Source organism: Humulus lupulus, chromosome X (assembly GCF_963169125.1).
Source record: "Humulus lupulus chromosome X, drHumLupu1.1, whole genome shotgun sequence".
Taxonomy (NCBI): Eukaryota; Viridiplantae; Streptophyta; class Magnoliopsida; order Rosales; family Cannabaceae; genus Humulus; species Humulus lupulus.
Window position 1 is genome coordinate 1,067,691 of NC_084802.1, and position 70,613 is coordinate 1,138,303.

General features: G+C 32.9%; 9 protein-coding genes across 13 annotated transcripts; 3 read left to right on the top strand and 6 right to left on the bottom strand.

Annotated features, from left to right (window-relative positions):
• The first annotated feature begins 21,518 nt into the window (after positions 1-21,518).
• Positions 21,519-26,698, top strand: LOC133803177 (protein EARLY FLOWERING 3). Of its 2 annotated transcripts, XM_062241143.1 has the most exons (5): positions 21,519-21,872; positions 21,982-22,303; positions 22,856-23,721; positions 25,281-25,332; positions 25,449-26,698. In XM_062241143.1, exons 2-5 carry the CDS (start codon positions 22,088-22,090, stop codon positions 26,472-26,474), a joined length of 2,160 nt encoding a protein of 719 aa, XP_062097127.1. In that variant the 5' UTR covers positions 21,519-21,872; positions 21,982-22,087; the 3' UTR covers positions 26,475-26,698. The 2 variants fall into 2 exon arrangements, with proteins under 2 accessions (XP_062097127.1, XP_062097128.1); XM_062241144.1 differs by lacking the exon at positions 21,519-21,872 and having other exon boundaries at positions 22,164-22,303; positions 22,461-23,721.
• Positions 26,699-27,357: 659 nt separating this feature from the next.
• LOC133804356 (protein neprosin-like) lies at positions 27,358-29,635 on the bottom strand. Its single transcript, XM_062242520.1, has 7 exons — positions 29,456-29,635; positions 29,275-29,361; positions 28,888-29,181; positions 28,623-28,781; positions 28,107-28,160; positions 27,874-28,020; positions 27,358-27,738 (listed from the first exon to the last, which is right to left on the bottom strand). Exons 1-7 carry the CDS (start codon positions 29,633-29,635, stop codon positions 27,358-27,360), a joined length of 1,302 nt encoding a protein of 433 aa, XP_062098504.1.
• Positions 29,636-32,852: 3,217 nt separating this feature from the next.
• Positions 32,853-34,911, bottom strand: LOC133804357 (protein neprosin-like). Its single transcript, XM_062242522.1, has 7 exons — positions 34,741-34,911; positions 34,522-34,608; positions 34,316-34,428; positions 33,886-34,045; positions 33,728-33,781; positions 33,455-33,601; positions 32,853-33,233 (listed from the first exon to the last, which is right to left on the bottom strand). The coding sequence occupies exons 1-7, from the start codon at positions 34,909-34,911 to the stop codon at positions 32,853-32,855; spliced, it is 1,113 nt and encodes a 370-aa protein (XP_062098506.1).
• Positions 34,912-37,206: 2,295 nt separating this feature from the next.
• Positions 37,207-39,371, bottom strand: LOC133804359 (protein neprosin-like). Its single transcript, XM_062242523.1, has 7 exons — positions 39,291-39,371; positions 39,115-39,201; positions 38,762-39,019; positions 38,504-38,665; positions 38,336-38,389; positions 38,084-38,230; positions 37,207-37,587 (listed from the first exon to the last, which is right to left on the bottom strand). The coding sequence occupies exons 1-7, from the start codon at positions 39,369-39,371 to the stop codon at positions 37,207-37,209; spliced, it is 1,170 nt and encodes a 389-aa protein (XP_062098507.1).
• A 1,428-nt stretch (positions 39,372-40,799) lies between these two features.
• On the top strand, positions 40,800-42,882 carry LOC133803178 (uncharacterized). The gene is made up of 4 exons (XM_062241145.1): positions 40,800-40,989; positions 41,264-41,371; positions 42,341-42,508; positions 42,635-42,882. The coding sequence occupies exons 1-4, from the start codon at positions 40,888-40,890 to the stop codon at positions 42,755-42,757; spliced, it is 501 nt and encodes a 166-aa protein (XP_062097129.1). The 5' UTR covers positions 40,800-40,887; the 3' UTR covers positions 42,758-42,882.
• Positions 42,883-43,354: 472 nt separating this feature from the next.
• LOC133804360 (uncharacterized) lies at positions 43,355-44,656 on the bottom strand. The gene has a single exon (XM_062242524.1). It carries the CDS (start codon positions 44,654-44,656, stop codon positions 43,355-43,357), a length of 1,302 nt encoding a protein of 433 aa, XP_062098508.1.
• A 528-nt stretch (positions 44,657-45,184) lies between these two features.
• On the bottom strand, positions 45,185-46,219 carry LOC133804363 (glutathione S-transferase T3-like). The gene is made up of 2 exons (XM_062242528.1): positions 45,361-46,219; positions 45,185-45,195 (listed from the first exon to the last, which is right to left on the bottom strand). The coding sequence occupies exons 1-2, from the start codon at positions 46,217-46,219 to the stop codon at positions 45,185-45,187; spliced, it is 870 nt and encodes a 289-aa protein (XP_062098512.1).
• Positions 46,220-49,333: 3,114 nt separating this feature from the next.
• LOC133803179 (glycosyltransferase BC10-like) lies at positions 49,334-52,485 on the top strand. 2 transcript variants are annotated; one of them, XM_062241147.1, is made up of 3 exons: positions 49,334-49,622; positions 49,773-50,558; positions 51,596-52,485. In XM_062241147.1, the coding sequence occupies exons 2-3, from the start codon at positions 50,034-50,036 to the stop codon at positions 52,232-52,234; spliced, it is 1,164 nt and encodes a 387-aa protein (XP_062097131.1). In that variant the 5' UTR covers positions 49,334-49,622; positions 49,773-50,033; the 3' UTR covers positions 52,235-52,485. The 2 variants fall into 2 exon arrangements, with proteins under 2 accessions (XP_062097131.1, XP_062097130.1); XM_062241146.1 differs by having other exon boundaries at positions 49,807-50,558.
• Positions 52,486-57,411: 4,926 nt separating this feature from the next.
• Positions 57,412-65,116, bottom strand: LOC133803180 (uncharacterized). Of its 3 annotated transcripts, XM_062241149.1 has the most exons (9): positions 64,872-65,116; positions 64,327-64,559; positions 64,104-64,184; positions 63,524-63,627; positions 62,629-63,028; positions 61,220-61,342; positions 59,557-59,932; positions 57,806-57,883; positions 57,412-57,684 (listed from the first exon to the last, which is right to left on the bottom strand). In XM_062241149.1, exons 4-9 carry the CDS (start codon positions 63,540-63,542, stop codon positions 57,634-57,636), a joined length of 1,047 nt encoding a protein of 348 aa, XP_062097133.1. In that variant the 5' UTR covers positions 63,543-63,627; positions 64,104-64,184; positions 64,327-64,559; positions 64,872-65,116; the 3' UTR covers positions 57,412-57,633. The 3 variants fall into 3 exon arrangements, with proteins under 3 accessions (XP_062097133.1, XP_062097134.1, XP_062097135.1); XM_062241150.1 differs by lacking the exon at positions 63,524-63,627; XM_062241151.1 differs by lacking the exon at positions 61,220-61,342 and having other exon boundaries at positions 64,872-65,112.
• Between the last annotated feature and the right edge of the window lie 5,497 nt (positions 65,117-70,613).

The following is a 70,613-nucleotide window of genomic DNA, read 5'->3' on the forward strand; positions in this document are numbered from 1 at the left end:
AATTAGTTAAATCTCCAATTTCCCAAAGGGGTACCCCTTTCAGAAAAATTCGATTTGTACAATATGAATTCAGGCATTATTTTGAAAGTGAATACGAGGAAATCTTCGAAGGAAATGAATATGAATGTTGTAGCCCTATATCTTAGTCTTCTATGTATAAAATTTCGTGCAATTTCGAGGCGTGTAGAGGTGTATACTACCAAAATTCTAAGAGATGTACAAATATAAAGGAAAAACTTGTGAAAATTGCCTTCGAAATGTGGAAATTTTTTCAAATGTGGACTTAAGTCTCCGTTTCAACTCAAATAGAAGCAGTTACCCATGAGATGTCATGGTGGAAAATATCGAAGGAGTAGAACATGTGTGTAATACATTTTGGAGAAATTAATGAAATCTCCAATTTCTCAAAGGAGTACCCCTTTCTGAAAAATTCGATTTCTACAATATGAATTCAGGCATTATTTTGAAAGTAAATACGAGGAAATATGCGAAGGTAATGAATAGGAAAGTTGTAGCCCTGTATCTTAGGCTTCTATGTATAAAAGTTCGTGCAATTTCGAGGTGTGTAGAGGTCGATAAGACCAAAATACTGAGAGATGTACAAATATAAGGGAAAAACTTGCGAAAATTGCCTTCGAAATGTGGAAATTTCTTCAAATGTGGACTTTAGGCTCCATTTCAACTCAAATAGAAGCATTTACCCATGAGATGTCATGGTGGAAAATATCGAAGGAGTAGAACATGTGTGTAATACATTTTAGAGAAATTAGTGAAATCTCTAATTTCCCAAAGGGGTACCCCTTTCAGAAAAATTCGATTTCTACAATATGAATTCAGGCATTATTTTGAAAGTGAATCAGAGGAAATCTTCGAAGGTAATGAATAGGAAAGTTGTAGCCCTATATCTTAGGCTTCTCTGTATAAAATTTCGTGCAATTTTGAGGCGTGTAGAGGTCGATACGACCAAAATACTCAGAGATGTACAAATATAAGGGAAAAACTTGCGAAAATATCCTTCGAAATGTGGAAATTTTCTCAAATGTGGACTTAAGGCTCCGTATCAACTCAAATAGAAGCATTTACCCATGAGATGTCATGGTGGAATATCGAAGGAGTAGAACATGTGTGTAATACATTTCGGAGAAATTAGTTAAATCTCCAATTTCCCAAAGTGCACCCTTTCAGAAAAATTCGATTTGTACAATATGAATTCAGGCATTATTTTGAAAGTGAATACGCGGAAATCTTCAAAGCAAATGAATATTAATGTTGTAGCCCTATATCTTAGTCTTCTATGTATAAAATTTCATGCAATTTCGAGGTGTGTAGAGGTCGAAACGACCAAAATACTGAGAGATGTACAAATATAAGGGAAAAACTTGCGAAAATTGCCTTCGAAATGTGGAAATATTTTCACATGCGGACGCTTCGTTTCAACTCAAATAGAAGAATTTACCCATGAGATGTCATGGTGGAAAATATCATAGGAGTAGAACATGTGTGTAATACATTTCGGAGAAATTAGTGAAATCTCCAATTTCCACAGGGGTACCCCTTTCAGAAAAATTCGATTTCTACAATATGAATTCAGGCATTATTTTCAAAGTGAATACGAGGAAATATGCGAAGGTAATGAATAGGAAAGTTGTAGCCCTATATCTTAGGCTTCTATGTATAAAATTTCGTGCAATTTTGAGGAGTGTAGAGGTCGATACGACCAAAATACTGAGAGATGTACAAATATAAGGGAAAAACTTTCGAAAATTGCATTCGAAAAGTGGAAATTTTTTCAAATGTGGACTTAAGGCTCCGTTTCAACTCAAATAGAAGAATTTACCCATGAGTTGTCATGGTGGAAAATATCGAAGGAGTAGAACATGTGTGTAATACATTTCGGAGAAATTAGTGAAATCTCCAATTTCCACAAGGAGTACCCCTTTCAGAAAAATTCGATTTGTACAATATGAATTCAGGCATTATGTTGAAAGTGAATACGAGGAAATCATCGAGGGTAGTGAATAGGAAAGTTGTAGCCCAATATCTTAGGCTTCTATGTATAAAATTTCGTGCAATTTTGAGGCGTGTAGAGTTCGATACGACCAAAATACTGAGAGATGTACAAATATAAAGGAAAAACTTGCGAAATTGCCTTCGAAATGTGGAAATATTTTCACATGCGGACTTAATGCTTCAATTCAACTCAAATAGAAGCATTTACCCATGAGATGTCATGGTGGAAAATATCGTAGGAGTAGAACATGTGTGTAATACATTTCGGAGAAATTAGTGAAATCATCAATTTCCGAAAGGGGTACCCCTTTCAGAAAAATTCGATTTCTACAATATGAATTAAGGCATTATTTTAAAAGTGAATCATAGGAAATATTTGAAGGTAATGAATAGGAAAGTTGTATCCCTATATCTTAGGCTTCTATGTTTAAAATTTCGTGCAATTTCGAGGCGTGTAGAGGTTGATACGACCAAAATACTGAGAGATGTATAAATATAAGGAAAAAACTTGCGAAAATTGTCTTCGAAATGGAAATTTTCTCAAATGTGGACTTAAGGCTCCGTATCAACTCAAATAGAAGCATTTACCCATGAGATGTCATGGTGGAAAATATTGAAGGAGTAGAACATGTGTGTAATACATTTCGGAGAAATTAGTTAAATCCCCAATTTCCCAAAGTGCACCCCTTTCAGAAAAATTCGATTTGTACAATATGAATTCAGGCATTATTTTGAAAGTGAATACGAGGAAATCTTCGAAGGAAATGAATATGAATGTTGTAGCCCTATATCTTAGTCTTCTATGTATAAAATTTCGTGCAATTTCGAGGCGTGTAGAGGTGTATACTACCAAAATACTGAGAGATGTACAAATATACGGGAAATACTTGCGAAAATTGCCTTTGAAATGTGGAAATATTTTCACATGCGGACTTAATGCTTCGTTTCAACTCAAATAGAAGCATTTACCCATGAGATGTCATGGTGGAAATTATCGAAGGAGTAGAACATGTGTGTAATACATTTCGGAGAAATTAGTTAAATCTCCAATTTCCCAAAGGGGTACCCCTTTCAGAAAAATTCGATTTGTACAATATGAATTCAGGCATTATTTTGAAAGTGAATACGAGGAAATCTTCGAAGGAAATGAATATGAATGTTGTAGCCCTATATCTTAGTCTTCTATGTATAAAATTTCGTGCAATTTCGAGGCGTGTAGAGGTGTATACTACCAAAATTCTAAGAGATGTACAAATATAAAGGAAAAACTTGTGAAAATTGCCTTCGAAATGTGGAAATTTTTTCAAATGTGGACTTAAGTCTCCGTTTCAACTCAAATAGAAGCAGTTACCCATGAGATGTCATGGTGGAAAATATCGAAGGAGTAGAACATGTGTGTAATACATTTTGGAGAAATTAATGAAATCTCCAATTTCTCAAAGGAGTACCCCTTTCTGAAAAATTCGATTTCTACAATATGAATTCAGGCATTATTTTGAAAGTAAATACGAGGAAATATGCGAAGGTAATGAATAGGAAAGTTGTAGCCCTGTATCTTAGGCTTCTATGTATAAAAGTTCGTGCAATTTCGAGGTGTGTAGAGGTCGATAAGACCAAAATACTGAGAGATGTACAAATATAAGGGAAAAACTTGCGAAAATTGCCTTCGAAATGTGGAAATTTCTTCAAATGTGGACTTTAGGCTCCATTTCAACTCAAATAGAAGCATTTACCCATGAGATGTCATGGTGGAAAATATCGAAGGAGTAGAACATGTGTGTAATACATTTTAGAGAAATTAGTGAAATCTCTAATTTCCCAAAGGGGTACCCCTTTCAGAAAAATTCGATTTCTACAATATGAATTCAGGCATTATTTTGAAAGTGAATCAGAGGAAATCTTCGAAGGTAATGAATAGGAAAGTTGTAGCCCTATATCTTAGGCTTCTCTGTATAAAATTTCGTGCAATTTTGAGGCGTGTAGAGGTCGATACGACCAAAATACTCAGAGATGTACAAATATAAGGGAAAAACTTGCGAAAATATCCTTCGAAATGTGGAAATTTTCTCAAATGTGGACTTAAGGCTCCGTATCAACTCAAATAGAAGCATTTACCCATGAGATGTCATGGTGGAAAATATCGAAGGAGTAGAACATGTGTGTAATACATTTCGGAGAAATTAGTTAAATCTCCAATTTCCCAAAGTGCACCCTTTCAGAAAAATTCGATTTGTACAATATGAATTCAGGCATTATTTTGAAAGTGAATACGCGGAAATCTTCAAAGGAAATGAATATTAATGTTGTAGCCCTATATCTTAGTCTTCTATGTATAAAATTTCGTGCAATTTCGAGGTGTGTAGAGGTCGATACGACCAAAATACTGAGAGATGTACAAATATAAGGGAATAACTTGCGAAAATTGCCTTCGAAATGTGGAAATATTTTCACATGCGGACTTAATGCTTCGTTTCAACTCAAATAGAAGAATTTACCCATGAGATGTCATGGAGGAAAATATCGTAGGAGTAGAACATGTGTGTAATACATTTCGGATAAATTAGTGAAATCTCCAATTTCCCAAAGGGGTACCCCTTTCAGAAAAATTCGATTTCTACAATATGAATTAAGGCATTATTTTAAAAGTGAATACGAGGAAATCTGTGAAGGTAATGAATAGGAAAGTTGTAGCCCTATATCTTAGGCTTCTATGTATAAAATTTCGTGCAATTTCGAGGCGTGTAGTGGTCGATACGACCAAAATACTGAGAGATGTACAAATATAAGGGAAAGACTTTTGAAAATTGCCTTCGAAATGTGGAAATTTCTTCAAATGTGGACTTAAGGCTCCGTTTCAACTCAAATAGAAGCATTTACCCATGAGATGTCATGGTGGAAAATATAGTAGGAGTAGAACATGTGTGTAATACATTTCGGAGAAATTAGTGAAATCTCCAATTTCCCAAAGGGGTACCCCTTTCAGAAAAATTCGATTTCTACAATATGAATTAAGGTATTATTTTGAAATTGAATACGAGGAAATATGCGAAGGTAATGAATAGGAAAGTTGTAGCCCTATATCTTAGGCTTCTATGTATAAAATTTCGTGCAATTTTGAGGAGTGTAGAGGTCGATACGACCAAAATACTGAGAGATGTACAAATATAAACGAAAAACTTTCGAAAATTGCCTTCGAAAAGTGGAAATTTTTTCAAATGTGGACTTAAGGCTCCGTTTCAACTCAAATAGAAGCATTTACCCATGAGATGTCATGGTGGAAATTATCGAAGGAGTAGAACATGTGTGTAATACATTTCGGAGAAATTAGTGAAATCTCCAATTTCCACAAGGAGTACCCCTTTTAGAAAAATTCGATTTCTACAATTTGAATTCAGGCATTATTTTGATAGTGAATATGAGGAAATCATCGAGGGTAATGAATAGGAAATTTGTAGCCCTATATCTTAGGCTTCTATGTATAAAAATTCGTGCAATTTTAAGTTGTGTAGAGGTCGATACGACCAAAATTCTAAGAGATGTACAAATATAAAGAAAAAACTGGCGGAAATTACCTTCGAAATGTGGAAAATTTTTCAAATGTGGACATTGATTAGATTTGATAACAACGATACTTATTTATCAATCAATAATCAATATCGGTCCTAGTCCGATGTAACTAAATACATCCGATCTTATCTACTTGGTCGAAGCCTTGGACAAGACATCACACCCTGAATGTGTAAGTAGATCATATCGTAGATTGCCTAATCATTAAAAATCCAATGCACTGATCTAATCTTAGGACTCGTTCTTTTGAACATATAATTACAACTATAATCCACTGTGACCTAGTCACTATAATTGTAACTATCCATATGTTCGGGATTTTATAAATGTTTGTATTATTTCAATAATCATGTAATAAAACAAGCAAGCAACACAGTTGTCAAACTAAAATGATTTCTACTACTTTTATTGATAATATGAAATTGCGCTACATGTCCGACATGGTTTATAAGGGCATAAAACCCAACACATAACTGGGTCAAAAAATAGGTCTGGAGTTACAGTACACTAAAGTTACGAAAATTCTATTTAATAATCCACAAATATCTTAACTAACCATAAAATAACAAGCTATAATTCTCTAGGCTGATTTTGAATTTACTAAGCCCAAAATCTTATTGGGCCTTGATCCATAACAATTCTTAATAATACCATAATTAATTATTCTAACTATACCATAAAACTATATATATTATATTATATTATAATAATCATAACCACTAAATATTTAAAAATATTAAACTTTATTCTATCAGCACAAATCAAGTTAAATCTATTCTATAAAATAAAGGCAACCTATAATCACATAAATAAAGAGATCTAAGAGAAAAGTAACCTCGATTACTACACGCGGACCTAGAGGACCTGAAAGGAGATTGGATTAAATCAGGAACAATCCCTGAGGCGTGGTCCGCCTCAGGACACCCTTCTCTGAGGGTGGAGCATAACCACTACGAATAGCCTATGGTCCGAGTAGGTCAGGCGAGTCACACGCGAACTCTTAGGGCCCGAGAAGCCTAATTACTCTCTAATGACAGCCACGTGTCAACTGGCGAAAACACGGACAATAGTTATTTATTATGAATATATATTTATCTTAGTTAGATTAAGTAATAAAAAAAAGTAACATGTTTTTTTTAAATATAAATGATAAAAAAATAATAAAAATTAAGATTATGTATAGTAATGATACTTTATAATATTTGAATTTATATTAATATAATTACTAAATATTTATACTACCAAAAATATATAATAATTAGGATTATAAATTATTTATTATTATAAGAATAATAATATTTTATAACATTTGAATTTATATAATATAATTATTAAATATCTTGTATTATATATTTCTATAATAATGATATTCCATAACATTTAAATTTAAATTAATATAATTATTAAATATCTAGTTTTCTATTGACTATTATTATAATAATAATATTTTATAATATTTAAATTTATATTAATATAATTACTAAATATTTATTCTAACATATCTTTTAATTGGTTTTAAATGTATATTTTATTAAATATTTATAATATTTCGTTAAAATTAACAAAACAAAAAACTATTAAAAAAAAAAAATTTGTTACATACACATTTTTTATATAGAAGAGATATATTAAGAGAAAAAAATTTATATAAAATATCGATCATTCTTGCACTGATTTAAATTTATCATCCTACTTTATGTCTTAATTTCAAAATTCTATAATTTCTATTAAAAAGTTTAACAATAAACAATTAATTGCAATTGTTCTTAAAATTCAAAGATATGATTGTAAGATAAAATAGAAACTAAATTGTGAAATAGTGGAAAACTTAAAGAGTATTATCATGTCATAAATCATCATTATGGTTGCTATATTGATTTAAAAAAAAAAAAAAAAAAGCAAATTGGTCGCAATTTTTTTTAATCATTCCTTCTCAATATCATTTCATTAAAAATAATATATCATTAGTAGATAAGTTATTATAATCCCATAACCATATTATACACATCATAAATCATCTAGTAATATATATATATATATATATATTTTCACATCATCATAATTGTTTACCCATTTATAATAAACTTTTAGTGGTTACCACCTATGGATAGTTACATTAATTAATATTTCTAAAAATAAATTTTGATTTTTTCAAATTTTTTGAAGAGTTACGTGATGACAAACGTATATTTATTATGAAAATATAATATTGTAAATTTTTTATTTTTCAAATACATGTCAATTTCTAAATATAACTAGTGTATCTCATTAGTTGGAAACAATATTAATTATGACAAAAAAAATAACTAAATTCGAAATTAATGTATCTGTTGATGACCTGTTATACAAAGTCACTATGTTATCACATCATCATAATTATTAGTACCCATATATGAGTATGAGTAGTAATCATTGAAAAATCTTTCATATTTATATATATATATATAGCATAAGCCCTTATCCTTTCTTCATGGATCATTTATATTATACCCATACCTATTCATACATAAAGAGGTATCAAGTATGTGACCTTTTAATTCCCATCATTGAAAATGTGAGCATCATATTATATCTTCCACAGTAACCGGACAAAATGTAGAGGGAATAGGGTCAGCTATGAATGTATAAAAACCCTATGTGTGTGTGAAAGTGGTAAAAACCCTATGTGTGTGTGAAAGTGAGATAGTTGCTTGAAATCCAAGTGTCTATGAACCAACTTTTTTTTCATTGTTATTCTCAAAGTAGTTGATCTAACTCCTCTAGTTCAAAATCCATAGGCATTAAATTGAACAAATAATTCTTAGGTGGTAAAGGAAAATACCAATGGAATCAGTCTTACACAATAAATAATATAAGGGTTTGGTCTAACTCCAACTAGAGCATATTCCATGTGTCATGCTTAGGATACATGTATAAATGGATAGAATATTAAAAAAAATAGCTTACAAAATTCTACCCAATTTTAAGTTTAATAGCAATTTCCATTAAAGTGAGTAATGAGTTCTCCATTGGAAAACCTTTTCCATTATGGTTTTATCAACCAAACAATGGAAAGAATGCTTTTTTTTATTCCATTCTAACCCCTTCCTTTCCATTCCCACGAACCAAACATTACTTAAGAGACGTCTCATCATCAAACTAAATAAATAATAAGGCATGCATGTATGTATGTATAAGTTGTGTCAATTATTTACCAATAGAATAACTACTTATTATATAAACTATAATCTTATCAATTCGGGGACACTAATATGCATATTTTAATAAGGCATTATTCTTCAGATGTTGATTCAAAGTGTTCAATTCTATTACTTTTACTATATTATTTTGAACTCTGTATTTTATAAAAGTTTCTGATCGAACCCTATGTTTTGTTAAATAACAATTTGAACTCTATGTTTAGTTCAATGACAATTTGAACTCTGTGTTTTGCAAAAACAAAAGAGTACCCTGGACTAGATTTTGGTCTATTTTTTTAATATGACCAAAATGTCCCTAGTTTTATAAATTGGTGAATTCAATAATCTAAAATAAAGCATTATTAAATTAAAAATTAATAAAAAAACTTATATAAAATTTTTTTTTAAAAATAATAATAAATCATATTTTAATTAATTAAACATAAATTATAACGGTAATCAAATTAATCAAAATCTAATTAAAGAAAATACAAAACAAAACTCAAACCAAATAATCAAAACATATTCACCCAAATTTAAAACCCAAAAATTAATCAAAACACGTTCTTGAGTTCATATACTAAACCCAGATTCAAGTATCACTACAACTTCTATCAGAAAATTGAAATTCGGAAATCATTACAGATCCAAACACCAATTTTCAATCCAAACCAAAAACAATTACAGATCCAAACCCAAATTTATTTGAAGCTTTTCTTTTTACTTTTAACCACAGAATCAAATCAAAAACACCAATTTTCCGACACAAACAACCCATAGTTCATAATATATACCATCTTCAAATGTTCATAAATAGGTAAACAAATAAACTCCAAAACAATGAACTTTACTCAATAATTTCAGGAAAAAAATTAGAATTAGAAAGGGAGATTTACTTCAAAACTCTGGTAGTCCTAACGAGCCCCATTGTCAAGAAGAATCAGTCCTTCCGTCCTTGTCCTTGAAGCTTGAACTTTCATCCTCGATCTTGAAGCCCAGACCCGCGCATCCTCATCCTTGAAGTCCAGAACCTTCGTCCTCGAAGCCACGAAACCAGATCTAAAACAACACCCACAACCCAATCAAGACCCACACCCATTGTCACCTGTTGCAGCAGATCCACCCCATCCATCAAACTCGTCGTCGCCTGCGCATCGCTTGCACCCCAAGCTCCAGATCTACGCCTTTCCTCCGCGTTTGACCACCTAAAACAAAAAAGATGAGGAGGATATTTGTGCTTCATGTCGTTACGCCTCCCCCGTGCTCCAAGCTCTAGATATGTGTCTCTCTTCTACAAAATGAACTAGTCCGGCCATCAACTGGAAGAAAGAGAACCCGCCCGGCCATCTGCTAGAAGGAAGAAGAAGAAGAGGGTGAAGATGGATTTAGGGTATTTAGGTTTTTTTTTTATTTTGTTTAAAGTTTTTGCTTTTTAATTTTAATGTTGTTTGATTTTGTTTTAGATTTTTAGATAAATAGGTTTTAGTTTTTTTTAATATTTTAAACTAAAATTTTTTAATATTTTTTAATTAATTAAAATATTTTTATTGTTTACTATTTTCAAAACAATTTATATATTTTTATCTATTTAAATAATTTATTAATTAATAAAATATTAGGGTATTTTGGTTATATTAAAAAAATTGACCAAAATCTGGTCTGGGGTACTCTTTTGTTCCATTTCGCAAAACGTATGGTCCAAATTGTCATTTAACAAACACAGGGTCCGATCAGTAACTTTTGCAAAACACAGTGGCCAAAATGGTATTTACCCTAACATATATTCCATGTAGCAAGCAGAAAAAACAAAACAAATTAAAAGACACTAGCGAATATAGTGAGTGTAAAAAAGAAATATGAACCAGAAGATGGATATAACATTTTTAAGAATAAATAATTTTGCATGATTTTGTGGTGACAAGTTTAATAGAATATGTTGAGTTAAATATTTTTCATACTATTTTAGAAAGAGTTTTTTACACAAAATGCCCAAATTAGCTACATTTTTACTGTTGGGCGCTATTTTTTACATTTTTACTCTTTTGTATTTTGTTTTATACAATTTTATTGTTTTTTAATTTTCAATTATACGGTATTGCCTACCCATCTGCATGTAACATTTTTATCCTTTTTTTCTATTTTTTATTTCTTACACTTTTTCTCTGCTTATTTTCCTATGCATATTGTACTTACTTTTACTTTTTTGTGTTGTTTTATTGGTTGTACCCCATATTTTGATCATTATCTTCTTTTATTATTTTTCAATTTGCTTGGGTTACTTTTCATTAAAAAAAAAGTGGCAGTGTAATGATTTTTTTATTTATTATTTTATATATATTATTTAATACTTATTCAAAAAAGTCGGATGTGGATCTTTTTGGCCATTTTTGCATGGAAAATGCCAAAAGTTTACCTCTCTCTCTCTCTCTCTCTCTCTCTCTCTCTCTCTCTCTCTCTCTCTCTCTCTCTCTTTATTGAACCCCCAAAAGTTTAGAAATGTCCATGTCCATATCAACTTACAAGGAAAAGTAGTTGATCCCAAAAAAAAATCATAAACACGTATAAGCACTACTACAAAAACGGGATTTCCAGACAGTTTTTAACTGTCGCTATTGAGCAACGATGACAGTTCGTATTTGCCTATGCCGACGTAGGGGTAGCTACGCCACAGTAATTAGGTGTCGCCATTGCTGGCTACGGCGACAGTTATTAGGTGTCGCCGTTGCTGGCTACGCCGACAGTTTTTAGGTGTCACCGTTGTTGGCAACGTCGACAGTTAATAGGTGTCGCCATTGCTGGCAACGCTCATAGTTATTAGGTGTCGTGATTGGCTGTCTATGGTGACAGTTTTTAACGGTCGCAAAGTTTTCACACCAGAGGACACTGCAAATATGTTGTCAATGCCCTCTAGTTTCAAAACCAACACAACAATTGCACTAAAAGAATGCACATCAAAAATTAAATTAAATTAACATTGGTAACATTAACTTTATATTTGATTAGTTCTAACACTTTCTAAATAAAAGAAATACATAATTCCAAAAAAGTTTGTCATAAAATGAATATTTAGCACAGTATGCACCTCAAAAAACTAAATTAACTCAACCTATAATTTGTTAGACTGGTTATGTATTTGATTAGTTCTAACAATTTCTAATAAAAGAAATACAAAGTTCCAAAAATGACTAAATCCCCTCACATAGCTACTAAGCATGCATGCCATCATTTAGCGAGATGCGGTAGAATATATTTTGCCCACTATTTTTGAACTTCATTAAGTTCAGCGTCAGTATATGGTAAATCTGAATTGAACTGCAAATAATTGAAATTATAAGTTACATGTCAAATATATATGTAATTAAAATATAACTTTATTAAAGTTAAAAGGTAAACACATTTAATTATTACATTATTCGACAGATGTGCTCTGGTTCTTTGTTGTAAAATGAGATCCCTAACATACTTCATGCAGTAGATACCGCACTCTGTGGTTTTTGGTTGTTGTCGACACTGTTAACATAGACACATATAAAAGTATATTACATATACTTGTTAGTATACTTATAATTTAAATCTTATGTTTTATAAAGTTGAATGTTACTTACTTTTGGACTATAATAATTTAGACTTACAACTTTTTTTCCTTTTTCCGTATCATATAGCGTGAAAGCACTGTACATAATAAAAGTATTTTAATTAGCAAACAAGTACTATTAAAAAGATAATATACTTTAATCTCAATGCGTAATTAAAGGTTAATGGGATCCAAGAACGCCACTGAATGTGAGTGAGGTTGAAATTGCAATAACATCCAATGGTCACTAGAAAACAAACAATCAAATATTTAGAAGATGACTATATGAACTTAACATTTCAAAACTCAATATAAACTTACTTGTTATTCCAGGGACAAATAAGGAACTGCTTCTCGCCCATTTAAATGAATCGATCTTTAAGTGCTTGGGCACGCTTATTCTCATGACCTACACTAACTTCACTTGGATGCTGAAATGTGTACAAATGATACAACCCATTGGTATGTAGTATATCATCCAACAACCTAGAAATTAATCATATTTAATTATAAAAGGCATGCATATAATTTAAACTTTAAATTATAAAAGACATGAATATATACCTCAAATACAATATCATTGGAGTTTGCCCAATCTTGTCCATGTTGCAAAATTGTATCACATCGTCCTTGAAAAGCGTAGCAATTGTGTTGTATCCAAAAACATGCGATGGGATATTAATCTTCTTGTGGTAGTCATTACCCCATGGTGATACAAACTTTAATACAGAGGTCAAATTGCTTGACATAGATGCCAAATCATTGTGAGAGATTGACACTACCTCCTGTGTCAATGGCTATACACGTGGAAGCTTTGGGGGTTGTGGATGTTGAGTGGAAGGTAACATCGCCTCAATATCTTCTTGTTTTCTCTTCTGCTTATGACCCAAGGAAAAGTTAAAATAAAATAAGTTAGGCGATAAAAACTTATAGACATTACCTGTCCCTGCTCACTTTCGTCGATAATAAGATGTTTATGTCATGCTACTGGTACCCCAACTGCTTGACCTACCAAAGTGATACCTGCATTCAAATTAGGAAATTGTAGCCTAGCCATCTCTTCATGGGCTACCTCAACGACTACACGAGCAACTTCTTTAGGCATCTTTTTTCCATGGATATCTGTATTATCAGTCTTAAGGATGTATCCCAATGCAACTATGTTGTCTCTCGTTTTGATAGCAAGCTTGCATTTAATATGTTGCATTAGAAAGAAATAATAAATATAGTACAATAGTGAAATTATTAAGCATTAACATTTGCTAAGTTGATTATGGTAATAAGAATACCTCATGCATAGTCGACGGAATTGTGGTTCTGGTGGAGTAAACACTGGTTGAACATGTGGTGGTGGTGGTGGTTGTGCTAGTATTGGTGGAACAAGCACTTATTGAACATATGGTGCTAGTGGTGGTGGTGGTGGTGCTAGTACTGGTGGAACAACCTCTTGTTCAACATATGGTGCTAGTGGTGGTGGTGGTGGTGGTGGTGGTGATACATTAGAGGCTGCTCTTCCCACACAAGAACCAGATGCATGCGATGACTCACTGATATTGCTCTGTGTCGATCTAAATGTTCCATCAATTGATTTAACTTCTCCTCAGTTCGACGGTTCCTCTCATTAGATTGTCGAAGTTGCTCTTCAAGCCTATTAACGCGGCTATCTTCTGAAGGAGTTACTTCGAGCTGACTTTTTCTCTTAGGCTTTGGTGTCTTAAAAAATTGGGTAGGGTGACACCTTTAGGCATCCCCCTAACACGTCCAGAATGCTCAGGGGTGCCCAAAGTCAAAGTTAGGACATCTTTGGATCCTTCCACCACCAAAGTTCATTCTACTACCTTTTGTTTGTAGTCAACCTATATACAAAATCAAATTAGTTAATAATTAATACGAACTTCCATTTAAAAATGTTAATTAGTAAAGAAGTAAAATTATACTCACAATCTTCTCCATAATTGATGCTACATCCTCACTTGACTCTCCTTTTTTGTCCTTTCTTATCCTTAACCACATATCAGCTCTATCAAAATCTGTTAGTTCGTGGCCTAATTCTGCTTCAAGTTGTTGCTCTATCTGTTTGTAACCACCCCGTCCTGTGCGGTGGTTGTATTTGTTTTGTGCCCGTGCACCTTGTTTCTTTTTTCTTAGCTCAGCCCACTGAGGAGATAATCTCTTAGCAACGAATCCTTCCTAATCATCTTGTTGATCCAGGGGCTCCACGCATCTAGTGGATGGCAAGAAGTTCAGGAGCTTTTTATTTGTACTTTTCAACTTTATTTTTTGTTAGCCAACTCTTCCAATCTCTCCATCGGTCCCTGACTTCACTCAAAACTTTAGCTTTAGATGTGGCCTGTAAATCGAATGACTCCTACATAAATAAACAAAATAATTAATCAATTAATAAACAACTATATATGTTCACTCATCTACAAGTTAATAAAATTTAAAAACTTACATTAATTTCCTTCCAAATTAGCACTTTAGTTTCATTTGGGACCAACCTCCAATCATCAATATTCAAAGGAATGTGACAACATGCCAACACTCCAATACCACTTGCCATCTTCGTTGCAATTGATATCCCCAATTGATTATACTCAACCACTAATTTTGGACCCTCACTTCTAGCCTTTATGACGTCAGCGCAAATTGTTTTACCCCTATATATCTTTGGAATTTCAACTTCTTGTGGGATTTCACCCATCTCATCATTGTCATCGCCAAATGGGTCAACATCATCATCAGATAAAGGGGGATCCATATTTGTGTACTTACATTTGAAGAATAATAAAAGTTAGCTCACAAAGTATTGCAGTGGTTTCCCACCAACAAAACAAAATTGAAAGTACCTTGTTCTAAAAGTGTTTTCATGTAAAAATCACTTAATTTGTCAAGTAACACTTAATTTTCAAACCATAAACTTTCACCATCCTCACATAAACCAATGTTTTCATCCTCAATGGTGACATCGGGAAGTGGTGCGTCAAGCACAAAAGTTTCTTGTTCGAGTAAAACATCACCGTTGTGAAATTATTTTAGGTGATAGTCTTTTGGTTGGCTTGTTAACACAACCAACCAACGAGCATCTAAATGATCAGTGACATAGAAAACTTGCTTGGCTTGGGACGCCATTATAAATCGGTCAAATTTGTGCCCTATTTGATTCAAGTCAACCAATGTAAATCTGAAGTTCTCTTGTTTAACCCAGCTATCACACTTCACCCAATCACATAAAAAAAGAGGAATTCGAACATTTATATAATCTAAATCCCAAATTTCTTTGATAACTCCGTAGAATGTCATATCACATTCTATGAGATTTTTATCTTTGGAACTAGATACTTGAAAAGTTTTGGCGACAATGCTAACACCATAATTTTGTGTCTTTCTACTATTATCACGATCCATTGTGTTAAATTGACTACCATTTATATAATAAGATTGATATTTAATCACATTAAACGTAGGGCCTCGTGATATCCATTTTAGTGATTCTGACACTGTATTAGGTGTTTTGCTTAATTCAATTAGGACCCAAAAACAAAAACAAAATTTAAAAATCAGATATATAAAATATAAAAATATCATCCTAACTTAAAACTAGGCCCACGAAACACAAAACAATAATTTTGTACCTGATTTTCTAACCAAGTGCTAAAAATTCGATAATGTACATCTTGTAGCCATTTTTTATTCTTCGAATTAGTTGGATAGGAACTTTTGATCCAATTGAAATGCTCCCTTGAAAATAGAGTGATCCAAACTTCATTATTGTTTTCAAAGTTATCTACTTATATCGTTAAATTGTTCAAAAAGAATTAGAATTAAAAGTATCTTACTCGATGTAGGGTTGAACATCGTTAATATTTTGTAAGACTAAGCGATGAGCTTCATCTCGATCAACTTGATTTATTTCCGAAACAACATCACCTCTTCCACCTTTACTAATTTCAATCTCAATTCGAGATAAGGATAAACTACTAAACGACAAGGATGCATACTTTCTCAACCTTGCTCACTATGTATCTCTCAAGTCATTCGCATGACAGACACATTACATGGACACTTGTCCTCGTGCATGCTCTCCCATCAAAACCCTGTTCTCATCTTCAAATTTTTACTCTTTCATAAGCCATCAATCATCTCATTCTTCCTCAAATCATATCTTTTGCAATTGAAAATTGTGGCCTTCAAGCTCTCTTTACTTGTAATATTACTCTTGTTTGTCGTAGTATTAAGCTTAAGTGTTGACGTTTCTGATAGAAAGACCCGGAGCTAAAGCAGTGTAGGCACCAATGTGTACACCAGATAGGCCTCGAGGAAGCACAAGAGCTAATGTGAGCAAAACTAATTTCTTATTTTCTTATCTATTATTGGACTATTGTTTTGATGTTGTTGTGTTGTTTATGTATGATTGTTGTGTAATTTCTTATTTTCTTATATGTTGTTGGATTGTTGCAGTCGAGTTGCTCTGAGGTTGATGCTGGTATGCATGATGTTGTCCAACCATTTATTAAGGTTGAAGCTACTCCTGACATTCAAAAAAAGAATGACAAGTTTGGAGAAGCTTTAAAGTCTCCATTTTAATTATGTTTATGGTTTGTGCCCATTTGATGAGAAGAATGGGGATGGACCTGGCCTTAATAATGAATAAGATTTTGATGATTGATTTACAAAAGGGAAAAATATTCAAAATGGAGGGACAAGACCTTGATAATGAGCAAGATTTTGATGATTGATTTACAATAGGGAAAAATCCAAAATGCATATTTGTTTTTTAATTTTAATTTTTTTGTTTGATTTTTGTTATTTCAAGAATGCATATATCATTAATACCATGTGAGTGACAAGATGTAGTTTTACAAGTTTAGTACCTGTGGTGAATTCCTTTCAGACTCAATGAGTTTTTCTCTAGGTTTTTAATTCACGGTTATGTTGAGTTGTACTTGTTTATAAGTTGTTTTCTAGCTACTTTTATATTTTGTTTTGAATTGTTGTTGTTGTGTAGTTGATTTGATGTTGTTGTATTGTTGTTGGAATGTTGTTTTAATTTTATTTATCTATTATTTGTGATAGCAACACAAACACAACACAACATTAACGTTTTGATGAATAAATTTTTTGAAATGACCTCCCTATTATCATTATATTTCCCAGAATTTCAAGTCAGTGTTTTCCATCAAGATTCACAAAACAATTAGATAGCAACTAAAGTATCTATAACAATAAACTGGTAGAATAGAATGTATCTAGAAGGTTTTGATAATTCAATTTTTTAAAATTGAAATTTGGTTCTCGTTAGTGTTTGATTTGTAGTATTTTTGTGATATTTTTTCCATTTTTTCACCCAGGTCTGTTGTGGGTTGAATTGTTGTTGCTTTCCGAAACTTGCATTCATGGAGATCTTCCATTCATCTTCGCTCGATGTCGTGGCTAATTGCTGAAACAAAGCTTCCCACGTGTGTAAATGAGTCTCTCGAACGAATCGTATTTTTGTAAAAAAAACGAGTGTAGCCGTATAAATGTTGAAATAAAGGAGGAACTGTATAAATGTAAATTTTAGATCATACGAGTGTATATAAGAAAAAACCCCTTCTAGAAAATATATCATTTAATTTAGCTAATACAAGTCCTCCCACGTTGGAGACTCAAATTTAGATATAGTTACATTTTAATCCATATAGTCAAACAATAAGAGGATCAATAGTCTTTGCCCCCAACTATTTCCCCTGCCCTTCCCCCACATCTAACACAAATATTTTCCTTTCACTAATAATGAAATCCATTTTTGTCTTTAACAATAAAAAAAAATTGGGACAATTTTGAATTGGTGGTGGTCACATAAGCTATGATGTAATATGTATATGAAGGCGTATTTATTATGAACAATTTGCAAAGCTATATTTATTTATTTATTTATTAATTTTTTAATACCAAGTTGCTCAATACTATATCTCTAATATTATTAATTAGGTTAAACAGGTATACCATCACCCATATTATTTATTATTTTATTGCCCATCACTTATTGAGTTTCTAATTGAAAAAAAAATGTGATTCAACTTAAATTTCAACAAATTAAAAATGTTATCAATGTCCATTGGATTAGTAATAACACTAATTTAATCCATAAATTCCTAAGAAGAGCTATCAAGACAGATACTTTCTATCCAAAACCATGTTTTTTTGTTAGCTTGCATTGGCCACGTCAGCAAATTAGATACGGGATCTCGATGTGTTATTGTTAAAAATGCAAAAGCAAGAAGCACCAGTAATTAACAAAAAATGTATGTATATAAAAAATACTATTTTTCTTGTTAATATAAAAGTAATATTTTTCTATAAGTTATGCTTTCAAACATAACATTTATTTACTAATATTTTTTAGGTTTATATTTTTTTTTAGATACTATATTTTGTCTAGTTATTATGTATTTTGATAAATTATTATTTATATTTTATAAAAGAATTCAAATAAATTACAAGTTTTATTTTGATTTTTTTGTTCATCAAAATCAAATTTAGTGAATTATTTGAATAATTTTATAAAATATAAGATTAAAAAAATAATTTATCAAAATCTAAATAAGTTATGAAAGGTATTAAACCATTTATATTTATTTATTATGATGACTTTATAATAGTATTATTATGCGTCTATATAGCAGTAGCTGAAACCTCATCATAGAAGAGAAGAAGAGGAGTATCGACACGTGGCAGAAGAGTAAATAAACTTAAAGATAATGTTATCCTTTTAAGAAAAGTCATACACCACTGGTTTATAAAATATATCAATTTTAAAAATTATGGCCTATTATTTATTATTTGGTGGATAAATATGTCACATCTGTGTATATAAAAAATTTGGACATTTATAATTTCTTTATTGCTATTCAAATAAACGATTTAAAGAATATATATATAAATGGTTGCTTTTAATATTTCTAACGAGATAAAGTAACATAGGTAAAAAAATAAAAATAAAATAACCCTTTTATTACTATTATATTATTCTATACTTTAATTGAGGAAAATTAATACCATGTAGCCAACTTGCTCATACATTTATGTCAATGTTTTCTATTATTATTATTTTTCATTTAGTAGAAGAGTATTTTAACGTAATAATTTAATTCCGAACATTATAAGGGTACAATTGTCAGTTTAGAAGATTTTACTTTGAGTGAATATCTTTGAATCGTTCGAGGACAAGATATTTAGAAGATATTTTTGACAGGGAAAATATTGCATGTGGATGAACTGGGTTGGAACACATGTTACAAAAAAAACATATGTTTGTACTGCAATTAATAATTAAAAAATATATAAATTAAATACTGTAAAAAATATTACAACAATAAAACATTAGTAGGAATATAAAAAATAATACATTTTGAATATTACAATATGGTGTGTAATATTGTTAGAGAAGTTAAAATTATTGTAAGTTGAAACATCCGTATTTTTTTTTGGAAATTTATTACATGTTACATATGATGTATATATATTATAGCACATAATTTTATTTACAATTTTTAATCCGACACAACCTATTAGGAACACTCATCGGAAGTAAAGACAATCTTCCTAATCATGAAAGGAAGTAAAAAACCATAGCAACTCCGTCACTTTAGAAGGCCAATATCTGCATATATATATATATATATATATACAAATTTTGGCATGAGTTCTGATTAAACCTATAACCTCTTCGTAGTACAAAATTAGAGGCTCACTGCTAGACTAAAATCATAATGGTATGTATTTTTTTGTTGCTATATTCTTATTTTTGCTCACATAATGCGGTATCAAAAGCCATGTGTATATCTTAGTTTATTTGAATAGTAATAATAATTGGTGTTTCCAAATAAAGAAGCAAATTCTAGAAACTAGTCACAAATTTGGTAATACAAGTACATTCTTAATGTGTATAAGAGTTACACATATTTGAATTTGAAGAGAATTTGTAACATTTATTGTTTATAACTTTGATATGTTGTCTTGCATACAAAAAGTTCATGTTTTGGAGTTATTTTGTAATGCTTGAGACATTGCCAATTAATAAAGTAACTCCTAAATCTCCTATGTCCATAAATACTTTTAAAATATTTGCTAGAATAACTGTCACATGATTTCAATTCAAAAGAGATCAAACTCTATAAATGGCTACCACTTGTTTATACAAGTTACTTTACATTCTTATTTTTTTAAACTATATATTGAGAATGTACTAAGCTTGATAAATCCCAAAAGCATTTTCTTGAGAAATACCCTAAAAGTTCTAAAAGAGGTAGAAAAAGTTTTTTTCTTTTTAATTTTTTGGACAAACTACTTATTAGTACTTGTTTAAGTCTTCTTCATCTCCCTCTTATTTCCTTTTGTGTTCTTAGATTTTTTTATTTGTACTATTGTGTTGAGTGTGGTATCTAATTACTACATGTGTAACAACATGTTTAAACCTAATTTTTTTGTACTGTAAATTATTTAACCACAATATACACGGTCATAAAAAAAAAATCACGCAAAAAACTGTTCAAAGATCGAGAACACTGCAAACCCCACCAATAAAGCTTAAAGTGAAATCTTTATAAAAAAATTCTCCGGTATCTTATATCTTACATTGCAAAATTCCGAATAATTAGTCAGCTAAGTGTTTGATTAGTTTATTATTTATTGATATTCCAGTTGTATTCTATTAGCTCCTTTCATATCAGCTTCCATATATAAAGGCTTGAGTCTCATCATCTTTATTTGAGCTCTCCACTTTATTCTTGTATTTTTTTTTCTGCTCTGTTATTACTTTAGCTCACTCTAAGAGATATTAATTAACATAGATTTTTTATTTAAAAATAAATAAATATATAAAAATCTATACCACATTAGAATGTAAAAAATAAATAAATAGTATAAAATATTTAGATGTGAATCCAAGCCAAAAGGTTGTTTTTAAGAAACTTATGCAAAAGAAAAATGAACAAGTAGCATTAATTAACAAAAGTGTTAATTTAAAAGAAAAAATATAGCCAAGTACAAAAGTTACTCAATGATGAAATTTCGTGGTGAAGCTAAAATAGATTTGATGACCAAAGTTTTTATTTTAAATTGAAAAAAAAAAAAGACAGATCCATTTTTAATAATAATAATAATATAAAATATTTATAGTTGTGTCTAGAGAAGACCCCACAACTATGCACTTTTTGGCCTTTCCCTTTCCCTTTCCCTTTCCCTTTTCTTTTCTAAGCAGATCATCTTCTTCTTAGGAATCTGTAATATCTAAACCCAGCCTTACACCTAATCTTCTTCTTCCTTTCCCCAATCTAACTCTCCTTTTCTCTCTTTGCTTTACCCACCTTCTTCTTCTTCTTCTTCTTCTTCTTCTTATTATCCTACAGTTTTAGAAAAAAAAAAACCATTTCTTCCAAGTCCTTCCTATAAAAAAAAAGTCAATACTCGATTTGGGCATATGGGTTTTGCCTGATTTCCAGTTTTTGAGCTTTGGAAGAGCCTATGTTGAAGGAGATTGAATCTTGGGTTGCTTCAAGGTTTAATTTTTATTTAGCTGAAAGTTCATACAGAACATATATGCATATACATATATTGGGTATTTGAGATTTGAATCATTACAAGTTTTAATTTTTCTTACTTCTCTAGGTGGGGTTTAGTGTTAGAGTACTGGGATTTCTTGGTTGATTCCAATCAATCATAGATTTATGAGATAAGGGTGTTTGTGAGTTTGAATTGGATTTGAGAGTAGGAGATGAAGAGAGGAAAAGATGATGGGAAAAGTATGGGACCTATGTTCCCAAGATTACATGTAAATGATACAGAGAAAGGAGGACCTAGAGCACCTCCAAGGAATAAGATGGCTCTTTATGAACAGCTTAGTATACCATCCCAGAGATTTGGTTCTGGAATTCTTCCTCTGAATTCCAAATCTGCAAGCAATATGGTTCCTTCAGCTTCCTCAAGTCAGGTAATTTTTTTTCCCTAGTCACTTTAATTTCTTTTGTTATTCATATGAGATGGGATTCCCATGGCTTTCAAATTAGCAATGACAAAATAGTTCTTTCTTTTATGTGAATTCATATTTTTATGAAGATGTATGTTTATATGGTTTTGTTGGATATTAGCTAGTGAAGAAATGCAACTTTTGAGATTTGGTCGACAAAACTACTCAACAGGAAAGTTGATTAAATGGATGGTACATGGTCTTAGGGGTAATGAATGTGTTTTAATTTAGAAGCTTCATACTTGTTTTGAGCTCTAATTACAAGGTTTTCGATAGATTTTAGTATTATGATTGAGTTTCCAATTGTTAGGAACTATCATATTCTCTTTCTGGTTAAGAGTTCAAATGAGCTTTACGCTTTGTAAGTAAGTTGCACGCCCCTTGACAATTTTCTTTTACTACTTGATAGTAAAGTTGTTCAAAATAGTAGTGTTGTGTGGGCAAGGGATTATTCTGCCATTCCTTATTGGATGGTTTTTATTGTGGCTTTATTTTTCTATTTATTTTTTGGTTTAGGGGTGTGGTGTTGAAAGAAACACAGTCTTTCCTCGCAACGGACCTCCTTCAATGCCTACTCATTGGTCCGAAAATTTCCAGCCTCGTGATTTTGAGGGAAAAATCAGAAATGCTTCTGCGGCCGCGGCACAACATGAGCAGAGAAAGAAGGTAGGAGATGACGATGATGATTTTATGGTTCCTATATTTGTTCAAGCAACAGCAGGTCAGTGTGTCGGTGGAGAAACATTTTCTTCGGTAAGCTCTACTCGTACTGGACAGCCCGTGGGTAGACAAAATATCCATGACAAGAATCCAAAGCAAAATAATTTGACGGCTGCCACTTTTAGCCGAGACCCAGGAAGTGAGAGAAGAGAGGACGTGAGAGCAAATTTCCAAAGTGAGAATCATATTGTGACATCAATTAGAGAGAAGATTGATGGGCCTTCGAAGAAAATCAAAGAATCTTCAAATATGGAAAGCATTGAGCATGCTGTGTCTAATTTTAGCAGGTCATGTGATAGTGGGGTTGGCTTACAAGAGTCTAGAGTTGGGGGGGCACAGCTAGGGAGTGGTGGACAGCGTGATCATCTCAACAAATCAGCAAGGGACATGGAGGGAGGGAATGACTTTCAGCCGAGAAGTGAGTCCCATTGTTGGGTGGAACGTAGCAGATCCAATGAACCTGAGAATGATAGCGACCACAACAGCAATAGCAACAGAACTTGTATCTCCTCACAGCTTGAAGTTGAAAATGTAGATAAATTCGATGATGGCTCTGAGACATCAATGGTGGATTCGATATCGGGCACAGATATCTCTCCGGATGATGTTGTTGGCATAATAGGTCAAAAACATTTTTGGAAAGCAAGAAGAGCAATTGCCAAGTACGTATCTTTGTTCTTTACTTTTAGATAAGGTATCTTTGCTCTTTCTGTTACACGTTGAAAATATGGATGTACTTTGCATGTGCCATGTATGATAGGCTTATTGAGATCTATTTTTTTTCTTCTTATTCTTCTTCAAGGAGAGTAACGAATTTCTAGGAAAATATAAAACTTCTTGTGGCTAGCTTTAGCTTTTCATTATTATGTCAAGTCATATTTAGATTGTTGTATTCGCCATGCCATGGAATATAACTATTAGGAGTACAAATTAACTGCTAATATCAAGATGCTGGAGGATGGTGAAACTTTCACCTGGGAATTCTGAGATCCGTTTTAAAGTGGAATTTTTATGTGCTGAAAGGCCCTCGATAACATTTTAACTGTGGATACTGAATCATCTTACAACAGGGAGACGTCAAGGCGACCCCCGAGACAGCGTATCATCTCATTATTTTGCCCTATGGCATCTGTTTTTGGGTATAATCCTGTCTCGGTTTGGTAGTGCTTGGTTTTCCCTTTGACTACTGGAGAAATTTCTTTTCATGGAAATCGAGGGCCTGGAGCTGTGAGGGAAACAAGAGGAGGAATGTCAATTTGGCAGGGTGGATAAGTAGTGGTGACTTTGTGTTGAGGAGATAATCTCTCCTATAAATATCTGACTGTGCTCATTTGAGATTGTTAAGTAGTGGTAACTTTGTGATGAGGAGATAATCTCTGATAAGATCATATCATGCTTGTTTGAAAATTTCTTAGTTGGTTTTCTTGTTTTCCCCCATGTATTTTTTTCCTTCAATTATTATAAGCAATGTGTCTTTTCTGGGTTGCTTGTTATGATTGAGTGCATGTACATCTTTTGCTATAAAAACGAAGCTGTATATATGCAGAAGTTAACTAACGAGCTCTGTCTTGCATTTCTCTTCTGACTTTTATTTGCAAGATTATAATTACATCTTAATTCTTTGCTTTGCATCAAGATTTCCATTTATTGCATTGCCTTGAATAACTCCATATATATTCTGGTTAAAGAAGTCAGCAAATTGGCTTGACAATTTTTCATATTTCTCCCATCTACAATTTTACTGTAGAGTTAAGTACCATAAATTAATTAGTTCCAAGTAAAACCATAGTTGCTCTTGCATGGGAAGTTAGGTTTGAGGCCTATGGGGTTAGAGGTTCTAGGCTTTGGTGACTGGTATGGGGTGTGTGGATGAGTTGATGTAATTATTATTCTTTTCATTAGTTGTTTTTAAATGGTCTCCATTCCAATTACTTAAATTCAGATTGTTATATCGACCAAGGAGGTCTGAGAAGTTTGTGAGTTTTAAGTATGTTTAAGAGTTGTGTTGAGTGGTAATCAGTTACTGGTCAGTGGTCACTACCTAGGTTAGGTGGGTTTGTCAATAATGCATGTCTCTTTGTAAGATATTACAATGTTCCTGATGCTGCATCATACCCAGTAGTCGATTCTTGCGTTACCTTCAGTTGGTTTTATGTTTGCCAATGTTCATTTGGTAACTATGGAAATATGTTCTTGATTCAACTCCTGTTACTCTCTACAGTCAGCAAAGAGTATTTGCAGTTCAACTATTTGAGTTGCATAGATTGATAAAGGTATGCCACTCTATAATTCTTCTATCAAAAGGTAGTATTATAGCAACTGATGTTGCTGCATCAAGTGTTTATTGCTCAGAAAATCATACATAGCTTATCTTTTTATTTTCCGATAGGTCCAACGATTGATTGCTGGATCACCAAATATCATGCTTGAAGATGGTGACATCTTAGAAAAATCCTCCTTGAAGAGCTATCCAGCAAAGAAACTTTCACAGGAGTATGTTGTTGTAAAGCCACTCCCTGTTATTGCTTGTTGCAAAGACGATTCAGAGAAGCCAAATCAAAAAATGGAGTTTTCTGCAGAAAATGCAGTTGGGAAAGAATCCTTTTGCTCTATCGAAACAACTAGTCATTTTATGAACTACGGACCATACATGGGACATCTGCAGACAGTGGCTACCATGACCGATAATGGAATGGGTCCTTGGGGTTTCCATCAACCACCAGGTCCTCAGTGGTTGGTTCCAGTAATGACTCCTTCTGAAGGCCTTGTATACAAGCCATACATGGGACCTGGAATGATGGGAGCAGGTTTTGGAGGGCATGGACCTTTTGGTTCAGGTCCTGTTCCAGGTAATTTCGCCAATTCAGCCTATGGAATCCCAGCTTCGGATCATCAAGGAATCGGGGTTTTCCCCGGTACTTATCCAGTTAGTCATCCGTACTATCCCCCGTATGGCATGCCAATGTCTAATTCAATAAAGTCAGGTTTGGCAGTTGAAGAAGGCAGCCAGTTTTCAGGACCTGGTGCGCACGGTGAGATTGGTCAGATACCTGGGGCGGAAGTCCATTCAAACACGGAGCAACAGGGCTCCTGTAATCTGCCAACCAAGAAGAGTGTATCCGTTCCCAAAGCCAGGAAGTTTCAGGCATCTAAAGGCAGTGTTGATTTTCAAGGAAGTACAGCTAACAGTCCTAGAGTTGGGAGAACAAAAGAAAATGGGTCGAGTCACAATGCTCCTCCTACGGCTCCTGTTGTTCCAGAGGTTGCTTCTTCTCAGCCTGATCATCATCATCACGATGATACTGACCAGCCAATCCGAGTGATCAAAGTCGTACCCCACAATGCGAGGACCGCAACCGAATCAGCTGCTCGGATATTCCGATTCATACAACAAGAGAGAAAGAAAACAATTTGAATCGGTCTAGATTACTTTTATGTTTCTATCTTGTGTTTGTAACGGAATTTCAGTTCCCCTTTGTTTTTGACCAAGTAACTGTAGTATATTCAGACAACGTGCATGGCATAGCTGTGGAAGATCACTACTACCGTTGAGTGTAACATAAAATATATACATAAATATGGTGTCTCTTTCAAGTTTCGTATGTAGTGGAGCTGTAGAGGCATTGAATTTTGGAATGAGGTCTAGATTTCCTCTTGGGTTGCCTCAAAGTTGAAACTTGGCAACCATACTTTATTTTAGTATAGTTTCTTTACTAGTTTGATAAATTTCTTACATCTATGATTCACACACATCCAATTTCTAACACCAAACAAGGTTTTTTTTTTATGATAAAATTCACTAAAAAAACTTATAAAAATACAACATGTAGTAGAGCAAATGGGACATTATACTACATACCCTACTCACCCACCCTACTCACCCTGTTTTCAATCTGTTCCTTGTTTTCAAACTAGTTTGATTCAATTTCTACTCAGTTCATCATTTATGCTCGTGAAGGAAACAATTACTCTAATTGTCTTTGTTGTCGTATTAAGTTTATGTTTATAAATGAGGATTTAATTTTTTTTTCTTTGTTTTCTTGAGCTAATTGTAACCATTATCCATTATTATGTTAATGTTGTTCTTTTAATTTAATGTTTGTTTCCGATGTGGTATTTTGGTATGGACTAGAAAAAGGTCTATGCCACATCATTCAAATAAAAAACCAAAAAATATACCCTAGTAATAATCCCTTTAAATATATAATAATAAATAAATATAAAAGGAATTATTATTATTATGATTTGCATAATCAATAATATTCAATATAATGAATAGAACAAGTAAGTCTTCTAATCTAAGGACAAAGTGGATTTTTGCCCGGGCCACCAAAATAAAAGGTGGGCTCAACCCCATACTTGACCTGATTCAAGGCCGAGTAGCAGTAGTCCTCATCGGCCCAAGTGTCCACCCATTCAGGGTACTTGAGCGACATCGAATAGTCCATAATTCTTACGTTTTTCACATAAGAGGCAAACCCATGGAGCGCGCTGGCTGCCTCACCGCTGCCCATGGCCGTAGTTGTGTGAGGCTTTTTCCTGACGTTTGGGCTGTACACTTCCCCACCCCATTGCACCATTATGGCGCTTTGTTTCAAATACCCGAACAGACTCCCTGGCCAGTACCCTACTCCCACATCCTGTCCCAATTTAAGCCACCAATTCCCTGTGTTCTCATCCTAAAAAAAAAAGCACAAAACCAATCACTAGCATACTTATTACATTGCCGAGATCCCAATAATTAATATTATATTTGAAATCCTTTCGATCAAAACACATAGTCTAACCAGATAATAACACAGACACAAACCTACCTGTGTAATGGTGACCGGGAGTTCGTACTGGGGTCCCCTTTCTGTTGACCAAGGCTCGAGGGTTCCGCCCAGAACTACCTTTGGATTGGTTTGAACAAAACCTGAGCAGGTTAGGTCAAAGCAACCTGTTGATTCATACTGATCTTTCTACATATATAAAAAAATAATCAATTAATAATTATAATAATATCACAATTTATTATATGTATGTTTTGAAAATGAGGAGCACTTACTGTCCAATATACGAAGAGTCTTGTGGCTGTATCACCATATAACTTTGGGTTTACCTGTGTAAAATAAAAAACAAAAAATTAAGCACATAATGGTGTTGTTTGGTAACCATTTAAAAACAGTTTTTTATTTAATTAATTTAAAATTTGATAATTAAAGTTTAGTAACTCTATTTTTATTTATTATTTTTTTAAAATTTTAAATAAAATGTATTAAATTTTGAAAATAGAAAATTTTTACTTTCAAAATTTTTTTAAATTGTTTTCAACTTTTAGTCTTCAAATCACCACTTCATTTTATATTGTTAAGCAAAACATAAAAATAAAAATTATCAAACGCATTTATTATTTTTTATTTTTTATTTTTAAAAACAAAAAACAAAAATAGTTATCAAATATATTTTTATTTTTTAAAAATAAAAAACAAAAATAAAAATGATATTTCCATTTTTGTGTTTAAAAAATTCAAAAATAAAAATATTAGATTTTTGAGGAGGAACTAATGATAATGATAATTACCACCCAACCAGCTTCGATGCTCTCAAAGAGGCCTGAAATTCCAGCCTTAAGCCAGATTTGACCAGTTGAGTACTCGTCTGCTACAACAAAAGGGTTCCAAATATTTAAATTTCCTTGAGCTCCCATGTAATTGTACCCAAGTGTCACTAGCATAGCCACCTGTATAATATAATATAATATAATTAATTATGTAAAATTCATGTAATAATGACTCAATTAAATTAATTAAGACGTCCAATATCAATTCTGACTACTTATTCCTTACAGAACGATTGGATACAGGTGCTTGAGTGAAACGGGTGCCGTTTTTCAAAACGACAGGTTTCGGGCTGTCGTTTCGTGTGGTGGTGTTCGTTGCCTGGCTAAGAACGTGATAAGGGTTCTTTTGGCCGAAACGTCGGAGAGAGTCGGCTCTGGCTAAGTCTTTCCTTTGGATTCTGCGAATGGGAATGGTTCCTTCTGGGCAGAAACCTCCGTTTCTCTGCCATGTTTGTGAAAAAACGACAGCTTTTGAGGTGTCGTTTTCAGTCGTTTGTGTCTCAAAATCGCTGGGTTTCATCTGCATTTTGAAAATTAGTATATGATTAATTAATAACAAGTTAAAAGAATGAGCAACATATATACATATATATATATATATATGTTCGTGGACCTGAATAGTGTGGTTCTTCAAAGCTGGATGATCAAAAGCAGGCTGTTTATACATATCAATACAGTCTATAATATCTCCATCACTACTCTGCAAATATATATTTACATATATAATTCAAAATCATGTATATATAGTCAGAAAATAAAAGTAAAAATTCAGTGTATGTGTAAATATATATAACCTTGATAGTCTTAAGCGGAGGCTTATTGAGAAGCTTCAGCTTCAAATCAACTTCATCGAGAGTTTGATTAGTGATTGACGTAGCTGCTTTTGCATAGTGAGAAAAGAGATCCAAATTCACTGCTAATGAGAAAATTATTAGTATTAGAGTACTACTAACACTACTCTTACTCCTCTCCATTTCTATATACCACAAACCCAGAACAAGGCTACCTATATATATATATATATATATATATATAGAGAGAGAGAGAGAGAGAGAGGAGTATTTTGTATGTATATATTTAATGTGTTATAATGAGATAGCTGGCTCATGAAGTTTTAGTATAAGTCTACGTTGTCACTCACTATATATAGAGAAGTACATATGTTAAATACTTTAAAACAAATAAATACTATATATACTCTCTTAATTTCATAATATTTATCCTATATGTTTTTATTCACGTGTACCTTTTTTGGATTATAGCAATACTCAAATTTTGTAATCGAATACGTTATTTTTTTTATAATTATCTCTCCCTTAATAAATCCTATTTTATTAAAGGAAAATTCTCCTATTAATACAGATGCAAAATATGGATGTACCTACATTTCTTTTGTTATTTTCGTCAACTTAGATTAATATAATCTCAACTATTTTAGATGACACTCTACAAATTTGAATAATTTATTAGAGTTCAATATAAAATATTTTACACGAGTATAAAAAAAAAACAAATATATAATAGACTTTTTAAAGCATATTTTTTGTACGGTAAATTATTTAAAAAAAATTTAATTTATTAATACTCTAAATAACTACAAAAAAACACAATTATATAATTATCCACATATAAAAAAAAGATAGAGAAATAGGAAAGTAGTATGTTTTAATAACTGATATTGAAAAGAATTATATATATATATAAAAAAAAATAGTATTTTAGTCAAATATATAAGAAGCTAAAATAGTATAATTCTTATTTTATATGTAATGATGAGTTAGGTCTTTATTATTTCCAGTTATATATATGTGAAGTCTTTTACTCAAGGTGTCTGAGAAACAGTTCCCTAATTGAGTTTGGCCTTTTATTTAATTAAACATATTTCCATTTCTATTATATCCTAATTAAAGGAAAACTAAAAATAAAAACAAGAAAGAACGTTATGAGAAACATTTTTTTTTATTAATTGCATTCTTATTCTCTAGATAATATACAATTAATTTACGATAAGATATATACTTTATTTAAACACGTTGATAAATGATAATCTTAAAAAATAGTCTTTATCCTGATATCGAGCCATAATAACAAAATAATTGGTGTATTAAATAACTTCGTTAAATGTATATATAAGATAATAACTTTTATTTTATAATATTTTCTTTTTCATATTGATCTTTAGTTTAGAGTAGAAGCTTATAAAATTAAAATTAACTAATGTAAACTTATTATAATAGTAAATTTTATTTCTTAATATATATATTAATAATTTGTTATTTGGTGAGATTTTTTTTTAAAAAAAATCCATACATTGAGCCTTAATTTTATAAAAAAACAAGCTTAGTAGACATTGATAAATAATCTTACATTTCAAAATATAAGAAAAATAGATTTTATGTTATCTTTTTTTTACTTAATTGTACTATATGCTATTTTATAGATTCAATTTTCATAATTTTTCTTTTTAAAATTGGAGCATGGTGCAAAATGACCCTTAATATTGTGTGAAAGTAAGTAAATGTCCATGTTTTTAATTTTGTAGTAAAATAGTCTAATCATCTATTTAATATCACATACTACCAAATACACCATTTAATAAATTATTATTTTATTCTAAATATTTTAATATTATGGTATATGTATATTAGTTTTGTTTAATTAGTTTTTATTTTAAAGTTATTTTGATTTTTTTTCGTTTTTTATGGGTTGTTGAATGATATACAATACCACAAAATATATATACTGAGTTGAAAAATAATATACCATCAAAACTTACAAAATTATTACTAAAAAATGTATATACTATGCTAACAAAGTTATATAATACCATTAAAATGTATATACCATGATACAAAATTATATACTACCACTATGTATAATAAAATAGAAATTAAATATCACAAAAAAAAATTATATACTATACCACAAAAAACATATGCACTAGTTGAAAAATAATATACCAACAACTTATAAAAAACTTAAAAAATCAATATAACTTTAAAATAAAAACTAACTAAACAAAATTAATATACATATACCACTATATTAAAGTCATACAGTCTTAAATAAATAAATAAATTATATAAAAAGGCAATTTAGGTAATCAACAATGTAAAATGGTCATTTATCTACAATTTTAAAAATGAGGACATTAGTTTCTTGATAGCTTTATTTTGGGCTATTTTCTATAATTTTTCTTTAAAAATTTGTACTGTAATTAAATTATTATATTTTTTGCACTAATTTTAGAATTATTAAAATTAAACTTTAATTAATATTTGTTTTCAGTCACGAAGTATATATAAATGAAATGAAGTGTATATAATGAAACAAAATATATATGGTCGCGGTATATACTTATTTTACAAACAAATTACATTTTTGGATAAGAATATATACTATATGAACAAATTCATATTTCTACAAATATAGATTTATATATATATATATATAAAAATATATATATAAATGATAATATAAGTTGCTTTAGATTGAGTTAATTGGTAAGTATGCGAGTGGTGGTGGTTCTTGGTGCATGGTTTGTTTAATAAATAACTATTTGTTACTGAACCAAGAGTTCTTATTATTTAAGGACTTATTTCTCTCCTTTGTACAGAGATTTTACACATTCAATAAAAAAAACGTACGATTGTCTCTAATACTCTCCACTCTCTCTAATTTCTTACTCAATGCTAAAAAAAATAATTTGTCAATTAAATAACTTTGTTAAATGCATATATAAGATAATAAATTATCTTTTATATAATCATTTTTTCATATTGATTCTCTAGTAGAATAAAAAGCTCATAAAGACTATACATGTAATTATTTATCCACAATGTGTACACTCCCTTGTTATAGCTGATATTCTCAGCACCATGAAATCATTTTTCACTTCAAAAAATAAAATTTGTTACAATAGAAAACTTACTTTTATTAATATATATAATTGTTATTAGTAGAAGGTAAATAAATTATTTAGATCGAGTTAATTGGTAAGTGTGGCAGTGGTGGTGGTTCTTGGTGCATGGTTTGTTTTCTTGTAATGGCCAGAAATAAAGCATCTCAAATATTTGCCATATGCCACATCAATTGATCTCTTAATAATTATTATCGCTCGAATATTTCTTGAAAAACAAAAGATAACACTAATAAAGAACTGTTATTATTACACTACTACAAATCCAATCTCTAAGGGCAAAGTGTATTTCGACCAGGGCCACCAAAATAAAAGGTGGGCTCAACCCCATACTTAACCTCATTGTAGGCCGAGTAGCAATAGTCCTCATCCGCCCAAGTGCCCACCCAACTAGGGTACTTCAACGACAAAGAATAGTCCATAATCCTCACCCCTTTCACATAGCTCGCCGACCCATGGAGCAGCCGGGCGAACTCCCCGCTCCCCATGGCCGTCGTTGTGTGAGGCTTTTGCCTCACATTTGGGCTGAACACTTCCCCGCCCCACTGCACCATCACCGCGCTGTGTTGCAAGTACCCGAACAGACTGCCCGGCCAGTACCCTACCGGCACGTTTTGTCCAAGTTTAAGCCACCAATTCCCTGCCTTTGGATCCTATTTATATTTATTTGGAAGAAGAAAAAAAAAGTTTAAATTATAAGATAAATTTAAATCCAAATTATTGTTAAAAAAATATATATTGTTTTTTACCACAACTTTACGTTTTAATTAAATATCAGATATATTTTAGAGAAATCATATTTTTGTAATATAAAAATATTCAAATTAAACCATATAAAAAAACCATTTTATTGTAACTGGTAACTGGTTATTACCAGTGTAATGGTAACTGGGAGTTCGTATTGGGGTCCAGATTGGGTTGACCAAGGTTCAAGGGTTCCACCCAAGACTACGTTTGGATTGGTTTGAACAAAACCTGAGCAAGTCAGGTCAAAGCAACCTTTTGATGTGTACCCATCCGTCTATACATTTACATATATATATATATAATCAGTATATTATAATTAACTAATAACCATAAAATTAAAAAATATTTAAATAAATAAAAAGAATGAACACTGAACAGTACTATACTATACTATACTTACTGTCCAATATGCAAAAAGTCTTGTGAGTGTATCACCATACAACTTTGGGTTTACCTATGCATAACAAAAATCAAATTTAATTAAAATATGTAAATGTGTTTAATTATTTGGTCAATCATTATTATTAATATTATTATTATATATGAGGAATTACGTACGACCCAGCCTGACTCGATGCTCTCAAAGGTGTCTGCAAGGCCAGCCTTAAGCCAGATTTGGCCAGTTGAGTATTCATCTGCCAAAACTCTTGGGTTCCATACATTTATACTTCCTTGAGCTCCTATGTAATTGTACCCCAAAGTCACTAGCAAAGCCACCTATATATATATAATTAAATAATATTACTAATAAATTTTAAATTTTAAAAGAAAAAACGTTTCAATATTATCATTCCTTACTGAACGATTGACTATATCGGGTAGGGAGACACTTCGGGTGTCGTTTAGCAAAACGACAGAGTTTGCCACGTCGTTTCTTGTGGTGTTCAACTTCACGGCGTTGCTAAGAACAACGTGATAAGGGCTCTTTTGGCCGAAACGTCGGAGAGAGTCGGCTCTGGCTAAGTCTTTCCTTTGGATTCTGCGAATGGGAATGGTTCCTTCTGGGCAGAAACCTCCGTTTCTCTGCCATGTTTGTGAAAAAACGACAGCCTTTGAGGTGTCGTTTTCAGTCGTTTGTGCCTCAAAATCGCTGGGTTTCATCTGCATTTTGAAAATTAATATAAGATTAATTAATAAACAGTTAAAAGAATGAGCAACATACATATATATAAATATATATATATGTGGGTGGACCTGAATAGTGTGGTTCTTCAAAGCTGGATGATCAAAAGCAGGCTGTTTATATATGTCAATACAGTCTATAATATCTCCATCACTACTCTGCAAATATATATAAACATTTATTTTATCATTAGAAAAAAAATCAGTCACATTAACCCAGAAAAACCCAAGTAGCAAAAAGTACAAAATCCATAAGTACGTATTCAAAAAATCATTTATATAAGCTATAACCTTGATAGTCTTAAGTGGAGGCTTATTGAGAAGCTTCAACTTCAAATCAAGTTGATCCAGCAGAGTTTGACTATAATTGATTGACCTGCTAGCTGCGTTTGCACAGTGCAAAATCACTACTAATAAAAATGAAAAAATGGGTGTTAGAGTAGAACTAGTGTTACTCTCCATTTCTAAACCACAAACTCAGAACCACAAGCTATAGCTTTGCTTAGACGATAAGACCGAGAAAGAAGAATCTTTTAAAAATGAATAATATTTAGGCAAAAGCAGAGCTGGCCTGGCTCATCAAATGTAGTGAATTATCATTCTCTATTTATAGTGAAATTGTTTTTCTTTATGTAAATAAATTAATTAATTAATTAATACAAATGATTATTAATTTGGTAATAGGTATCAGAATTTTATTCACATAACTTATTTCCTTATAAATCAAGACGAGTCAAACATGTGAATAATGATTTTTTACATCAAATATTTACAACAAAATTTATTACTTTTTCCTACTTATTTTTTAATTATTATTTTTAAGATAATACTATATAAATGTATTATTATTATTATTATATCTAGTTGGATGCTTCTGTATTTACACTTTTTTTCCCTCTCCTGAGAGTTCTTCACTTTCTTTTTATCTAAATTAATTCTTCATAAAATTTTAAAATTTCTTTTCACCCCTTTTTTTATATGTTTATTAAATTACAATATTAATGCATACAATACGATACATATTAATATTGTAATTTTACAATTAATTTTGATTCTAATAAAATAATATTTTAAATTTTAAATTATTTATATTTTTATCAGTTCTTATTTTGAGTTAAAAATAAATAAAATTAAAAATTGCGAGGTGCTAGTTTTTTATTTCTAACTCTAATAGTATATATGAAGTAAGGTGAATCATCTTATTAATTATAGTATTTCGTAATTAATATCCATTTATTTTAAAGCTTATCCTTTATTATGGAAAATAAATAAAACCCTTATTAATTATTCTACTCTACAGGGCTCGAAAACGTACGTTAATTTGTGAGCAAAACTCAATTATATGAAAAGTAATTTATGCAAACTTCCAAAAATGATTAATTATGAGAAACAGTTTCCTAACTGAGTTTGACCTTTTATGCTTGCTAATTAAATATTTTTCCATTAGAACATATATATATATATATATATGTGTGTGTGTGTGTGTATATCGTAACTGAAGCAAAACCCAAAAATAAAACACTTAAAAAAGAGAAGAATTATAGAACGTTATCATGTATTGTCACTTTATGAAATAAACATATTCATTTTTCCATAATGCGAAAAACACTAATTAATAAATTTCTTTTCTTTTTTTATGTGCACCACTATAGTAAATTGCATATGCACGATAATGTTTAATTAGTTAACGATAATTTATATACTTAACAAAAATTGAATGTGCAGTTAAATAATAAAACATTTTTGGTCTTGGCTCCAGCTATATATGATGTGTAATAAATTATTAAATTTGTTAAATGTATATATAATTAAAAAATAAATTTTCATTCGTATAAATGAGATATTTCAGAGGTAGAACTATATTAAATACAAAAATGAATTTATATCGTCAAGAGTATCATTTTATCACAATTAAATAACTTTATTTGATAACAATATCTCCTCTATATATCTTTTCTTCTTCTTAAGTGTGTAGATATAACATAAATTTTTTATTTTAGCAGTTTTTTTTTGTTGAATATTCTAAATATTTAATGGAATATACTTTTAAAATAAATTAAAAATAAATATTTATTAATTATATTAATATATAAATTTAAATATTATAAAATATCATTAGATATTTATTAATTATATTAATATAAATTCAAATGTTATAAAATATTATTATTATAATGATATTTAATACTGAAATAGATATAAATTCAAATATTATAAAATATTATTATTATAATAATATATAATACATAATAGATACATTATATATAAATGTAGTGTGTGTATAAATAGTATGATTGTGTAACTAAATAAAAAATTAGAATAATATTTATAAGAATAAAGAATTTTTTTTACCAATAATTGAGGTGTGATTTGAATAATATCATAAATGTTTTGTAACTTAGGATAGTTTGTGGTCTAAAAGGTTATCCTATTATTAAAAAAAAACTATAAACTCTATTTTGGTTTAATTTTTCTTTTAATATGTTATGTCATTCTTTTATATATAATATTATTTATTTATTTATTTAAAATTTATATAAAAATCATAAAAATAATTAATAAATTTTCAAAATAAAACTAAATAAACGTTAACAATATAACTAAATATGTAAGAACAATTTTTTTATTATAGTCCCATATCCAAACAGAAAGATAACTAGACATCCATGAATGAAAAATTACCATGCATGCATGCATGTATAATCTTGTACGTAGCCAATAATTCAAGTATATATATATAAATAATTAAATAATTAATCAAGGGCACATTGGATTTTTTCCTGGGCCTCCATAGTAAAACTCAGGATCAACAATGTAATCTCCAACATAGAGAACATCGTAGCAGTTGAACTCATCGGTGAATGTTTCAACCCATTCAGGGAACTTCAAGGCAGCAGAATTGTCGTGGATTCGAATTCTCTTGATGATTCCTGAGTAGCCAAACATTGTGTCTGGGAAGCGGCCGCTTCCCATTCCGGTGGCGGTGTGTGGAGTGTGGCCGACGGTGGTGCTGTACACCTCGCCGCCCCACTCCACACTCTCCGCATTCGAACGTAGGGCCTCGAATATCTCCCCCGGCCAATACCCTATTTTTATCTTCTCTCCATATTCCACCCACCAGTTGTTTGTCATAGGATCCTGCTATAAGTTAATTAATTAATAATATACATTCTTAATATGTAACCAAATAGAGTTGAAATCAAGAATGTTAATTTGTATGGTAACATTAAAAAATAATCTATTTTTTCACTAATAATTACTCCTATATAGTTCTGAAATTAATAATATTTTTATTGTCCAAATATATACGTAGAGAACGACTACAATGCACATTTTTTTTTGCAACATCGGTGCATCTTTTTTCTATTTCGGCACCAGGATAGATATAATACTAATTTTTTTTATATCAAGGTGTTCATTGTAGGTATTTAGAATATCCTACAAATTTTCAAAAAATTTCGAATAGTTTACGAAGCCAAAAACAGAGTTCAAACTGTCAAATTTTACATGCATACACAAAAAAATAGGCATGCGTGCAACAGACTATTTAGACATCTGTTTCGATACTATAATTTATTCAGAATTTACCTTAAAAATATATGAAAAGTAAATATGAAAAAAATATATTATTTACCTTAAAAATGTAAACGGTTATTTGGTAAGGAAGGGCATTAGGGAGGGGTAAGGGGTAGATTGCTGCACCAAGAGCTATTTCATTGCTCGTTTGAACGAAACCAGGGCATGTCAGGTCAAAGCAACCAGTTGTTCTTGAACCATCACTCTATAAATATATATATACAATACATATCATAACATAATATTTATCTGTAAATTATTATTATTATTATTATTTTATATATAATAAGTTTATTATTATCATTATTACCGTCCAATATACAAAGAATCGAGTCTGTCTGTCCCCATAAACACTCGGGTTCACCTGAAAAAAAATTACAAATTACACATACACATACACATACACATACACATACACATACACATACACATACACACATAATTAATTAAGAGTAGTAGTAGTAGTAGTAGTACGTACAGCCCATCCAGATTCAACGCTCTCGTAGTCATAGTAAGGACCGTTATTGAGAGAAACTTGAGAAGTGGTGTACTCATCGTCCTTCTCCACATTAGGATTGAACACTTTGATATCTCCTTTAGCTCCTAAATATCTATACCCTACTGTAAGCAGTATCGCCTTCTGATATATATACATACATATATAAACATCATCATCATAGAGACAGAGATAGAGATAGATTATATAGATTGTTTAGGTAGGTAGGTAGGTAGGTACCGAGTGATTTGCGAGTTGAACTGAGGAGAAGTTGTTGTTAGTATGAAAGTAGTAGTGTGGTTTCCTTATGGCCCTGCTGCTAAGTGGCTGCTGGTTCATGGTTCGTCGAACTGGTATGGTTCCCTTTGGACACCTCACTCCTCTTCTTTTCCATACTTGTCTTACTTCCATTCCCATATTCTTACTATGAAAATCTTCACCCTCAATAATATCATTCTTATTTCCCTCAAAGCTGGGTGCCATCTGTTCTCTTCTCTTCTACTAATTAATTATTCTCAAAATTAATGTTATAATATATAATTAACAGTACGTAGTACTATATATATGTGTATATATAAAATAGTGATGATGACCTGGATGGTATGATTACGTAGAGCAGGATGATCAAAAGCTGGCTGCTTGTACACCTCAATACAGTCAATAATATCTCCATCTTCACTCTACATCTCCATCGATCATCCCCAATTAACAATAATAATAATTAATTAATAACAAACTTATTGTCTACTTTATTAATTTATATAAATACCTGTATGGTCTTGAGGATATGGCTTGTTTTGGTTCCAACTTTCTGATCAGTAGCAGTTGATAATAGCATACAGAAACTCATAATCATAAAGGTCACTCCCAAAACTACCTCAAAACAGGACATTTTCATCAATATATATTTATATGTCTCTGTCTCAAACTACAATTTCATATGAATATGTATGACACTAAACCATATAATATTCTACACAATATATATTCTGATTGATTTCTGTAGAAAATTAATCAAATCACTTTTGGAGAGAGAGAAAATTAATTAATTAATCTAATAAGAAGGGGTGTTTTTCTAAATTAATATTTTGTTAATTAGACATTCAAAAAATATTTCAGTGGTACGTACGTAATATGAACAGAATAAATTGCATGATTCAACTTCACCTTAATATGATCATCTACTTTTCATGTTGACCGTATATATAATCTATTTTAAATGCTATAAATGGTATATACATGGACTGAACTAAGGCGGGCCAGGCCCACTCCTAGAGCCCCTTAATCCAATGGCCTATTTTTTAAAATTCTTTTTAAAAATACCATGAACATTTAGAAACTTACTACAAAAAAGACTCATTAATCATTATCTTTAATATTTCGTAAGGCCCAATATATAGTGTATTTAGACATTAGAGGGGTCTTTCATTAATGTTTTTAGCAAGGATGGATTCACATTTACAAATTTATATAATATTTTTAACTTCAACAAATTTTGAACCAAAAAAAAACATATTATTCACTCTTTTAAGTATGGTCATTGTATTAGGTGGTTATTTTTTATCATTAATGTGTTATTTACTGGTAGCTAAGCAAGTGCTTATTTAAGGACTAATTTCTCTCCTTTGTACAGAGAGTTTACACATCCAATAAATACAATTATTTTACTCTCACTGGATCGTTGGCTATATATATATATGTAAAAAAAATATGAATGCTTAGAAATGAGGCGAAGAGATTCAAATCCCCACACCTAAGGTATGAATGCATGCTTAGAGAATTAATAATAAATTTCCTCTAATTCTATTCTATATATAATCAACTCATCCCAAATAATTATTTAATATAGCATCTTTTAAACTTTCAAGTTCTTACTAGTAAAGCTAGCTACCACTGAGCTGTTTATTTATGTAATCAATTGAACAATAAAAAATCATACAATAATTATTTAATGATTGTATGTTTTTAAAAGCAATTAGTTGATATTTAAAGATAATCAATTTTTTTTATAAAAAGGCAATCAAATAGTATCTTAGTATTATGTACAATTGGTTTGGTTAACCTTATTGTGTATGTAGTCACACCATATAATTTATTTTGAATAAAATACTACTAAAGAACTTCCTTTTTTTATTTTTTTAATGTAATTTTTTTATTAAAAAAATGATTATTCGAACGCTTTGAAATTAACAAAAATCCACTTCAATTTTTATACAATAGCCCCATAATTTTGTGATTATTTAAAAATAATAATGTGTTTTTATTACAAGATAGAGAATAATAGAATGGAATGGAAGTAGATGATGAAAGCTTAAAATAAAAGTTGTGAGAAAGAGAAGCTTTGGATTGACGCCAGAGCCCCAAAAATGGTGAACTATATGCTTCAGATCACCGCTGAGCTCGAGAACCTCACCGATCTTCAGCCCCAAGGCGGCTGCGATGACCCCAATTTCTCCTACCTCTTCAAGGTCTCTCTCTCTCTCTATCTCTCTAACACTCCAATTTCTCTGTTCTTATGCCATTGCCTCCTAAAATGAAAGCTTAGTCAAACTGTACTGCTGTCTCTGTTGAAATTGGCGATTCTGCTAACTTCCATTGTTCATGTATGCTTGTAGTTGTAATCTATATCATCTTAACTATTTTTGTGATATTAATTTAGGGTTTATATTGCTGGCTTAGCTCCTGGGGTTTGATCCTCACCTTCATTTTGATCTGGGTAGTATTGTTTTTGCATTGTTGTAGCTGAAATGTGGAAGATGTGGAGAAGAGACCCAGAAAGAAACTTCTTTGACATTGAATGAGACTGTTCCTCTCCCTGTAGGCAAGGGCACAGCTCATCTCATTCAGAAGGTAATTCCTATGCCTTTGCTTTCAAGTAATGGAATTTTATGCTTGCTTCATTTGCAATTAATGATAAATAAATTGATAGCGATGAGATCAGTCTTTACTATTTGACATATACATATACATATATATAGGGATGGTTTGATGGAAACACATGTATAAACATGTTAGATCAGCTTGGTCTTCCATTGTTTATCACGGTGTAACACTATGTGCCATTGAATCCTGGTCCATATAAATATATTTATCTGTGTGTTATTGTTTACGCTGCAATTTAGTATCTTGTCTATAAAATGACAATGGGATTAGAACACCTTCCCCTTTCCCACACACCCAACCACCTTGAGCTAGTTTTGAATGACGCAATTAAGTACCTTAAAGTCTCTGTAGTTTTGATTTTTGGAAGCTCTTTAGCTCAGACAAGTGAGCTTATGTATTTATATATGAGAAATCAGTAGTTTTATTTTATCAACATTGTTTCTCTGTTTTCTTGAACCCATGCTGTACTGAATTTGTGACTGGGTCGAACTTTAAAATATCAGCCTATCAGGGATATAAACTTTTTATGATCAATCAACCAAAATGCTAAATTTGTCTTGTTACTGAGTTTCTATGATGCCAGCATAGTCTTACAGTCAAATTTTCTGTGATCTGCCTAGTTCTTGTAACTTTAATGCTCGTACAGTGCATTTGACAAATACCCTTTTCTTGATTAATTAAATTGATCCTCCGGAGGCTAAGTCCTTGTTCTGTAAAGTCTAATTCTCTTGCTCTTAGCCCTTCGTTTTTGGGGACCTGGCTCTTCTTTGTTATGGTTTTTCAACACAAATTAATTCCATTTATGGTTTGGTGGGTGGAAAGTGCACCATTGATGATTGGCATTACTTTCCCTCTTTTACTTTTTTGAGCATAAATGATATTTATGTATTTGGACCAAGCTGTTTGGGTTGGTAAAGTATACTTTTTGTGTTACAGTGCAAGTTTTGCGGTAGGGATGGAACTATCACAATGATCCCAGGTCGCGGTCAACCGCTGACCAATGAAGCTAGTGAGACAGGGAAATTCACTCCCTTGATGTTGTTTGACTGCAGAGGTTATGAACCTTTGAACTACCTTTTTGTTGATGGGTGGAAGGCTGCATCTGTAAGTTTTCTTTCTTTCTAGATTTCCCTTTTTGTTGAAAGAGAGTGTTTTTCAGTCTTTGTTTTGTTAGTTACAACAATAATATAATGCTCTTCACCATGACTTGTGTTGTGTTGTGTTGTGTAGCTGGAGGGTACAAAATTTGATGAGATAGACTTGTCAGCTGGGGAGTTTGCTGAGTATGATGAGAAGGGAGAGTGCCCAGTTATGATTTCCAATCTCCGCTCAACTTTTGTTGTGGTGAAGTAACAATACCATTTGTGTTTGTGTTGGAGAGGAGAGGAGTAAATCTAGCACAGAATTCTGTATAAACATACGCTTGAGATCAGACTGCTTTGGTAGCAGAATAATAGTAGCACATTACTTGGGCTATACTTTCTACTTCCTATGGATATGGATATCATGATATGGAAATTATTGCCATCATAAAATTATTTTTAGCTACCGATTACAAATGATGGTTTAAATAGGTATAGGCCTCACTTTTGGGTATAAGCATAGCGCATAAGAGCATCTCCAATGCAAACTACTCCAACATTGCCTAAAATGTCTAAATCAACTAAAAAATATAATTTTTTATTTTCTCTCTCATCCACATCACTTTTGGCAACATATTTCTTAAAAATACTCAAATGCAAGCTACCCTAAAAATTGCCAACTATGGTCCCCACATATTATTATTTAATATATCATTTTATAATTATAAATATTATCATACTAAAATTTTTAAATTCATATATTAATATAAATAAATAGTACATGATATTTAAATTAGACTAAATTTTAAAAAAAACTTATAAAATGACATAATCGTAATTAATCAATCTAACATAATTAAAAAAAAAACTAATTAAAATTATTTCCAAATTTTGACCATATGTGTTCCACCAAGTCTGTTTGAAGATTGCGATGAATATTTCTATCACGAATTTCAGCATTTCCTTGCAGCATTGTCGGGAAGTCGGAAATAGGTCCATGCAATACTTCAACTGTTGGGGTGTTTGTAGGGCCGTCATCATAATTAAAATCAACCAAACTCTCATATGCATCTCTTTCATCCTCGACAATAATATTGTGCAATATGATACATGCATACATAATATCTTTGAGAACATCTCTTTGCCAAAAACGTGCAGGTCCTCGTACAATAGCAAAACGAGATTGAAGTACTCCAAATGCTCGCTCAACATCTTTACGTACCGCTTCTTGGCATTGAGCAAATAATTTTCTTTTCTCTCCTTGAGGTAGTGGGATAGTTTTAACAAATGTACCCCACTCTGGATAGATACCATCTGCTAGATAGTACCCCTTGTTGAATTGTGTGCCATTTATTGTAAACTCAACTCTTGGAGCTTGCCCTTGTAAGATTTCAGTGAATAATGGGGATTGATTTAACACGTTCAGATCATTATTGGATCCCGGAACACCAAAAAATGCATGCCATATCCAGAGATCTTGTGATGCAACTGCTTCGAGCATGATTATTGCCCTGCCGTGATCACCTCGCGTGAATTGTCCTTTCCATGCAACTGGGCAATTTTTCCATTCCCAGTGCATACAATCAATGCTTCCCAACATGCCTGGAAAACCACGCACCTCCCCTATTTGAAGTAAGCGACGAATGTCCCCAGCATTGGGCCGTCTTAAATATTCGGTCCCAAAAATATCATTCACTCCTCGAACGAAATTGACTAGACATTCAATAGCAGTAGTTTCACCAATTCGAACATACTCATCAACATAATCGGCAGGCGCTCCATATGCCAACATTCGCATAGCAGCGGTGCACTTTTGTAATGGCGAAAGCCCCCTTCTACCGACTGCATCAAACCTCGTATGGAAATACTCTGAATGATTTTCTAGAGCTTGCACTATGCGTAGGAATACATGTCTACGCATTCTAAATCTTCTTCGAAATTGATATTCTGTATACACCGGTTCATCAGAAAAGTAGTCATCGAACAAACGTTGGTGTCCTTCTACATGACCTCTATCAATGTGGGCTCTCTTTCTTCCTTGTCTTGTTGAGCTACCTCCATCCATGAGCGCTTTGAAATATTGATCATCATGATCGTCAGTACACTCTGCAATTATGATATCCTCTAGACTCATATTGTCGTATGGATTCGGAGAATTTGGCGAATCCATTGTTGAACTTAGAGTATATGATATTTGGGAATGAAAGATGAATGAAAGAGTAAAATGAAGGATTGAATGGAGAGTTGAGTAAAAGGAATATTGAAATTTGGTATTTATAGACATGGTAGTCGTTAAAATATAGCCGTTGAAATGTAGCCGTTGAAATGTAGCCGTTAAAATATAGCTGTTAAAATATAGCCGTTGAAATATAGCCGTTAAAATGTAGCCGTTAAAATATAGCCGTTGAAATGTAGCCGTTAAAATATAGCCGTTGAAATATAGCCGTTGAAATGTAGCCGTTGAAATATAGCCGTTAAAATATAGCCGTTGAAATATAGCCGTTAAAATATAGCCATTAAAATATAGCTGTTGAAATGTAGCCGTTGAAATATAGCCGTTGAAATATAGCCGTTGAAATGTAGCCGTTAAAATATAGCCGTTAAAATGTAGCCGTTGAAATATAGCCGTTAAAATGTAGCCGTTAAAATATAGCCGTTGAAATGTAGCCGTTGAAATGTAGCCGTTAAAATATAGCTGTTAAAATATAGCTGTTGAAATATAGCCGTTAAAATGTAGCCGTTAAAATATAGCCGTTGAAATGTAGCCGTTAACATAAAGGATAATTTATTTAAATAAAATAAAATACATAATAATGCGATTGATAAAAATACATAGCAATTACAACTTCAGGATATTATTCTTAATATAAGTACATAAGTTTTCATGATCTTTCTTTTGTTCATGAGTCATATGCGACGTATCCATGATGAGATAATCCATGTATTTTGTCATCCTATTATCTTCTGCCTCTTTCTCTTTTATCGCCACCAATTTCTCCAATGCAGATGCTTTCCGTTCACTAATCTCTATAAATCTAGCATGTGTGTCTTTTTTTTCCTTCCCTTTTCTCTTTGCTGCCTTTTGGCCAATAGGGCGCACTTCACGTACTTCATCATCACTGATATCTGCATTGGAAGAAGAAGTAAATGCCCCTGTATCTGACACCTTTGTTCTCTTACCACCTTTTGTTTGGTACATTGTATTCCATTTCGGCTCATCCTTTAGCAATCTCCAACAATCCACAAGCAGAAAATTTGAGTTGTTATTTTCAGATTTGTACGATTGATGTGCATTCTCAAGAATTTGCTCATCAGACCAACCACTGTGATGTGCTAATTGAACTCGTTTATAACATCCATTGAATCGCGCCACCTTTTGATTCATCTTGTTCCAATGGTCTTTGCATTGCCTTCCAGTCCTTGCTTGCTCACCTTTTTGGTTGGTGTTGAAGTAATCTGCGATTCGAGCCCAGAAATGTGTAGAAGTCTGGTCATTCCCCACAATGGCATCCTTAGATGTATTAAGCCATCCACTTATCAGAAGTATAGTGGCTTCCTTGCTCCAGCTGACTTTACATTTATGCCTTGATTCATCTTCATTGTGTAGAACTACATTTTCCAACCCTTCAACACTATGTTCAGGTTGGGTTTCAGAGACAGATGTCGATGATGTTTCACGATTCAAATCAATACTAGACTTTTCCATACTTGGCCTATAATTTCTTGAAACCATTTCGGGTTGGTGTAGGGAAGGCATATGAAATGCATATGGTAGTGAATTTGTTGGTGTGAAGAATGGAGCTTGTTGGGGTGTCTCAATAGAGCCAAAATTTTGGTAAGGGTAAGAAGACATGGGATAATTTTGAGAATTTGGAAAACTTTGGTTAAATTGATAATATTGAAAATTTGGATTTTGAGGATTAGTAGAAGGAGTATTTTGAAAATTTTGATTGAAATGAGAATATTGAAAATTTGGATTTTGGGGATTGGTATATGGAGAAAATGATGAATTTTGAAAATTTAGATTTTGGGAGTTGGTATTTGGAGAATTTGGAAAAGTTTGAGAATTTTGGGAATCCATTGGTAAAAAAATAAATTTTGTGATATTGATAATTTGGAAGAAAAATGTATGAAATGGTGTGAAAATTGAATGAAATAGATGAGTATTTATAGAAGAATTTTTTTTAATATTACCGTTTTTTATCAACGGATACATTTCTTATAATATATATATATATAGTTCAAAAAAAAAAAATATATAGAGAAGGCACCGTTGCCTCACAGAGGCAACGGCTCCTTCCATATTAATTGGCAACGCATGGGTCCAATGCTAAGCTATTTTTTTTATATGTGGCCTGTCAGAAAAAGTCAACTGACTACGTTTATGGCAATCGGCATTGTAGTTGGCCTAATGGCCATCTATAAATTAGGTGGCGGTGTGGAGTCTTAGAGAGACGGAGAGGGTCTTATTTAGGGGTATTTGCGGCATAAATACACAATATTAAAAATATCAATTGTTCATAAGTTAAAGATAAATATTTAAATCTTTTTTTTTGTGGCAAAAATAATTTTAAGATGAGTGACCAACTAGGTCATTCTTTTTAAGATGCATTGCGACATTACTTAAACTATTCAGTATGCAATTAGTCTCGGCATTTTCAGGCTCGAACCTTTTTCGAGTTGGTCTATATAAAACATTACCTAGAAAAAACTGAGTTCTGTCTCCCATATTTTTGTTATAGAGTAGGGGCAAATAGAAGCTTAGCTCTATGGTAGAATACTCTTGGGACACATCTTCAATATTAGACCCACCACTCACTTTATATGCATTCTTATGAAAGCGTTCCAATAATGAAAATTTTAAAAATACTTTCCATATATCATTTTTGGTAACTGGAAAATGTTCCTACAAGTCCTAATCTTCTCGGTTAGACCATTTGATTGATTTTGGCATAAGGTCAGTCACACCTCAACAACAAAATTATCAAAAAGAAGTTGAAAATGTGAAAAAGAAAGAAAAACAAAGTTATTAGTCATTGTCAGAATTTGGTTGGTTTAAACGTGTCGTGAGATGTTGTGAAGTTGGGTTTGGAATTAGAGGACCTCCTCACCTCTTGGCTCTATGCTCTTTCTCGTAGAAAATAGGCTCATACATACATAAATGTGGAGAGACTACTTACTAGTTGTATACCTAACTAACCCAAACGAAGAAAATAAATAGAAAAAGAAAAAAAGAAAAAGAAAAAAGATGGGCGCCGCCGTAAGACTTTATTAGAGTCACCTCACTCCTCAATAATTGAAATGAATAAATAATTCACATTCATTTATTCTCTTTATTTCTACTAGTGCTACTACTACTCATAATTTCCTATTTCTTTCAAAATTATATGGAATATACTTATTTGTTACTCATTCAAATATAAATTTATAAATTTAGTGTCTCTAATATGAAAATTTCTGTAGTATATCTTTACAACACAGAACTCAACACAAACACAAAGTAAATAAGTTAATCTGATCTAATCAATTCAAATAATAAATCAGAAATTAAAAGGACAAAACTGAAAAATAAAGAACACATAAATTTTATACAGATTCTGCCAAATAAGGACCTACTTCCTGTTACTCTCCTGAGTTGTATTCTCTATTAACCAATGGATTACAATGCAGAAGATTAGCTTAGTACACCACCAAGGACTAAGATGAAATCTCTTCTTAAAACTCAGTTTGAGTTTTCTTCCAAAAACACTAATCTTGGATTTAGATTTCACCAACTCTCTTACACTCTTTTCTTCTCTCTAAACACTTCTCTCACCCTCAAAACTCAATATGAATTTTTCTGTCACGTACAACAACTGATTACAAGACTTTAAATAGAAGTAAAACAGCTAAGATGAAAAGACTAAATTAACCTTGGTGCACTAAACTAATCTAACCGAAAAACAGAGACTAATAAAACAACTTTAATTGTCAAGTTGTTAAATGTGTTTTCTGTGGATTATAATTCCCACAATTTCATGTTAAGTACCTTATATTTATGAAATAAATCAAAAATAGTACCTTATACTACTACTCATAATTTTTTTTTTCTTTCCTTTTAGTGATAAAGTTATATTGTATCTTTTTTTTAGATTATCTTTGTTAAGAATGATAGAAATTTGAATAGATGGAAAAGTTCGAGATTTGGATGGATGAAGAGGAAGATATTTTTCTTTTAATAGCAAAATTACTAAATTAGCTATGATAAAATATTTGTGTTCAAATTATTTGAAAGATATTTATGTAATTTTCTTTGTATTTTTTTGTTTTGTTTTCTTTCGTTTTTTTGAGTGATTAGGATTTGGAGGGAGAGCTCCTCCTTTCATTTTTCCCGTCACTCCAACTTTTTGTTTTGCCAAATAATTAATTTTTGCTTTCCTCTTTTCCATCTCCAAAAATTTATTGGGTCAAACATAAAGTTAAAAAAAATGCTAAATAATACTTAGGGTATGTCCATCACCATATATCACTTTTAGTTTAAATAAATATCGAATCACATATATTTAAAATTAAATATGTGTAACTAGCTATTAAAATGTCACTTATTAGAGTTTACACCTCTCTTTTTCTTATTTTGAAACTCTGTCTTTGCTCTCACATGACGAAACTAGTGCCAGCAACTGCCTAATAAGCAAATGTTTCCTTGTTAATTTTTTTTATTAAGAGAAAACAAATCTGACTATTATTATAAATAGTCAGATTATAATTTAGGGATCGTGTTCATGAAGGAAAATTGTTTGTTAGTTTTTTTTTGTGCAAAAATACTAGCATATTTTAGGTTAGTTATATATTGAATTTTAAGGAATTGAATTTATTATCAGATTCTGACTATTTTTTTAAAACTTTTTTGTATACTGACTAATCAGTTTATAAAGCTCCTACTAAGAATGAAGAAGAAACCGACAAGACAAGAATCCCAACCTCTCTCTCCTTCTCCTTCTCTCTCTCTCTCTACAGTCTCTCTTTCCTCTCTGGTGTGGCGGTGAAACCCAGTCGGTCTCCATAGATCTCACAATTCAATTATCAACCTCTCTTATCTCACCAACCAAACCACTCAGCTCTAAACTATTCCTTACTTTGGAGCTCTTCCATTTGTGGTATGTTCATGCTCTCCAAACTTCTTTACTGCCCATCTCCGATCTTGATTTTTTTTTCTGAGTTACGCTGTATTGCTTGCTACCCATTTGATTTTTTGTTATGATTATTGCGTGGTTGTTTTCAAATTTGCTTTTTTTTGGGTGCTTCAGATCTATCTTATCGAGATGGGATTTGTTTTTGTAGGTGTAAAGCTGAGCCTTTCAGATTCATTTATGGTAAATTTGGAATGGAGTGATGTTGCTCAGTGTTTGGAATATGATATTCTGGTATCTGGGTTGTGAGAGAGAAGTTTAGTGACTAAGAGTTCTGGTAATTACTTGGGATAATTTTGTAAGTCAACGAATTGGATTTGCAGATAGAGAAATCCATAGAAGTTATATCTTTTGGTAAAGTATTTATCTTTGAACAATATGCAACAAAGGGTCATGCCTTTGGAGGAAGGCAAGGACCCTGGAGCTGCTGCTGTAAATAGGACAAGCCAATACAAGGCAATGCCCCTAAGGCTGCTTCAGTTATTCGTATTGTTTCTAGCTTTGTGTGTTACTTTTGCTGTTATTAGCATATACACTATTCGCCATTTTGGAATATATAATGTGATGGATACGGTTAAGTCAAGTTTCCAGCCTTGTTTAGAGGAACCAAATGGATTGGAACGATGGACTAGACCGCCATCGAATTTGATTCACACTATGAATGATAAAGAGCTGCTATGGAGGGCTACTTTTGCCTCTAGAATAAAACAATATCCTTTCAAAAGGGTTCCAAAGATTGCATTTATGTTCTTGACTAAGGGACCAATGCCATTGGCACCTCTCTGGGAGAAGTTCCTTAAAGGACACGAAGGATTTTATTCAATTTATGTTCATTCACTGCCATCGTTTGAGCCTAATTTCCCTCCTTCATCGGCCTTTTTTGGGAGGCAAGTTCCCAGCCAGGTAATAGCTCCTCTCATCTTTTTTTGTGTTCTTTTGTTTACGAGTCTTAACTGAACACATGTTTTAGTAAATAAGTTGATAAGTTTTGGTGAATACAAGTAAGTTACAATTGATTCCAATTAGCTGCCTTAAAACTTGATTCTCTGAGTTTAAATTGTCAATATATACTGTTTAAGCTTTCACTTTTCAATCTCCTGAGGCACTTGTAGATTCTTTTCTTGTTCCTTTTTACCTCCAATTCTTGTGCTAGCTTTTGGGGTCTGCTGGTATACTATAATAACCGTATGTGTAATGATCTTTAATTATAATGTTTCACAATGGCCTAAGGTCAGCTCTGCTTAAAAAGAGGATCATAGTTTTGTATACTTTAATTCATTAATGAAACCTAATTTTCATGTGAAAATACCCCAAAATTTTGCTTAAGTTGCCATTGATATATGCGGAGACAAGGCATATCTGTATTATTTTTCACATCTTTTCTGTAAGTTGATTGATGGCTGCAAATTTGCAAATGCCCATGTCTGTTTGGTGGGAACAGGGTTTTTGAATTGTAAGCGTTGGTGTTTGTACGTGATAAAGACATACTTTCTATGTATGCTTGTTCCAAGTACGTTTGTGTTTGCCTTTCAAGGAAGTAGCAGAGTGGGGTGATTTTGTTTGGTAACTCTTCTAGGAGTCATGGTATTGAAAGGACAGGCTTAGTTTAAAACCCTCCAGAATCCATGACCAACCACAAAATAGTTTTTTACTAACGAAGTACAATTATGGGGAACACAGTGATAATGGTCCTTAGGCACAGGGTTATTAGAGTCATGTCTTGGTTGCTTTGGGGAGCAAGGTATTAGTATCTTCATTTATACCTTTGTACTTTGTACCTTCAACAGGAACATAAATAAGATTTCAAGGCTTATTCAAATATCATTCAATATGAACAAGAATTTGAATGAGTACTTATTAATCCTCCATTCTTCTTTCTCACAGTTCAGATAGTGTCTTGATGATCTGGTTTGATTGTTTGCTTTGTTTTCCAACAACAGATCTCTGAGTGGGGAAGGATGAGCATGTGTGATGCCGAGAGAAGACTTCTCGCCAATGCATTGCTTGATATCTCCAACGAGTGGTTCATTCTTCTTTCTGAATCATGCATTCCTGTGTACAACTTCAGTCTCATATATCACTACATTGCCAAATCCAAATACAGTTTCACAGGGGCATTTGATGATCCAGGGCCATATGGTAGAGGGCGGTACAATACAAACATGGCGCCTGAGGTGAACATCACACAGTGGCGTAAAGGGTCTCAGTGGTTTGAAGTAAATCGAAAGCTAGCCATAAACATAGTCCAAGACACGACATTCTACCCGAAATTCGAGAAGTTCTGTAGACCAGCATGCTACGTGGACGAGCACTATTTCCCGACGATGCTAACCATAGAAGCAAGCAATCAGATAGCAAACAGAAGCATCACTTGGGTGGACTGGTCGAGGGGCGGAGCTCACCCGGCTACCTTTGGAGGATCAGACATAAAAGAGGAATTCTTCAAGAGACTTTTTGAAAAACAGCATTGCACATACAATAACAAGAACTCCACTGTGTGTTTTCTGTTTGCAAGAAAGTTTGCTCCAAGCTCTTTGGAGCCCTTGTTGCATATGTCCACTAAGTTTTTGGGATACTGATGAGGAAAGTAGTGATGGTGAAGTGAGAGAGAGAGAGAGTGAATATACAGAGTTATGTTAACCACATTTGTACTTTTAGTTTGAGTACCTTTTCAGTTCATGTTTTCATGGTTTGACACTGTCTTCTTGTCCCCAACATTACTTGATGTACAGACTACAGAGAACCAGCTGATGAGTTTAGAAGATAGGCCAAAATATACTCATTTTTGTATCCTCTTGTGATTATTATGAATAATTCTTTTCCCCTTTAAGCTTCAATGTTATATATACAGATATTCAAATAATTCACTTCTTTTCTTGGTGATAATTGGTTTTATAGCCCTATTGCCTGTAAAAAGCAGGACTATTTTGTAAAGAAATATCATTTTAGCCATATTCAAGTAATTCACTTCTTTTCTTGGTAATAATTAAATTCTTTAGCCATTATTAAGAATTATAAAAATAAATATTCTTGTTACAAAATAACATTTATAAATATAATTAATGTTTAGATTTATTATTTTAGTTTATATTATTATGAACAAATTGATATTGAACCAATTTGCAGGAGAAAAATGGGTCAGATTGACTATGTTTAAAACTACACAATTATATTTATTTTATTCATGGCATTTAAAATATACTAAATTAGTTATATAGGTCATAAACATAGATGTGTTGAATGTTTTTTTCTAATAGGTTGATAAAGTTGTCCAAATTAAACGCGATCATTTTATAAAATTGGTTACAAATGTCGTATCATGCCAGCCCTCTATTTATATAAATAGATCGAATTTGAATTTTAGTTTTCAACACGATTAATAAAATATCCACACAACATGAACAAGATCCATAAATACCAAATATCACCCATATTTCTAGAATTGAAGTAATGCATAAATATTAAATTATAGATTAAATAATAATTTGAAATATTTTATCAATATATTTTAAAACAAAATAAATATATTTAATTTTTCAATATATTTTCTAATTTCAATTCATCTTTTTATATAACTTAATTCTCAAGCAATTTCAAAATGTGAGGACATTTTTGTTATCCTATTAGTGAGGCTTAAACAAACTCCTTTTTATTCTCCACTAAATATAATTATACCATTTTTAAAAATTTGGTTTATTTGTTTGCAATTTTCTTCAATGGAGAATATTCACCATTTTAAAAAAAACTAATACGATGACCTTTGTAACATATAACTTTAATTGCCTTTCAAAATGTATAACTTAAATTTAAATTAAAACTTTTTTTTGACAAAATTTCAAATTTCAAATTTCCACCCTATAATTTTGCTTAAAAAAAATTTAAAAAAAACCTTCCTCGTTTATTGTTTTGAAACAAAATTAAAATCTAAGACACAAATTTTAAATACCAAACTGTCAATTAGTTTATATTTTAAATAGGGAATAAAATATAATTTTGATAAATAACATAGGAAGGAAATAAAAACTTTGTGAATTAGAATAGAAATGGGCAACCACCAATTAAAGACATGGTTCAACCCTTCATTATTAATTCCATGCCTACCCTTTTGAGTTCTCAGCTCACCTCTCACTCTCATCCAAATTCAATAAATATCTCTCAAGGCTATTTTCGTAAATTCCTGATCCAATAATATCTTTACTTTAGTTTGTTGTTAACAAGGAATGTTCTGGAACTATTAAATTAAAATCAAAATCAAATGAAGCCACCTCTACCATACACGTGTCATATTCCCCGTAATCCTATTCAACGACCTGTTTTCTCCATTCAGTCCTACGTGTCACTCTCTGATTGGCTCGACCTGAGCTTCACATGGTCATACTCATGCAGGTCCCCACACCAAGAATCACGCCTATTTCCCTCCCTTCATTACCGCAAAATCAAATTAGAGCCCACTCCCATTTTTATTTATTTTCTTTTATTTTTGAAAAATCGAAAACTATTTAATCACTTTTTTAAAAATAAAAAAATAGTAATAAAATCATTTAAATTAATATTTTTTTAAAAAAATCAACGCCTCCTCAGTCAGTGGTTAGCTCCACAGCGAATACATTCCTTGAGGAGCGCGTGTAACAAATAGAACAATCTGGAAGCCATCAACAGCATTGCGTGCAAAAAACGCGCCACGGAATATATGCTTGGAGTCGTACGGCAAACCGCATTGGTTAGTGTAATCAAGAGCGAAAACGGCGCCGTATAGAGAGAAATTAGCTTAGAATTAAAATGACCACGTGTTGACCCGTCACTCGCTGATTGGCGCGTTCAAAACAGAATGTGTGCGCGTGGACTCTTGTTCCTCTAAGTGGGACCCACAGAACGAACCAGCTGTTGCTTTACCCCTTTGCCAGGCTGTACACACGGGCAGCTGCCCGTTCTGCCCAAGCTTTATCTCTCCCCTATATATACACACACTGGCGTTCATCTAAAATCGACTGCGCAATTTTCTTTTTCAATTTTCAGAAGAAAAAAAAAATCTCTCAAAACCCTAAAAGCGAAGAAGAAGAAGAAGAAGCTTCAAGCTCAGCATTCAACAATGGCAGCCTCCACAAACTCATCCTTGATTGCTTTCATGGTGGTGGTCGTCACCGTCCTCTCCGTCATCGGAGCCGCCCATGCAGCTGACGCACCGGCGCCCGGCCCTACCTCTCCCGCTTCGGCGATCTCGCCCTCATTCCTCTCTGCTTGCCTCTCTGCTCTCGTCGCTCTCGTCTTCGGGTCCGCACTTAGGGCTTGAGGTGTTTTGAATTCGTTTGATTTGTTGGTATGGATGGCGCGGCGGTGGTGGTGTAGAGCGGTTTGGGTTCGTATTTGTTTGGATTTTGTTTAGGTTTTTTATTTTAAATTCGATTTTAGGGATTTTTATGATATAATGTTTGGTAGATTGTGATGGATCTGTAGGGCTTTTTTTTGTGGTTTTGTGGTTCAGAGTGAACATTACTACTACTATTACTACTAGATATGTGATTCGTGGATCTCTTCTCTATGTTTTGAGTATTATCATTAATATTAGTAAATATTTTTATTTCTTTTCTACTGATTTATATCCATTTTTCACTATATGATCTGTTTCTTTCCAAGAAATTGGACTAAATTAAATTGAGTAATTTTGTTACGTTCGATTTTCTCGTTCCTGTTTGTTTTTCTCGGCCGTGAATCGTGAATTTTCCGTTCGATCAAGGCATTCAGATTGGCCAAATTTGCTGTTGTGAAAGCGACTTCATTAAATGCTTCAATCAATTATGTGCGCTTAATAGTATTAAAATTGAAGAAATGAAATAGTGACATTTGATAAGTGCCGTTAAACTAAGATTAAATCTCACACGATTGTGGTTTAGTGCCTTTTGACTAAGATATTTTCCATTAATTCACTCTTGAATTGTAACACTTTCCATTATCATTAATTAATTTGTAATTTTGTTCATTCAAAAAAAAAATTGTAATTTTCTTTTGTGCCTAAAAGAAATATTTTGTCAGGATATATTTCCCTTTGGTCTAGTTAGTCACTATCATAATCTTTTTTTCTCAGAATTTTTTGGGTTTATTTTAGTCTACCATATTTTTCTAAAACGAATAAGAACGCTTTTAAACTAATTAATTTTTATATATTTGTATAAATTGCAGCTATCTCACCAAACTTAATTAATAATTTTTGGAATTTAAAAAAAAAAAAGAAATTGCTTGAAATGAACTAATAAATAAATAATATGTACCACGTGATTAAATAAAAAATAGACTGAAAACAGTTATGTAGTTGGGAATTTGATGAGTGGCGAGGCACAATGGCAACACAAGCCACTAAATTGGTATCTATGGAACTTATTCAGTGTGTCATTATTTGCGCCATTATATTTTGTCATTATGGAACACCAATTTACTATAAGCTATACCTATATAGCATATTCGGCTTTATTTTACAATAAATATATATATTCTATTTGAAAAATATACGGAGGAATTTTCTTATAGGACTTCACTTTAAGCCTTACCGGTAGGGCTTTCAATGTTTACAATCCTTTTTTTATGCGTGTGGAAAATAACATGTTTGAACCTAGTTTTCAGTACTGTAAATTATTCTGAATTTTCTAAAAATTTGCAGGATGTTCTAAATAGCTATAATATATACGGTCATAAAAAAAATCACACCGAAAACTGTTCACGAGTCGATAAACACTAAGAGTCCTACCGATAAAGTTTAAAGTGAAGCCCCTATAAAAAAAATTGTCCAAAATATATATAGATAGATTTATGAGTTGGCTTTAAGTGCAATTGGGGTTAATTTACGAGTCAGATATCAGGCATGCGTGGCACTACCAAATTCAATTTCAAGTATTCATTGAAATAATGCAATATTTCTATCTATAAAATGGAATAATACTATACTAGTTGTCAAATGACAATTTTTCCTACTTGATATTGTCATCATCCATCGACATTCCACCAGCACAACAAGACCCCTGTTCCTTTGCCATAATTTAGAATAGAAATAGTTGAGTTGGTACCCCCACATGGGTTAGTGGGTCCTTTTCATTTAAATATGTCAATTTTGATTTCGAGTTTTCTAATTACGGGCTCATCTACGTCACATCAATTACCAATAACAAAACCCATTTATAATGAATGATGTGGCTAAGTAATATATATAAATTAACCCCTAAATATAATTATATAGTTAATTGCGGCTTCAATCTTGTGGTGGTTTACTTGCTTTGGAGGAGTTTATATCGGTGTCGTTTTCACACATACAAATTCACATTCTTAGTCATGTTTGACAAGAAATTAACTAGTACATATATGTAATTCTGTAATTGCTCTAAACATGTTGTTTCAACCACGCAATTATTAGTTTGAATTGATTAATCTATCTAGAAAGCTCCTCCTTAACTAATCTCTCTCTATTCAAAGTCGTAATTATTATTCTTCCGGGTAAATAATGTTATCGTTGTATATGAGATAACCCATTGGTCTGGAGAACATAATTTGTTACAAGACAGGAAAACACCTGATTATTATTAATTAATTAGCTTTGCTTAGAAAATCAATTAGAGCACAGCTTGAATACAAGTTTGAACCTTCGGAGAAGCTTGTATGAGAGCCATTAGAAATTTCTTTCTTTTTTTTTTTTTTCCTTTTTGAAAAAAGAAAAGGACCCAACATACAACCAAATAAAATGAAAAAAGAATACAAGTAGGCAAAAGAAAAATAGTGGAAAATAAATAATATATATATTTATAGCACTGGAAAAAGAATGTCCAGTGGAAGTTTGAGAGGTACAAATACAAGAGTAAGACATTGAAAAAGCTCAATCAAACCGCTCAAAACAGTGAGAGTCTCTTCCCTTGTGGAGTCGAGTCAAGAAGAGGTGTATGCATGCATATGTATATCTTCCTTTCTTTTCTTTTGATTTGATTTGTGCCTTTAACCTTTACTCAGACTCAGACTCCATGTTTCCCATTGCCTTTAAGCCTCTTGGTCTCTGCATCATCATCATCATCATCATATTCATATTCATTTTCAACACAAACACTATCACAGTCCCTTTTTCTTTCTTTTTCTTAAAAAAAGCAAAGTAATAATAATAATAATAATAATAATACCTTTTTTATGATCTTTTTCTCCCGGACCTCGTATCTTTCTAGGGTCAAGTCACATAGCCATGCTCCTGGACTAACCAACTGTACAAAAATACATCAAAATGAAAAAAACAACCCATCATTACACAAAACAATCTTCTTCTATAATATATTTTTTTGATATTTATTGTGTCCGATTTAGATTTTGTGTTTTGACAAATTATTTCTTAGACTCTATATTTTATAAAATAGTTCAAATAAAACTCTAAACCTAATTTTTATCAAAATTTTCTCAACTAAAATCACAAATAATTTACTAAACTAACAACTCAGAACAAAATTAAAATTATTTTACTTAAAAATTGTGATGTTATATTCAAATTTTTTTCATTAAAATTAAATTTAAGGATCTTTATGAACTATTTTATAAAATATAAAGTCCAAAAATAAATTTTTTAAAACAGTAGTTTCAAACAGATAATAGAAACACAATGGAAAAAAATATAAACTCAAGCTAAAATAACTCTTTTCTATTTTCATAATTATCAAAAAACAAATAATAAAAAAAAAAAACTTTTCTTCCTTCTTAAGTTTCCTAGTGTGGTCCAAGCTAGAGAACAATCATGCAAAATATCAGCTGCCATGTTTTAATTTTCTTAGCCAAAATTTTCAAAAGGAAAGAGCAAAAAGTTAGATAATAATATAATTTTTTTTAAAAAAACAAGGCCCAAGAAAAGGGCCCATTATGATATAAATCAAGACACGTGTGCAACCAATGGGCCCACGCTGTCGATTCAGTGTTCTTTACAAAATTAATATATTCGCTTTTTCTCGCGTGAATGAAAAACAAGAAAAATTAATGTTTAAGAAAAGGAAAAGTAAGACAAATATATTTATATTATACAGTAACCAAACCAGCAAGAAATGCTTTCTTATTATTAAATTATTTATTTTTCTGAAAATTACAAAATAAAAATTAATGTAACATTGACATGAACGTGAACGCGTGAGTGAGGCCCACCATGACCATGTACAACATTTTTTTTGTAAAGGGACGTCACATTAGACCAATTAAAAATTAGGATAAAGTTGGTAAAAAACAAATATATTTATAAACGGTTGGAATATGAAAATCAACCCATTTGGTACAATACCAATTTTTAATTGCGGTAGAACAACTATAGGTACCAATTTTTATAATTCAACCTCAAAAAATAAAATATTAAATAAAGTTTTATTTTTTAATCAAAATCCACAGAGACCAGGATTAGGTCCTACCTATTAAAGTAACATAAATTTGTTAATTTTAAATATGTTAGGTTCTGCTATTAGGTACACATTACATGCCAAAACTGGCACGTGTGTGTTGAGCTTGCTAATTCTAACCCTCTATTCTCTGTTGTTAATTTTATTTTTTAAGATAAAATATAAAAATATTTTTGGTTTGTTTTTTTATCCGAATAAATTAATTTCAATAAACGAAAGATGCAAAGAATAAACATCAACTGACAAAATTATGAAACCACACATATTCACTAATGAAATGACACTTTTTTTTTAACTGACTTTGCTGATCAGACCTGCTGTATTTAAGGGTATCTAACTCACAAAAAATTATAATAACACATCAATAATCCAATATATGCAACTATAACAGTACTATATAGTACTTTTTTCAGATTTGGTTTTCCTGGATTTCTGAGAACAACCCAATTCAAGAATTTAAACCAAAAAAGTAATAATAATAAGAAAAAGAAAAAGAGGGGTGAGCTTACATTGAGTGTGCGTTGTATGAATTTGGATCTTTTCTTTGGTCTTTGAGGTAGTTTAGAGCCCTTGAAGGCAAAGAAATCTTCTTCTTTCTCCTTGTTGGTCAAAGCAATCACAAACTTGGGCGGCCAAACGGGCGGCGCCACCGCCGCCAGCTCACCGCTTCCGGAGGACGACCCTCCACCCTTCTTGCTATCGTGCGCCGTCTCCGAAGAAGCTGCAGACTTGTTATTATGATTGTTCTCGTTGTGGTGGTGGTGGTGGTGGTGGTTGTGGTTGGTGGCTGCTCCTTTCTTATCGTGCGCACCCCTATCCGGCGAAGTAATTCCCCTCACACCACCGTTGCTCTGCCCTCTCATGGCACTTGCGCTCTCCGAGTTTCTGAACTCACAGAAACATTAACAAATTAAGAACAGAGCTGAACTGGGTGAAGGATAGGATTCAACCCCCAAATTTATTTTTCTATTTTCAACGAATTAAGAATTAAAATTAGAAAGGAAAAAATAAATAAATAAATAAAATAAAATAAACGAATAGAAAGGCATACTAAGTAAATAAATGAATAAAAAAATGGACGTGGGTAGTTTTGAAATGACCGAATTAACCTTGGGATAATCTGAAATCGATGGGTGGAAGAAGTTAGAAGCAAAAGTATGGACGGGTTTTTCGTGGAAAATGGAAGTGTGGGTTTTTTCTCTTTTTTTTTTTTGGCTTTCACTTGAAGGACCTTTTGCTTTTGAAGAGAGGGGAGTTGTTAATAGCAATATACTGTTGATTATATTATTATTTTTTCAACACTTTAATTGAAAAGCCAGATATTTTAGAGAGAGAGAGAGAGAGAACAAAGAAAAGGAGGGCTAAGATTCTGAATAACGTGCATAACTGGGTGTTTGGGCTGGCTGTGAGCCGCTAGATCAAAGAGTGTACCTTTTTTGAGGTTAAGAGAGAGAGAGAAGAGAAGAGAGGAGAAGAGAGGTTGGCGTGTTGAAGTTTGGAGAGAAAAGGGCATGTGATGTGGGCGATGATGGTTAGGAATCAACGGTCCAGATGGAGTGAATATCGTTATAAACAAAATGGAAAAGTGTTGTGATGAGTGGACACGTGGAACACAGAATTGCCCATTACATATTTCCAAGTGTTGAGCACTACTATCCAATTATTATTATCATTATTATTATGATGATGATGATGATGATGAATGGATCAGATGCAAGTGAGCTGTGATCGAGTGCTTTTCTTCTATTACACGTCAGATGCAGATTTTCACAAACAAAACTCTCGTATTGTTTGTGATCTATAATCCTAGTGGACTCTACTTTTATTTGACTTATTAATGACAACAACAGCTTTATCATTAGACCAACTACACTATTATCCTAAAAATATATAATACAAGATATCAAATTCGAATTTCAATCTTTATAATGGTAATCAAATACATGGCATGATTGAGCATGATTTTTAGACGACAACCACCCTAATAAGTGCACTACCTTAGATCTGAAAATTCATACCAGAAACTAATATAGCAAGTAAGTAATCAACCAAACCATAAACTGGTGTCTGCTCTAGCTAGACTTGGAAGAAAAACTTGTGAGCATAACTAATGGTCACATTTTAAATCATTACGAATAAGTCTAAGAAGAAGAGAAAGGTATCAAGGCAAACCTAAAAAGGAACAAGTCAAAAGCCACCATTCCCATAGACCAACTACTAAAAACTATAAGGGACGCCCTCATGAACTTACCATGAGGCCTGAGCTCTCCTTTTGAGCCAAAGATCTGCACCCACCTGATCAATTGGAGATTGGACAAGTAATATAAGCTTTCGGCCCAAAAGCACCACTAGTTTCCCATCTAAAAACTCTCTCATAAAGCCTCATCAAACTCACACTGTGCCATTAATAAGATGGAAATTTATAAAGGAAACTGTGTAAAAGCCATCGCATTCACATCTAGTCAGGCCCATGAAGGAAGGAATAAATAAAAAAGAAAAGAAAATCCCATATAGTCCAACTCGTGTTTAAGTTAAAGTCAAATGGCGCCAAACCACGCACCCTTATCTAATCTGGAACAATGCTTATCCACTCCTTTCTCCTCACCCAATTGTCAATCACATAAATAAAAAAAAAAAAAAGAAATTTTAATGATTGTAAACATATTTAAGCAACAACTGTTTTTCTACAATAGATTCTAAAGTTGTTAAAATGTTCTCACACAATTATTGTAACCTACACAAAAAAAAAACATCCTTTTATTTAGTTGTTGATAAACTAATCAAATATCTCAAAACTTCTCTTATAATATTTGCACTTGCTACACGCACCCCACAAGTCATAATCCAAATTAAAGATCCTTACACATCTAATCCAACCGCAACTTAAAAAATAGGCCTATTACTAGACGCAAATCACTACATATTTTCAAGCACCACATGATTCATGGCTTAGAATCTTAAAATTTTATGGGCAGCTTCTCCTTTAGCCACTTACTTTTCTTGTTTTAATTTAATATTATTGAGCATATCAAAGCAAGATGCATACTATTTTCAAAAATCCATTATTATCTCATTACCAATTACCAAACATTTTCATGGTTTGGTTCACTAATTTTTATTTTAATCTCAACTAATAATCAACGAGGACCAAGTTGGGAACCCCAAAGTTTCTTATGGTATAAAACAAAAAAACATTAATTTACCCAAATAAAGAAAAAACAAAAAAAGACACAGTAACATTTTATTACCCACGTGCAAATACCAGTGTCAAAACACAGATCACAAAACTAATAACTCAAACAAAGAAACAGATCTAACCTAATCGTACAACTGTAATAATCCAACTCTATAATGCAACCATAACATTAAGAATAACATTGGGGCCCACAAGCACTTAATGGAATGTCAAAAATACCCCTAATTTATCTCGCAAACGACGAATTCATATGTTTCTTCAGCATTAAAAATTGTTTTTTTAACGAATTCCAAATCCAAAAACCTCTTCTCTACCCCACAAGTAGCGCATATTGAGTAAAAAGGAAACAAATAAAAACTAAAGAAAGGATTTTTATGGTAAATACCTTAGAATCCGCTGAGAAGGCGGTGGCTGCGGCGAAGAAGGCCTCTGGCGGAGATTTAAATAGCCACTGTTATGGGTAATACTGGGCTGATTAGAGGAGTCTTTATCGGCTCTGACGACCCGACGATCCACTCGGACGGTGGTCCGATTAACCGGGCCGGTGGAGTCGTCCTTGACCTGGACCTTCATACACCTTAGTCTCTTCCGATTCCCCCACTGTAAAACGTAATCTGAGGTCGTCGTTTGCCTAAGGGCATCTGAGCTCGCTCTCAATAGAAGCGATCCATCTCCACCTCCGCATCTTTCTCTAGTGCTTGGATTATTATTACTATTATTATTAGTAGTAGTACTAGTAGTATGGTTGTGCCTAGTGGAGTCTTTGTCCATTTGCTTTTGTACACCTGTACCAACCCATAAATAACAATTTTATAACCAACACTTAATTTCCACTAACCACAATTGAGAAAATTAAATAAATCATAAACCCAAAAAAAGTAAATAAAGTAAAAAAGTTGACCCCAAACAAAGCAAACGCGATTTCGATTTCGAATTCGAATTTGGATTTCGGATTTATTTGACAAATTTCGTTTAGCCGGAGAAAATAAAATAATTAATTAGGAAGATGAAGAAGAAGAAGACGAAAAGTGAAGATTTTGTGGAAGATGTGGATCGGCTGGTGCAGGAGTTGGACGAAATTTTAAGCATATTTTGAGGCTCTTAAAATGAATGGGTAAACTCCATGGTTCAAGAATGAAACGAAAATAGACCGGTTGTTTTATGATGATTACACTTGATTTATAGGAATTATAGAAGGAGCACGAGAGAAATTTCTTCCCCTGTAACTTAGAATGTTTGGCTGCTGAGAAAATGTGGTAAAGAAGACGGAATAGAAGTACCCAGAACTACGATTCTCATCTATTTTGGAGGGAAGACGCAATCCAGAGCGCCCAATGGGTTGCAGACTGATGAAAGTACTATAGCTTGCTCGAACTGTTGAATTCTGGAGAGAACAAGAAAACAAACATGGATAGAAGATTCAGTACTTTTATTTTCTTTAATTTTGCTCAATTTTCTCGGAAACTAACATATTTCATCTACTGTCAACCAAAGAAACGAAAAAAAAATTAAAAAAACAAAAAAAGAGGCGACACCCACGACTTTAGATTGCCATGGAAATAAATGGTAACATTACAGCAAGAGAAATTTGTTAAGAAAGAAGGGCTTCGGTTTTAGTTTCAGGAAATCGAGGACAACAAATCAAGCGAAAATTACAAAAACGAAAAGGCAAAAATGAAGAGTATCTGTTTGCACAAGCAAGGCCAGATTGAGAGGGCCACAGATGAGAGAATGGGTAGAAAAAGATTAGAACCTGAAAGTAGACGAAAGGATCAATTTCACACACCAATAGGCAATAGCCCATATGAGAGAGAGAGGAGCTGAGAATTGAGATAGAGTAAGAAGAAGACATGGCATTACCTGAAATTCCAGATGATATTGTAATTTATCTGTATCCGAAGACCGAAACCAAATCCAGTTAAGACGATTGTGCAAACGTCACTGTAGAAAAGAAGAAACCAAATCAAGAGTTAGAGCTTCCATTTCTGTAACAAAGCACAGAAGAGCGAAATCCTCCTCCGACGGAATCCCAGAAGCGGGACTCGGTTTTCTCTGATCTATGAGCCAGAGCCGGATTTCTCACCTCTCTTACTCAGATTTGGCCGCCGCTACCACCATCCTCAATTCAGAGAACAACTTCTCATCTGGTCTTCAAACGCCGAAACTGTAAACTACGGCAAGAGCTTGAGAAGATTGTCGCAATTCGGGGGCTGAATCACTGGTTCCTTCTCGTGAAATTCCTGATACGATAAGGACGATGATTAACAGTTCGGATTCCTTCGAAGAGCAAGCTCTCAAATCTCTTGAAAAATGTACCTGTGAAACGAAAATTAAACAAAGCAAGAAGTTAAAACAGGGTACAAAATCGCTCAAAATCTGTGAAATAAAGAAAGAAGACGCTTGAACTCGAGTTTTCTTAAAAATATTTTCCTTAATATTGAAGGGAATCGAGAACAATTTTCACAAAACAAACAGTTCAATTACCATTAACAAAACCTTGTCAGAACTACTATTTGAATTGTTTTTGTAAAAAATCAGAAATTAAACCGAATGAGATTATCAGATTATGGATTTTTTGTTGTTCACAAGAAAGAAATCCAGCTATGGTCTCCAAAATTAGGAACCTACGAGACTAAGTTTTCTCTCTGGAAAGCCTCAGATCCTCGACATTTTGACAGTCAGTCCCCAACAATCGACAATTCCCTCCAAAAACTGTCCTGTTTGGCTCCTCGGAAAACAAGATAGAGAGTAGAAGAAAATGAAAAGGAAAAGGAAAAATTCACAGAAGAAAAGGAAAGCACAAAGAAAGCTTCTTCTTCTTCTTCTTCTTCTTCTTCTTCTTCGTCTTCTGCTTCTGATTCTGATTAGAACGAAATGCTCTCTCACCCTTTCAAACCTTATGTTATATACCACCCTTCCCAAACTCCGTTACACTATAACCGTCCATGGTTTTCCAATCTTGACCGTCCATTCACAATCCAACGGCTCTAATCTCGTCTCTCTCTTTCTGGCGTTCCGTTATCTCCAAATCCCGTTACGTCTCTCTTCACCCTCTACGTTGACGACGTTAATGTTACTAAACGGAATATTTTACGTCGTTATGGGCCTCCTTCCTTCCATTCCATCCATCCAGTGCTCTTATAATAATTATTAATTGTTTTTTCAATATTTTTTTTATTTTTAATTTTAATTATCGGAAACCGGGGCAAAGACTGGAATTGGGGCTTGGCGTATAGTGAAGTGAACTATGGTTAATTTGACCGGGGTCATGGTTAATTGGCGTGGCTCACATCAAATGAATCTTGACCATCCATATTGCTTCTGTTGAAAATTATTGTTGCATTACTCATATTTAATCAATTGTGTACATGATTTAATTTATGGTCTTCAAACAACCCATTAACACATCATTTATTTGAATTCTTAGGATGAGTTAAATTGGTAATATAGTTGTTGTCCGTATTTTCACCACGAGACACATGGCAATTAAGAATGAGTGGTGACAAGGCAAGTCGTGAAGTTCGCGGAGTGTGAACTCTTCCAGGCAACTTAGTCCGGCTAAGATGCTGGTGTCTACGAGTGAGGCTACACCTGAGGTCTATCTTCGATGCAAGGATGTCTCCAAGTGAGGCCACGTCCCGAGAAGCTCTCTTTACTCGCCCATCTTCTAGGTTTAGGACTCTAGTCCTCAGACCCAGAGTGGCTACCAGGTGGCAGTCATAGCGGGCATGGGCCACCAGAAGATCATCTGATAACTTTTGGTAGGCCTCAATTAGTGGTGTCGAGTTCGTACACTCGACAATCGACATTTCCCACAACGCCGCCCGACATAGGCAAACGTGAGTCCTCACCCTGATAGTCACAGATATGTTTCTCATAAAGTTAGTGCGTAGCAATTGTATTAATGATGGATGATTAACACTAATGACCATAGTCTCTGTAAATAGAGCTGGGGTATCTCCTTGTAAGGGGTTCGAATTTTTAGAAAGAGAAACTTTGTAACTCAGTGCAATATATACATTGTCTGAGAATCACCATTGGAGCTTGCAGAAACAAGCTTCAAGCTCACTAAATACTATAGACTCGTGGATTAGGGCACATTTATAGCCTGAACCACGTAAAACCCTTGTGTTCTTTTGTATTAATTTATTTATACTCTCTAGTTTAATTGATAGCGAAAAAGGCAGTCAACAATAGTAATCTATAAGTTAATAAAGTGAAATCGCAACACATCAAATATGTAAATAGTAAAAAAAATTATTTTTTGGACATTATTAATATGAAAAATACCAGTTTGGCCCATGTCTTTTGCCTGAATACTTGATCGACCCCCGCGTTTTGTTAAGTGACAAATCAGACCCTCTGTTTTGCAAAACGGATCAAAATGATACCCTGAGCCCAATTTTGGTCAAATATATTTTTCAATATGACCAAAATACCCTCGATTTTGTAAATTATTTAATTAAAAAAGTATAAAATAAAATGTTATTCAATTAAAAATAATAAAATTATATTTTAATTAGTTTTGAAATTATACAAAACTAAAACCTAGAAAACTTAAAACATTAAACTAAAACTATAATCAAATAAGCAAAATTCTTTGTTTTCTTTTCTTCTAATTTCTTCTTCATCGTATTCTTCTTCTTCTTTTAGGGAAGCTTGGAGGGAGGTGACTCGCAAGGTGGCTGGTAGGAAGAGAGACTCGTAGATCCCAAACTCTTCCACCACTACTACAAAAAATGTCATTTGCATCAGTTTCTAACTACCACAATTGAGTTTTTGCGTCAGTTTTATATGCGACGCGGAATCCCATGACGCAGACTAGGCTGGCATTTGCGTCAGTGGGGAATTGTCACAAATCTGACATTTGTGGTAGTTCCCCACTGACGCAAACGCTGTGGGGCACTGTCACAACTTGGCGTTTGTGGCAGTTTGCGTTAGTTGGGCACTGTCACAAATGCCACGTTTGTGACAGTTGGGCACTGTCACAAATGCTACGTTTGTGACAGTTGGGCACTAACGCAAATGCTATATTAAAAAAATAAAAAATAAAAAGCTATGAACCCCGACCAGTGTATCCATCCCCCAACCACCGCATGCAACCTTAGCCCCCTTGTACCCAATCCCCAGCCAGCCACCTCTCAACCCCCGCGACCCCAGCCACATACATGACCCCTACGAACCCAGCCAGAGAAAATATCAAGAGGAGGGACGCACGTTTTGCTTAACTGTTTACTTCAGTGCCCCACTGACGCAAACACATCGTTAGCGTCAGTTGCCCACTGACGCAAATAGTGCGTTAACGGCGTTAGTTGGCCACTAACGCAAACTTCACCAATTAACAGCGTCAGTGTTATCACTGACGCAAATGCCCCTGCATTGTGGCAGTGCTCAATTGTCACAAATGTTGATTCTCGGTCAACGACGTCAATCAACTGTGTTGACTGACGCATTTGACTGACACAAAAGGGGTATTTTGGTGTAGTGCACATATCTGGTTCCCATTGTCCCCAACCCCGACCCAGATCAGCCTCCACCTCTAGCGCTCCCTCTTCTTCCCCAACCTAGACCCGATTTGGCCCATGTGTGTTGACGACCCTTGACCTCTTTGACGGAGTTACTGGGTGGATTAGTCTGGGGCAATGGATCTAGGCTCAGAGACGAAGATAGGTCTGGAGCAGTAGATCTGGATATTGGGTTGGGCATCGATTTTTTTTTCCAGATTTTTTAGACCACCATTGTAACGCCCCAACTCCAGGGACCGCTACACTGCACAATGCAAATAGTGCTAAACCCGCTAAACGAGTCGTTTGGCCATAAACGTGTAACTAAGTATGATTAGCGGTTTAAGGGTTAAAAACTTTGGTTAAGATATAACGTTTCACTAGAACGTTTACTGTATACATTGGGATCCCAAAAATATAATTTCAGAGTTTATTACAATAAAGTGTTTATAACAGGCCGTTCTAAGCGGCAAAACAGGGTTCAGCCCTAGTTCCACTTAGGGGTGAGCATCGGTCGATTTTGGCGGTTTTTTCACAACAAAAAATCTAGAATTCGGTTTTCGGTTCGGATTGGTGCAATCCAAAAACCGACCGAACCAAACCAATTTAAAAAAAAACCGACCGTTTTGGACCGCGGTTTGGTCGGTTAAACCGACCAAACCGAATTGATTATTATTATTTTTTTTTAAATTTTAGTTAAAAAATTAAAAAATTTGGATTGTTGGAATTCATTTTTGTGCATTTTTAAAACATAAATATATAGAACATAATTACATTTACAAATTTTAAAGTTTGAAACATAATTAAAAGTACAAATTTTAATAATTAATAATTATATAATATTATATTATTATTTTATTATGTTCGGTCGGTTTCGGTTTTATTGGTCGGTTCACCCAAAATTTCAAAACCGACCGAACAGTGGCGGTTTGCACTGTCGGCGGTTTTTTTGGCTTTCGGTTTAAACGGTTTTGGTTTTTTCGGTGTTCGGTAGGTCGGGTGTACACGGTTTTTTCGGTTTTTCGAATTTTATGCTCAGCCCTAGTTCCACTTTCAAACCTCGCCCAAGTATTGGTCGAGCAGCTGCATATGTACACGTCATCACCTAACCTCTCCAACTCAAGGATGGTCCAGCTTCCTTTTTCCTTTACCTGCACCACAAAGCACCCGTGAGCCGAAGCCCAGCAAAAAAACTCATATGCTCATAAACAGTCATATCACGATATCAAATCATATCTGGCATGCCTAGCAATCATAGCTCAATTCAGCATGAAAATGGATTCCAACAAATGATGGGGTATCCAGGATAAGAAATCCTGGCCTTCTGATTGGAGGACTATCAAGTCAATCCTAATCAGATGAGTGTCGCAACACTTGAGGTTCTGGTAAACCAGACTGAGCGACCGACAAGCGAGTCACTAATTCAAGTGGAAGGGTGGCTATTGGGTAAGCCTCTAACCTTCAATAGGTTCTGGTAAACCATACTGAGTGATTGGCAAGCAAGTCACGAATTCAAATGGAAGGGTGGCTGTCTAGTAAGCCTCTAACCTTCAAGGGCTTATAATGTTCATCGACCATTGAGGCCGGTCTGGCATTAATGCTCTTTGAGTCATTCAATGCTGGTAGTCGATTAGATCTAATCTTTGATGGCTTGCGTGATACACGCTAAGGCCGTTCTGACTAGTGAGTCAACGCAATGTGACCAATGCCCAGTACCACTGCCGAACTTGACTAGTGAGTCACAGCTTCACAGTTGATACTAGCACCTTTGCCAAATCTGACTAGTTAGTCAGTTCCATGCACAGGTAAGCAATGCTATCAATGTGTATCATATGCCAATTATCCAAGAATAGGGCATTCAGCATGCTTACTAAACAGTTGCTAGCATAATTACGATCATGCACAAACACAGAGACTCAAGCTTTGACCAATCTCATATTCATCGTTCATGGCATGCCCTAATCACATGTTTCTCATGCATCACATGCATCACACTTGGTCATCCAGCATGCCTCAATAATAACCATATGCAAATGGGCAAAGCTGCCAAGCATACACTATGCTATCAATGTTCACATTCAACATCCAACATGCATCAATCACAGCCATGCATGTCACATATGGGATGCAGTTTTCTTACTGTTGACTGCGTTTTTAGCCAACGACGTGAGAACGTCAATAACGACAAGCCTTCAAGAGAAATAAAAACGACAACAGACGGTATAAACAAGAAAAGTAAATAACACAAGAGATTTTTATAGTGGTTCAGCCCCGATTGTCGGTAATAGCCTAATCCACTTAGAGTTGTGATTTATAGATCCGTACTCAAGATCAGATGGACTGAGCCAACTGAGTTTCTTTAGTACAGATTGCAAAAATACAAGAATTCTCTCTTATTTCAGCACTTTCTCTCTCTAGAATAGACAGTCCCAATTTTCTCTCTCTAGAAAGAAAACAGCTCAAGGACCCCTCTCTCATCCCATAAGCTCTCTATTTATAGGCCCGGGATCCTCAATTGATATCCCTTTATGATAGGGATATTTTATTATATTTATTACATTTAAACATTCAAAATTCGAAATGTAACAAACCCCCCATTTGTGGGAAGAATGAGAGATTCCCGCGTATGTTGTTGAAGCTGTCTCTGGGAATCTTGACTTAGTCTCCTCTAGCTAGTTGATCCACCTCCTACTGACCACTCATGCAAGTGTTGGTCGGACGTGCATGGTGGTAGGACATGCATGGTGGGTTGAACGTGCATGGTAGTAGGACATGCACTTCTCTCCTCTAACATGGCACTCTCCTCTAGCATGCCATGTTCCTCCTTGAACCAATCTCCTTGGCTTCTCCTCGGACCAAGGTGGTC

Bases quoted from the DNA above. Each gene is read 5' to 3' on its own strand.
- LOC133803177 (XM_062241143.1), top strand. From the start codon at position 22,088: ATGAAGAGAGGAAAAGATGATGGGAAAAGTATGGGACCTATGTTCCCA. The intron at 22,304-22,855 runs GTAATTTTTTTT...TTTTTGGTTTAG, and splicing joins CTTCAGCTTCCTCAAGTCAG to GGGTGTGGTGTTGAAAGAAA. The intron at 23,722-25,280 runs GTACGTATCTTT...TACTCTCTACAG, and splicing joins GCAAGAAGAGCAATTGCCAA to TCAGCAAAGAGTATTTGCAG.
- LOC133804356 (XM_062242520.1), bottom strand. From the start codon at position 29,635: ATGGAGAGGAGTAAGAGTAGTGTTAGTAGTACTCTAATACTAATAATT. The intron at 28,161-28,622 runs GTAATTATCATT...TATTTTACACAG, and splicing joins GCATCGAAGCTGGTTGGGTG to GTAAACCCAAAGTTATATGG. The intron at 27,739-27,873 runs GTAGGTTTGTGT...TTTTTTTTTTAG, and splicing joins TCCCGGTCACCATTACACAG to GATGAGAACACAGGGAATTG.
- LOC133804357 (XM_062242522.1), bottom strand. From the start codon at position 34,911: ATGGAGAGTAACACTAGTTCTACTCTAACACCCATTTTTTCATTTTTA. The intron at 34,609-34,740 runs GTTATAGCTTAT...ATATATTTGCAG, and splicing joins CTCCACTTAAGACTATCAAG to AGTAGTGATGGAGATATTAT. The intron at 34,429-34,521 runs GTCCACCCACAT...TTCAAAATGCAG, and splicing joins TGAAGAACCACACTATTCAG to ATGAAACCCAGCGATTTTGA.
- LOC133804359 (XM_062242523.1), bottom strand. From the start codon at position 39,371: ATGAGTTTCTGTATGCTATTATCAACTGCTACTGATCAGAAAGTTGGA. The intron at 38,390-38,503 runs GTACGTACTACT...ATTTTTTTTCAG, and splicing joins GCGTTGAATCTGGATGGGCT to GTGAACCCGAGTGTTTATGG. The intron at 37,588-38,083 runs GTAAATAATATA...AACTTATAGCAG, and splicing joins TAACCGTTTACATTTTTAAG to GATCCTATGACAAACAACTG.
- LOC133803178 (XM_062241145.1), top strand. From the start codon at position 40,888: ATGGTGAACTATATGCTTCAGATCACCGCTGAGCTCGAGAACCTCACC. The intron at 41,372-42,340 runs GTAATTCCTATG...TTTGTGTTACAG, and splicing joins CAGCTCATCTCATTCAGAAG to TGCAAGTTTTGCGGTAGGGA. The intron at 42,509-42,634 runs GTAAGTTTTCTT...TGTGTTGTGTAG, and splicing joins ATGGGTGGAAGGCTGCATCT to CTGGAGGGTACAAAATTTGA.
- LOC133804360 (XM_062242524.1), bottom strand. From the start codon at position 44,656: ATGGATTCGCCAAATTCTCCGAATCCATACGACAATATGAGTCTAGAG.
- LOC133804363 (XM_062242528.1), bottom strand. From the start codon at position 46,219: ATGGTTTCAAGAAATTATAGGCCAAGTATGGAAAAGTCTAGTATTGAT.
- LOC133803179 (XM_062241147.1), top strand. From the start codon at position 50,034: ATGCAACAAAGGGTCATGCCTTTGGAGGAAGGCAAGGACCCTGGAGCT. The intron at 50,559-51,595 runs GTAATAGCTCCT...TTCCAACAACAG, and splicing joins GGAGGCAAGTTCCCAGCCAG to ATCTCTGAGTGGGGAAGGAT.
- LOC133803180 (XM_062241149.1), bottom strand. The intron at 57,884-59,556 runs GTAAGCTCACCC...ATTTTTGTACAG, and splicing joins TCATACAACGCACACTCAAT to TTGGTTAGTCCAGGAGCATG. The intron at 57,685-57,805 runs GTATTATTATTA...ATGATGATGCAG, and splicing joins AGAAAAAGATCATAAAAAAG to AGACCAAGAGGCTTAAAGGC.